The sequence below is a fragment of the Pelobates fuscus genome, chromosome 6, assembly GCF_036172605.1.
Source record: "Pelobates fuscus isolate aPelFus1 chromosome 6, aPelFus1.pri, whole genome shotgun sequence".
NCBI lineage: Eukaryota > Metazoa > Chordata > Amphibia > Anura > Pelobatidae > Pelobates > Pelobates fuscus.
In genome coordinates this window covers 13682204-13754292 of record NC_086322.1, presented here as the reverse complement: position 1 = coordinate 13754292, position 72089 = coordinate 13682204, and positions in this window count along the sequence as shown.

The following is a 72089-nucleotide window of genomic DNA, read 5'->3' as shown; positions in this document are numbered from 1 at the left end:
GCAAGTCGGCGAACTATCGCAGGCTGCTAAAGAACTACTATGGGACTCATGGGCCCCTGGAACCAGAAGATGCTATCTATCCGCTTGGAACTCCTGGTCCACTTGGTGTTTGGAACGGAACATCGATCCATTTACGACCCCTATTTCAGCCATTTTGAACTTCCTATCCCACCTATTCTCATTAGGTCGGTCTTATAGATCACTCAACGTAATTTGTTCAGCTATTTCAGTGGCTCATGTCCCCATACTAGGGATTCCAGTTGGTAAGGACCCACTGGTGTGTCGACTTCTGAGGGGCATTCGATTACAACGCCCTCCAGGTCCGAAATATTCTCGATTCTGGGACGTCGACGTAATCCTCTGATTCCTGAGAGACTGGCCAACTAACGACAGACTCTCCCTCCGACAACTCTCAGCAAAACTCACGGTCTTGCTTTGCCTGGTCTCCTTCCGCAGAGTGTCAGACATTCGAGCGCTGGACATAGACGCCTTTTCTATCTCCCCAGAAGGAGTAACATTCCGGATATCTCGTCGCACTAAGACGGACTCCAAATCTGTATTTTATCCATTCTTTCCTACGGATCCACAACTCTGTGTCGTCTCCGCTCTACGTCAGTATGTAGAAACTACCCTACCACTCAGGTCTACACTCTCAGGTCAACTCTTAGTATCATATGTTAGACCACATGTTCCTATCACAACAACCACCCTAGCGAGATGGGTTTGGTGGTTACTATCGCTAGCCGGCGTGGACACTACATTCGGAGCCCACTCCGTACGTGGAGCAGCAGCATCCTCAACCTTCATGGCGGGTGCCTCCATAACGGATATCCTACACTCCGCGGATTGGTCTAGAGAATCTGCATTCCGCACCTTCTACTTCCGACCGAACCCCGGCGCGGCCATGTCTCTTATTCATCAGCGTTAAAAATGCAAAATAGGAAGCCTCCTGTCATGTGATAAAATTGAAGATTATGCTAGCGTTAGTGTACTTATAATCTTAATTTTAATAATGACAGGAGGCGAGTATTTTCCCACCCTTCCCACCCGGAGAGGAGGGGAACTACTCTATTCATACAGCTACTACTGTCTCTTCTTTCTTCCTTCTTTATTTTCCATCAACCTACATGTTGGCATATTGTATCCTCTATTACCATCAGCCTATCAATCTACTGTAAGACTATACTCTGGATTCATAATATATACTGTTTCAATGCTATCCGATGGATCAATACCTATATCACAAACAGTTGCCAGACCGGTGCCTAACCTTCTCACATTCTCATTTCAGTTTAACTTCGTTTCATCTTGCAACTTCTGCGGCATAATCATAGGACTGCAGTTCTTCATGTAAAGTCCACGACTTCTATCGGACAACTTCCATCACCCGTTGGTGCCTGTTCCCACTCATGCCGAGAAGTTCATCATTCCAGTTGGATACCACAGTTGATGTTTACTACAGACTTTATCACTTACCTTCTTCCCTGTTCCGATGTCGCCTATGAAAGAGGGGGAGGAGCCTATTTGCTGGGATGATATACTCCTTATTTGCATTTTGATTGGTTTAAATGTTTCACTTTCTTTACTGCTATGGAGTTTAGTAAAGAGAGTTATGCAAAATACTCGCCTCCTGTCATTATTAAAATTAAGATTATAAGTACACTAACGCTAGCATAATCTTCAATTTTCATTCTTGGGCTACCATAGGGTCTCAAAGCCAATGTAATCAATCTGGCAAATTTTAATGTGAAAAAAATGAAACACAAGCCTTATATTTGACGCTGTAACTTTTGAAAACACCATAAAACCTGTACATGAGGGGTACTGTTGTACTCGGGAGACTTCGCTGAACACAAATATTTGTGTTTCAAAACAGTAAAAAGTATCACAGCAATAATATCATCCGTGTAAGTGCTGTTTGTGCGTGAAAAATGCAAAAAACATCACTTTTACTGGCGATATCATCGTAATACATTTTACTGTTTTGAAACACTAATATTTGTGTTCAGCGAAGTCTCCCGAGTAAATCAGTACCCCCCATGTACAGGCTTTATGGTGTCTTGGAAAGTTATAGGGTTAAATATAGTGCTAGCAAATTAAATTCCCTATACTTTTGGCATGGGTTTGTCAGGCAGGTCCCACTAATTGTAATTAATTAAAATGCCTAATTATGTAAAATGCCTAATTATGTAAAAATATTACATAAATATATATGTAGAATTAATATATATATATATATATATATATATATATATATATATATATATTATTTTTTGTGATATATACTGTGACCGAAAGCTAGGAATTGTGCTGGAGGGAATCTATATACCTCCCCAGATTTTGCTTTGGATCCTACTTTGTGTAATTAGCCCCAGGGAAATGTGTTGTGTTATAATGAATGTTGCACTTTAAATATGTGTATATTTGGGCCCTGGGTGGAGTACTTGGAGAGTAGGGTGGGCCAGTGCTCCACTCCACATTTTGGAAGTTGCTTGTAACCTACAGGTGAGAAGTCCAGTTCCAGAGTTTGAATCCTAATTTAACTCACCTGAAAAGGATTGTCAATTACCAGTGCTATTAAGTACTCCCCTGCCAAGGAAGGAGGGAGATTGTGTTTGGTTTCTGTGAGTGGAAACAGAGAGCTGAAAACCCTGAAGCAGTAAGGTTGTTTATGTTGGGAAATGGACAAGCCATCCAACCCAGTTAGCTGATTATTTTGTTTAGTTAGTGCTCAGAAGAGCAAGGATTTTGTTTTGTATATTTTTGTTACCTTTATACCTTACTGTGCATTTATTTTGGAGCCACAATAAAATAGCAAGTCCTTTTACCTCATCCAGCATGTGAAGTGTCTCTAAAGCCTGAAAAGACTGTGTGTAACACCCCAATCCCAGGACAAGGTACCAAGGGAAAGGAGTACTTTTGTCACAATACGTATATATTTATGTATATAGATATATATATATTATTTTGTTCTACGTGTATTTTGATATAAATATATATAAATATCACAATACAGTTAGAAAGAAATAACACACATTTGTATATTTGTTTATTTATTTTTAATAATTTTTTTTAATTTTACTTTTTAACGTATCTACATATTTTTTTAAATATTATATATATATATATATATATAACAATAATTATATATATTGAATCAGTATCAGTCTACGTGTAATTTGATATTAATATATATATAATTATATATATATATATATATATTAATAGTAAAATACACCTAGACAGTGTATGTGTGTGTATGTTTACGTGTGTGTGTATATATATATACAGGGAGTGCAGAATTATTAGGCAAATGAGTATTTTGACCACATCATCCTCTTTATGCATGTTGTCTTACTCCAAGCTGTATAGGCTCGAAAGCCTACTACCAATTAAGCATATTAGGTGATGTGCATCTCTGTAATGAGAAGGGGTGTGGTCTAATGACATCAGCACCCTATATCAGGTGTGCATAATTATTAGGCAACTTCCTTTCCTTTGGCAAAATGGGTCAAAAGAAGGACTTGACAGGCTCAGAAAAGTCAAAAATAGTGAGATATCTTGCAGAGGGATGCAGCACTCTTAAAATTGCAAAGCTTCTGAAGCGTGATCATCGAACAATCAAGCGTTTCATTCAAAATAGTCAACAGGTTCGCAAGAAGCGTGTGGAGAATCCAAGGCGCAAAATAACTGCCCATAAATGGAGAAAAGTCAAGCGTGCAGCTGCCAAGATGCCACTTGCCACCAGTTTGGCCATATTTCAGAGCTGCAACATCACTGGAGTGTCCAAAAGCACAAGGTGTGCAATACTCAGAGACATGGCCAAGGTAAGAAAGGCTGAAAGACGACCACCACTGAACAAGACACACAAGCTGAAACGTCAAGACTGGGCCAAGAAATATCTCAAGACTGATTTTTCTAAGGTTTTATGGACTGATGAAATGAGAGTGAGTCTTGATGGGCCAGATGGATGGGCCAGATGGATGGATTGGTAAAGGGCAGAGAGCTCCAGTCCGACTCAGACGCCAGCAAGGTGGAGGTGGAGTACTGGTTTGGGCTGGTATCATCAAAGATGAGCTTGTGGGGCCTTTTCGGGTTGAGGATGGAGTCAAGCTCAACTCCCAGTCCTACTGCCAGTTTCTGGAAGACACCTTCTTCAAGCAGTGGTACAGGAAGAAGTCTGCATCCTTCAAGAAAAACATGATTTTCATGCAGGACAATGCTCCATCACACGCGTCCAAGTACTCCACAGCGTGGCTGGCAAGAAAGGGTATAAAAGAAGAAAATCTAATGACATGGCCTCCTTGTTCACCTGATCTGAACCCCATTGAGAACCTGTGGTCCATCATCAAATGTGAGATTTACAAGGAGGGAAAACAGTACACCTCTCTGAACAGTGTCTGGGAGGCTGTGGTTGATGCTGCACGCAATGTTGATGGTGAACAGATCAAAACACTGACAGAATCCATGGATGGCAGGCTTTTGAGTGTCCTTGCAAAGAAAGGTGGCTATATTGGTCACTGATTTGTTTTTGTTATGTTTTTGAATGTCAGAAATGTATATTTGTGAATGTTGAGATGTTATATTGGTTTCACTGGTAAAAATAAATAATTGAAATGGGTATATATTTGTTTTTTGTTAAGTTGCCTAATAATTATGCACAGTAATAGTCACCTGCACACACAGATATCCCCCTAAAATAGCTACAACTAAAAACAAACTAAAAACTACTTCCAAAAATATTCAGCTTTGATATTAATGAGTTTTTTGGGTTCATTGAGAACATGGTTGTTGTTCAATAATAAAATTAATCCTCAAAAATTCAACTTGCCTAATAATTCTGCACTCCCTGTATATATATATATATATATATATATATATATATATATATATATATATATATGATCTAAGTATATTATTTATTTTTTTTCCACTTATTTTAACTTTATTTGATTTGATTTCCAGCCAACAGGGGGACTGTCATTACAGGCAGTCCCCCTGCTGGCAGTGCAGCAGCCCGCTAACCCGGCCATGTGATTGTGAGGTCCTCACAAGGCGATGTCCCTCGCCGCTGTCTCCTCCTCTGCGCCACTCCTCCTCTGTATTGCGTCGGCCGGTGGGCGAGACTGATCCCGCCCACCGGCCGAGGAGACCTAATGCGCATGCGCGGCAATGCCGCGCATGCGCATTAGGGCTCCCCATAGGAAAGCATTGAAAAATAATTTCAATGCTTTCCTATGGGGAAATGAGCAACGCTGGCGGTCCTCACACAGCGTGAGGACGTCCAGCGACGCTCTAGCACAGGTTTCCTGTGCTATGAAGGAGGAAGTGACCTCTAGTGGCTGTCTAGTAGACAGCCACTAGAGGTGGAGTTAACCCTGCAAGGTAATTATTGCAGTTTATAAAAAACTGCAATAATTACACTTGCAGGGTTAGGAGTAGTGGGAGTTGGCATGAACTTGGAGGGAAATGCCTTGAGATTAGGAGAAATAGTTAATTTGTCACACTTGCCAAAGCAAGTCCCTGGGCATACCAACGCCAGGATATTGAAAATCACCACCTACCCACCATTGCCCAGTATATCCGGTTTGGGATGGCGCACTAGGAAGCGGACATTTTCTCTGAGAACAGTGGTGAACCCTAACCCCCCGTGTAGGTGGTTAAGTGGCTAACCACACATGACTCCAGAAAGGCAAACAAAAATCAACTCAAAATAGGGAGACCTCAAAAGAGGACGAGTAAACCTCAGGTAAAACTTGAAATAAGACCATGAGGAAAGCCCCTAACATAGGTTTTCTTGAACCCACTGATGGATGGCACTTCCTCGATATCTTCATGGTCTGCTAGACCATTAACTCTTAAGTGACATCCTGGATGCTGAGCAATTTAAACAAAAAACTTAACCTGATAGCTTTGAAGAAACCGAACCTGAAGAGCAACCAGACAAAACCAAATGAGCCACAACAGACATTGAAACCTCCCCCTCATCATCAAGGAATCCACCCTGTCTATGTTTGAATGGTCTATGTTCGAATGATAGCCATTACCACACACCTGATCATACCGAATCCATGTTAAGACTTGGCCTGCTCAAGATCACACAGTTACACCATGCATACGTACCTTTCCGTGTCCATCCCCAAAAAAACTCCGAGTGGAAATAACACAAGCACAATACTGCACCATACACACCTCAATAAAAAAAACAAATATGACCGGCACACCAAGGAACTTTAAGATCTTGTTTTGGCACAGTACTACTAAAAGGTTGCTTATGCCTGGCCTATAACATACATACACACACGCATACAGTCAAATGGACACACACTGCCTAATACATATGCACAAATACACACATTCACAAAATCTGACATACACACACACACAAAAAAAAGCCCTCCCACTTCTCTCACATACTCAGATGGGGGCTGGGGGCACTGGAAGCAGCCCATTCAGTCGCTGTGGTACCTCCTCTGCTGCCATGCTTTATTCTGTCTATGGTCCCTCCCATCAGGAATAAGCCATAAGGAGTGCCACCCTCCCAGTGACATCCTCTTCAAAGGAATTGATGTCTGCAGTAAAGGATTTGGAAGAAGGTGGCTGGGTCAGAGGCAGGCTGGGGGCAGAGTTAGACTATTTGGGATGGTAAAGGCAGAGTTAGTTGCAGGAGGGGCTGGGTTAAGGTTCAGTAACCTCTATGCTCTGTTGAAGGCATTTTAAATAGCCAAATTACTAGGTGAAGGAGTGAGGAGAGCATGGGTTCTCTATGTTCTCCGTAACTGAACACAGCCAGCATATTCTCACAGGGAATCCAGACTACATTACAGCCCCTGCAAGTATGTAATTTAATTTTCCACATTCCTGGCTATTCCTTCCGTATCATGGCAGCATCACTTGTGGGTAATACCCAAGCAAAAACCTATGAAAGGGAGGAAAAAATTCAATATGAATTGACACAAAAACTCTGCTGCAAAAGGAAATCTAATTTTTATAATGCACATTAACAGCTGATAAGACTCCTCGCCCAAAGGAAGTAGTAGTAGAATGAAGGTCCAGTTTGTAGTGCTTAATAAAGGTAGTAGGAGTGGACCAAGTAGCTGCTCTGCAAATGTCATCCAGAGGAACCTCTGCCCAATTAGCCCAAGATGTAGCCAGGGATCTGGTGGAGTAAGCTCTGATCTTGGCTGGAGGAGTCAGCTTGTTCCGCAGGTAGGAGTCTGTTATGACAGAAGCAGGGCCAGACTGGGAAGAAAATTATGCCCGGGCACTTTTCAATTAGAGCGCCCCCCTAAGAAGGGGGCGGGGCAAGAGAGGGTGTGTTTTGTCATCACTAATGACAAGCACGCCCCCCTCTCAAAGTGAGCAAGTTGGTTCAATGCGCAGAGCCCCAGTGAAGAGCTCTAGCATTAGAAAAAGGCCCTGTATTTGTTCTGCGCAGCGCAAGCAAATTTAATAACATGCTTGCGCTGTGTTTGCTTTTAAATTGTCTCTGGTGTCTCCACAAGTGGGATACCAGAGGACAAAAGGGCCAGGAAAGTGTATGGTGTATGTGTTTGGAGCCTGCTTGTGGGATTGCGTGTGTGTAGAGTGTGGTGTGGTATTGTGATTAGGTCAATTTAATTTGTTTGTGGTGTAATATGTGTGGCTAGGGGCTGTAGAGAGTGTGTGTATAGGGGCATAGTGTTATAGGGGATGTAGCAAGTGTGTGCATACGGGCTGTAGTGTGTGTGTATAGGTGACGTAGTGTGTGAGTGTAGGGGTTGTAGAGAGGGTGTGTTTAGAGAATGTTGTATGTGTTTGCTTACAAGGAATGTAGTGTGTGTGTGTAGGTGGTGCAGTGTGTGGGTAGGAGATCTAATGTTTAAAGGACCCAGAGTGTATATAGATGATTGTGTGTGTGTGTGTGTGTGTATAGAGGATTAAGAGTGTATATAGGGTAATGGATCTAGCGTGTATCGGGAGCGTAATGTGTGTAGTGGTGCAGTGTGAGGGGTGCTGTAGTGTGTATATATATATATATATATATAAATGTATATGTGTATGTGTGCTGTATATGTGAGGGAGTGAGGGTGCTGTCTGTCTGAGGGTGTTGTGTGCGTCTGACGGTGTTGTGTGTGTCTGGGGGTGCTGTGTGTGTCTGGGGGCACTGTGTGTGCCTGGGGGTGCTGTGTGTGTCTGGGTACTGAGTGTGTCTGGGGGTGCTGTGTATGTCAGGGGGTGCTGTGTGTGTCTGGGGGTGCTGTGTATGTCTGGGGGTGCTGTGTGTGTCTGAGGGTGCTGTGTGTGTCTGGGTGCTGTGTGTGTCTGGGGGTGCTGTGTGTGTCTGAGGGTGCTGTGTGTGTCTGGGTGCTGTGTGTGTCTGGGGGCTGTGTGTGTGAGGGGCTGTTAGTGAATTTATAAATTCACTAACAGCCCCCTCACATTAAATAAAGTGAGGGGGCTGTTAGTGAATTTATTTAATGTGAGGGGGCTGTTAGTGAATTTATTTTCATATATTTTTTATTAATAATTTTAAAAAAAGTTATATCCCCCCCTTCCTTTTTACCTTTAGCCTGGGGGTGGGGGTGGGGGACTGGGTTTCCATGGAGGGTGCTGCCTTCCCTGGTGGTCCTAGTGGTGAGAGTGAACTCTAGCCTACAGGCTAGAGTTCACTCTCGCGAGATCTGAGCATTGCCGTGGTAACCACGGCAATGCTCAGAATCCCGTGAGAGGCCCCGGCAAAGCTGTTGGCTAGAGCTCCACCGGGTCCTCTCCTCCCTCCCCAGCCCATGAAGGCATACAGCAGGGCCAGCGCTCGGGTAGCGCTGGCCCTTCAGGAGGTGGCCGGGGAGATCCTGTTATCTCCCCTGCCGGCCTCGGCCCCACGGCCATCGCGGCCCACCGGTCATTTGCCCGGTATGCCCGATGGTCAGTCCGGGCCTGGACAGAAGCTATCTATCTATGTAAGGTAGAGGAAGAGGCCGATTCTCCCTTACGAAGGTCAGAAGGAAGGACAAATAATTGTTTGTTTTTTATGAAGTCAAAAGTAACAGACAAGTACTTGATCAAAAGTTCTCTCACATCGAGTTCATGGTATCACTCTTCCTCGGGAGAAGACGGGGAGGAACAGAAGGAAGGGAGAACCACTTCCTGGAGCAGATGAAACCTGGATACGACTTTTGGAAGGAAGTCTTCACTAGGTCTTAGGATCGCTCTATCATGAAAGAAATGAAGGTGTGACTCATCACTAGAGAATGTCCGGAGTTCCGAAATCCTCTTGGCCATGGTGACCGCCACCAGGAATACTGTTTTATAAGTGAGGTGTTGAATAGCGATATCCTTCAGAGGTGCATAGGGAACTTCCGTTAAAGCATTCAGGAGCTGAGTTTCTGGCTGGAGGGCGTACGTGTAAGGCTGCCTTAAAGAACCTTGAGATGAGAGGGTGAGACGTCCATGAGGTATTACAAAGGGCAGATAGAGCTGAGGACTGCACCTTCAAGGTGTTCAGGCTGAGACCTTTGTCCAGGCCTGCCTGTAGAAATTCCAAAACATGGTGAGTAGGATGTTGAGAATCAAAAAATGTACAAATTTAGTCACTGCCCATTTTTGGAAGGTTTCCCAAATCCTGTAATTACAGGAAAATGTGGATTGTTTCCTTGCCTTTAGGAGAGTATCAATCACTTCTTTGGATAGGCCCTGGATGAAAAGGGATTTCCTTTCAACAGCCAGGCCCCCAGGTTCCAGCAGGATGGATTGGGGTGAGTCGCTGGACCCTGGGTTAGAAGGTCAGGGGAGATTGGAAGGATGGGTTAGAGACATTTTAAGTAGAAGTCTCCTGGACCAGATGAGAATAATGGCTATCACCTTCTTTCCAGATTTTCTTCAGTACCCTGGGAATCAGAGGCAGGGGAGGGAACACATGCCCCAGGCTGAAGTTCCAAGGATGGGAAACAGCATCTTGCCCCAAAGTTAGAGGTTCCTTGGAGAGGGAAAATAACCTTGCCATCTGAGCATTCCGTCTGCTGGCCATTAGATCTACCTGGGGTTTGCCCCACCTCTTCTGGGATCCAAGCTCCATTCGCCTGGTAGTATGCGAGTTCTGCTGAGGAAATCTGCCAGAATGTTTTCCATCCCTGGGAGGTAGATCGCTTTTATCCTTTTGATATGAACCTGTGCCCAGGACATCAGAGGAGTTATTTCTTGTAAAATAAGTTTGCTTCTTGTACCTCCATGGAGATTTATATAAGCAGCCACTGCCCTGTTGTCCATACGTATAGAGAGCCAATGACTCTTGAGAGCAGTGTAAAGTTTCTGTATAGCAATGTAAATGATCCTCAGTTCCCACAGATTTGAGTGAAGGTATTTCTATGATGGGTTCCAAGTGCCTTGAATCCAAATTGATTCTGTGTGAGCACCTCATCCCGTCATGCTTGCATATGTAGTGATAATATGCCAAGGAGGATCTTCTATTGGAGTATTTCTTATTAGGAAGATGAGTTTTCAACAGATTTTGAGTCTAAGAATTTAGGGCTATATTCCATTTCTTCCTCCTCCTCGCCAGTAAATTCCTCAAAGGATTCCAGCTCAGATTCAGATGAGTGAGAAGAGGACTCAGCTCTTTGACGTTTCTTGGAGGAGGTGTGTTTTGAAGAAACCTTGAAGCCCTCAGCTATGGCTTGGGATGTCCAGGTCTTAAGTTCTTAAGGTTGGTTGTCTGCCCCTTCTGTCTTGCAGGTGAGGCATAGGTTTTTACCCGATTAGATTTTTCCTTGTGTTTCCTGGGAGATTTATCCTGCTCATGCTTGGGCTGCAATATAAGAAGGGCCATGTAATTAACTATGGGGCCTGTATGACACTCTTTTATTCCCCTTATGTAGATAAAAACTTGGCTCCCCTATGTTTTTTTTAACCTGAGCGGTGGGAGGCAGAGGAAGAAGACATCTAGAAATTATTCTTACCTTCAGTTGAGAAAAAAAAGACTCTGGCAGTACCGAATAACTTTCCAGATTTGTTTAGGAACTGAATGAACTAGTCACTTTAAGAACTGAATGGAAAAAGACTGTCTCTTTAAGTGAGGATGTTTGCACATGCGCAGATCGTTTGAGAGAATGCTGAGCCGTTCACGCCTTTTTTCTAGATCAGTTTGCGCCAATTATGAGAACCGGGTATAAACGTACTGAAGCTAGCCTGGAGAATCCCTTAGAAAGGAAACGAACGCCATAGCATTCGAATGGAAGAAATAAACAAACAAAATGAAACAAACGAACAGAGAATCACTTACTATATGCTAGGCTTACCACAGGGGAACATGAACAAACTCCCGAACAAAGGATTCTACCGAACACGTGAGTACACAAATTGAGGAGAAAAAAAACTCCCGAATGAAGAAGAGAAAGGTCTATCTCCCATTGCCTCTAGGTTCTGTAGGGGGAATATACAAGGTTTCTGATTTTATCAATGGAGCCATAATCCTTAGCATTATATATGGTTTTCAAGCAGGTTCAAATTACTAGTTTTGAATCTGACCCCATTAGTCATGCTCTTGCATGCTGTTTATGGGATCCTTTAGGCACAGAGAGGCTGAACTGTGTGTGGGATACCCATGGTACACATGGAAAGGTGGCCAAAAAAAATAAAATTGCTATATAAAATTTTAACCTGTCTGTCCAGTTAAGGACAGGAAAAACAGACTGAGGTATGGAAGGAGGAGGGACCTTTTATGCCTCCAGTCTCTCTCTCTCTCTCTCTCTCTCTTTTTTTATTAGTTAATCCTGTCCTGATCTGGTTAGGGGCAGAACTACCCATAAGTGATGCTGCCATGATAAATAGCCAGGAAACAATGTTTTTATTAAAGATATATCGACTTTGACTTCCTAATCAATTCTCCTCCCGCTTTCATATATTATAAAGCACTGCAGGATTAGTTGACCCTGTATAAATAGTTGGCCCAATAATAATAATAAATACATTTGCTCAAGAAAGCAGAAATTCATGCCCAGAAATAAATTCTAAAATACATAAAAATACTTAGCCTCTCCCCTCCCCCAAAAAAGGAAATGTAATTAACATTTATAAACTTAGAGGGACAATATGGGCACCCAGATCATTTCAACTCATTGAAGCGGTCTGGATGCAGTGTGGACTGTGTGCAGGAGTTGGGGACACTAGTGTTAGCAATACAATTTTGTATTCCTAACACAATAGTTACAATAAGATGGGAAATTATTGAATAAATGGTTTTCTGAATAGATTGAAGCAAATTCTGGAAAAAAAAAAGAATTAAACATTTATGAATATCTATCCTAGCACTTCTATAACCCTACATTTCAGGGAAGATCACCATGTAGATCCTGTAGGCTTGGAAGTGATGGGTTGGGAATAGACTCCTCTGATGTTGGATGTACAAACCTGGACCAGTGATCTACTTAGTGTCAAAGCATGGTGGATTTATCCATTGTGCACCATAATCGCTCACAGGCTAAATCAGTGCTCCTTAACCCTCTCCCCAAGACACACCTAACAGTCCAAGTTTGTTTGTGTGTTTTTTTTTTTTTTTAAAACACACACGTAATCCAGAGGCATCTTTCCCGTTTATGCCATGGAGGTAAAAGCCAACCATTGACTTTTTGTGAAGCTTGCTGTAGGATTCTGACATCCTTCTCAAGTATCACCATGTAATGCAGTGGTGTCCAAACTTTTTTCAAAGAGGGCTAGATTTGATGAAGTGAACATGCGTGAGGGACAACCATTTTGCCTGACATTCTTTGAACCATTAAAATTAATGCAAATCAACTATTTTATGCAAGTTTTATTGCAAACTGCATATGTTTAATTTATTTTTGTCCCTCCAGGGAGAAGGAACCAAATCCTGTGACATCAACGTCCAAGAGATCACAAGAACACAGACTGCCGAGCAGGGACTGCACGTCCTTCAGCATTCTCGTGATCTTAGCCCTCAGTGAATCTCTGTGCGCCAGTCAGGGCCACGGCGTTCAAAGATCCAGGGATCCTGAGTGGTGCTCGGGGGATTCACTGGGGGCCACAACAGATAGATTAGCCAAATTACCTGTGGAGCCGTATTAAACCGGAACGCAATGGACCATGACGGATTTAATGCATTTATTTGGTGGCATTATAGTTTGTGGATAGTTTAGACATCATTGGAACTAGTGACAATTTGTGCCCAGCACCAAAGCTTCTAGAGGTCTCGTTACTTCAGTGTGCATAACTATGTACGGATGTGGATTTTGCATTAATACCTGATCAGGAGGTCAAACCTCTGAACATTAAACAGAACTGTACCATGGTTTCTCCTAACAAAGTTTGCAGTTTACACACTGCAACACTGTTTATTGGATCAAATAAATGGTATTTAATATGTAGAGAACTAGATGTTGCACCCTGGGTGTTTTTAGTAGTCATTTGTCCAATTTAAATTTTTTTTACATCGTAGGACAGTGCTTTCATATAGTTCGCGCTGTTGCACTTCTTGATCCTGATTCTTTTTGGTTTAATCGCAACGGTTCTCTCAATTGAGAAGTTGTCACCATATGACAGTTTTATTTTTAGTCTAAGTTTCTCAAAGCCACAATGTTCGTTAGTATCCCCCTCAAACCCTATCAAAGGGTCTGATGGTCAAATTAGCATTGTCATTAGTAGCTGGAAGCAATTGTAGATTTGTGATCATACTAGCCAAGTGGTCTTCAAGCTCTTACTGGCAGAACATAGAAATCCATTTATTAGGGTAGGGGTCAAGTTGTAACCCTGATATTCTATAATAAATGTCTGACCTGGAAGCCAATCCTGGACAGTGAAGCACAACTGTATACCCCCACCACCAGAAACCGCTTGTGGCTTACAGAGTAAATAGACAGAGACAAGGAGACTGCTAGAAAGTTTATTGGATCAGATGTGTACACATTGTGTCCATTATATATCCAAACTATTGCCACAGTAGTGTTGCCTTTTTATAGGCTCCTGAAACAGTAAATAGTGGCTTGTGTCAATCTTGCTTCTTCCAAAATGACGCACTGGTTTATGCTTTCCCTTGGGTGATGGTGAGGTTATAATGAGTCACTCCTTTCCACATCCCTTTAATGGTAGCTTCAAAGCCAAACATGGTGCAGATCTTGGCAGAGTAAGGCACTTCCAGTACAGCCTCCATGACTGATGCAGCCACACGCATTCTCGAATGTGGTTGCACTATGACCTCTATATTGACTGGGAAAGTATTCTGTAGGAGAAAAGACGATATTACATTACACAATTGCCACTATTACAATGTTCAGATACACATTAATAGATCCTAAAGGAAATAACCCCACATGAGACATAAAAGGGAAACACAGCATGACAATTCAAGAAGTGTTAATGACCCAATATTTATAGAGGTTTGTAGTTTTAATGAAAGCAACGAGGAAAAGGACGAGTCACAATGCAAAGCCTACCCAGGCTGTGCTACAGTCTACACAAATGTAGGCTCTGGTTTTAAGGGTTATTCACCAAGCGATTGCCATCACCCACACAAGGGTAATAAACACGAGCATAACCAAATTGGATTCTATTCTGCATCCCCATTTACCTGTATTTCATTGGTCTTGGTAAAGTTCCAGGTATGAGCAACACTTGTGTTGAGTGCAATCTTATCAGAATCATCTATACAAGGGATTCCAGCACTAAATGTGATCTCAGCCCCAGCTTTCACTGTAAAGCCATGGTTCTGGCTGAAGGTGCTGGGATCAGCAATTGTTTTTGAGAATCTAGAATTAGAAACATGTATTACAATCAGCATTTAATTCAATATTTAGCAAGAGAGAATAGAGGCACCCTTCATAATACCAGATAATCAGTAAACAACCCCTCCCTCACCAATCAGAATGTAGATTTCTCTGCTATTTCCTGGTTTAGGTACTAGAGTTTATGATTTATACTTACGATAGTTTGTGGCTCAAAGGCGCATCACCACTATTGATGTAGGTCTGGACATTCAAAGTCATGCTCTTTTGAGATACAATTTTGCCAGAAGCAGTTAGAAATTCAAAGCTCTCGATACTGTGAATGATTTTATCAGCAGTGAAAGCAAAGAAGAGACAGGCCGAAAATCCCTGGCCCATAGGCTCTGCCTCAATATGAGCATATGCACTTCTGGCCATTGAGCCAGGTCCCCATTTTAGCAGTCTTCCTGTAGAGTCATCAATGCACCACAGATCTCCAGCAGGGCTGAAACCTATGAAGCGAGAGAGATTAGACCAGTTCTCATTCCCAACAGGTATGCATGTTGAAAGCCAGTCGTCGCCTGGAAAGCTTGGTGGGCTTCTCTTCACAAGATGGCCATCCGATTTCACTGCATACAGAACCCCTTCAGAATCAAAGAAGAGCGCTTTTAATGAATTCCACACACCACATCCTATTTTGTTAGCTTGATGATAAAGCCAAGGCACATTTTCATTAGTGGGGGCTGGACCCCTGTAGAGATCACCCTTTGATGTAACAGCATAAAGAATCCCATTTGGATCAAAGAGGGTAAATTTAAAGTTGCCCCAGTCCACTTTGCCCACTCTCCTGGCAGTCTCAAACCAATTTAGGCCTTGTTCTGAAGGCACAGGTCCCTTGAACAAGTCTCCACCACGAACAGCAAACAGATCTCCTTTAGGGGAAAAGAAGATCTTTGTGGCATTCATTAACTTGCCAACAGGAGTACAGCGAAGCATATAGTGGTCATCTTTGTTGCTAGGGGGTAAGCCAGCTCCAGTAGTATATTCTTTTCTGGTCACAACAAATAGGATGTCATCTAAAAAAATAAAATAAATAAATAAACCCAAAGGGGACAGGTTATTTGTAGAGACCTTTAACCACTAAGGAGTCAACCAATGGTTGGTTCTAGATTGAGACAAGATGTTAAACAAACAATCCAAACATCAAAAGCACTTTGACTGGGAAGTCTTACTAGACATCCATAGAAATCCTGGGCTGAAGAGAGCTTGCAGAGACTACAAACAAGATATCAGCTGGTCCCCACCCCCCTTCCAAGCTGATAGATATATATAATAAATAAACACACACACACACACACACACACACACACACACACCAGCAGCACAGGGTTTTAGGAAGTGGAATGTCCTGAGAAGTATGAACCAAGACAATAAAAACCACACACTAGTTTTATACAGAAGAACTATAGATATTGATACACATCTCATTGCACTGGGAATAGTGGAGAACTCACAAGGAAGTTACAGGTTTTAAAGAACGTAGATGCAAAGAAGTACTGTTCAGGTTGGAAGAAACATTCTAACAGCTATATAGCAAGAGTCAGGAATGTCCCCTTTAGATACAGTTAATGGCCTGCTTGCAAGTCATTATCCAAGCGTGGGTTTGGGTGCAGTGACATTGTTATGGTACTTTTTGAAAGTAAACCAAAATGTTCAAAGTCTATCTGTTCCTGTCCAAATCAATAAATTAAATTGCGTATATACGCTGAAGTAATTAAGTCTGACACACGAGGTTCAGGTTAAAATAACTTCGAGAAAGTTTATTGGCAAGTGAAGAAAAAGCGGGCGCGCAGGCCCTTTTAAGAGGCATTTTGCGTCATCATTGATTATTAGAATATCAGCAAATAAACATCATCAATTGGATTAATTGTTAAGTGACGGAGTTAGTGTCTTACCTATTGGTTCGTAAAATTAAGAGGTTAGTCCCGTGCCCACCCATCAGAGGTGGGATTATTCTGGACACGGGTGGGGGACAAGGGGGTCCTAAGCGTCATTTTACACGGTCAATGATATCAGGCTTTATGTCCAGGTGCAAGGTCTCTTATGAATAGAACATTTCATTACTACTGTGTTCTGTGGCCTTCAAACTGTACTATCTTACAAGCTCTAAGGAGTAGCCAGCAAGTCTTAAGGAGTAGCCAGCACCTCCTGGTACTTGTCCTTGAAGGAAACACAGTCTTTGTCTACTGTACTAATTGGGTTGAGAAGTTCAGTCACGTAATGTAGTTTTAAAATGAACAAGTTAAGTCATGAGGACAAAATGGAGGATTGAAGAAGTCAGGTTAGGAGGACAAAATGGAGGACGAAGTCACAGTATAAAGTTAAAATGGAGTTAGTACAATAATTCAATACAAGTACAATAAAGATTTTTAATAATTCCACATCAACATTGTTGGTGGAATCAGAGGCCGCTAAAAGAAAGTAGATACTCAAAGTGAAATAAAGCAATATGCATGGGTTGGAATCCTAGATACTATTAAAGGAACACTATATAGTGTTAATACATACAAATATTCCTAACACTTTACAGTTACCTTTTCAATGTTTAGGTGTCCTAACCCCCTCCCCCACGTGCATAAAATGGGGAATGTTACAGAGACATACACACCGCTATCTTATGCATTAGAGGTCTGGTGACTAATGTCCCTTTAATTCTCTGCAAATGTCCCTCATCTGCTCTTATTCTGGTACCAGTCATAATATCTGCTTTTCAGTACAGCATAGAAAAACCAAGGAGATCCAGATTTCAGTTGTCTGAGCCCTCAGCATTAAGGAGAAGTAATTTTCCAATGATGCGCCCACAAATGGAACATATTGGCTAGCTGCATGCCATTAGAGCTATAGCATCTTTTATATACCTCTCAGCCACAAAGCAGTTACTGTGCCCAGATTGTCTTGCTCAGCCTCCTCCCACCAGAGCTAGCCAGGCGTACTTCTAGCAGGGGCTACACGTTACAGGTTTCACTTTCTGACACTACAGTGTGCTTTTAAGATTTATTTTCCCTGAGACGGTGTAGAACAGAGGAAGTAGAATTGGACACAGTACTTTTCTTTGTTCCAATATGAAATGTAATTATTCAAAATTCTCCAGTGTGACAGACTGTCATATTCAATAAACACAGTCACAGAACCAGGCTTTAAAGCAATCCTAATATACATTAAATACTCAGTATACAGCCTTGCAGAGAGAGCTTCCCATACACAATACGCAGACATTATACAGGGATCACTTACCTGCTGTATTCATTATCACAGATCAGAAAACAAGCACCCAAATCTCTAGACTCCCAGCCAGGAGCCTTCGTGTCTCTGTTTTGTATAACTCAGGAATTGTCTCCAGATATCTCTGTATAAGATCAGCATTATCAGTGCATTGGCTTTATAGTCAGGACCCCTCCCTAAACACAGCTGTACCTGGATTAATCAGCAGGGTTAACATACTCTGTGCTTATTTGGCAGGGGAAGGGTTAACTTTTTTCAATGGAACAGGGTTATTTACTAACAGGGTTCCTCAGTAAAGTGAGAATTCAAAGTGAAGTCAAAGTGAATTTTAATTTTAAGGCCACAGTAGCCAAACTGAAAGTATAAATGACTTGGCAGACTTTCCCAGTTCTGTGAGTTTGACTTTAATTTCAAATTCACTTCAAATTGACTTCCAAATCTCAGTTTAGTAAATAAAACCTCATGACAGGTCTATAGTCGCCATTTGGGCAGTCGGAATCCAGGACAAACCACCCCCATAACCTAACCCAATAATACACAGACACTAAGTAGTATGGGGAAATTTGTCCACAGCTTTATTAACCAATAATTATAATAATAATAATAATAATAATATCGATAATAAATTAACAGGTAAACATGGGTCATTGCCCCCCATACTCCGCCCCCTCGCATCCTGTTCCTTCGGCTACCATACAAAAGGCAATGACCCCCATATAATAACACATATACATAATTATAACATACACCAACTTTATATCAAAGTGCCAACCACCATTAACCACGGCAGGGGTATACCCGGATACCCCTGCCCCACCAGGTTCTGAGCCACCTCCAGGACTCGAAACCTCTCAACCACCGATGACCACAATCTGTTTATTCCACCTCACGTTCATCCAGGGGAGCCTATTTCCTCTCCTTCAGCTCCCCGTCCCGCCACAAGCTCAGACCTTGACCCCTTAAGCTGTCTGAGCTCCGCCACCCCGAAGAAACAGAGCCATCCTTATACCATCCTGCCAACCCAAGTTGAGCAGGTCCAAACCCACATCCGAGAGGTGAACACCATCCGAGCGGTAGTATCCTGGCAACCCTTCCTCCAACTCCAGGTGCCGTACCACTACACCCCCTACTTTCCGCACAAAGCTTGCCATCAAGCTATTCACCTTCTTCCTGCACCTCTCCATAGCCCCCGTATCCCGAGCGTGCCGCCACCGGCGCCGCGGGACAATCTCAGACCAGACCAACATTACCCCCGGAAGCAGGCCCCTCAACTTATTAATGTCCTGCTTCATCCACTTCACCAGCCGGCGCTGCGGCGTAAGGCCCAGGTCATTACCCCCCACATGTAATACCAGCACGTCTGGCGTGTACCCTGCTGCCAGCATCCCAAACAGTTTCCCACAAACATCCCCCCAGCAAAAACCCCGATACCCAAACCAACGAACTGCCAACTGGCCTCTCGGAAAACCCAGCTGCTGGCCTTGCGCTCGAGCTGCGGCCCTCCTCTCGGCCCAGAAGACAAACGAATGGCCCACGATCCATGCCACACGCCCTGGGGGGAGAAAACAAATGATGAGGGAAGTCCAACAGAGACCCCTACCCCATCCCCAACCAACACAGCGAAACATCCCAACATAGCCATTAACCCCTCATATCATAACACAAAACCTTTTAAATTTGATGGTTATTTTTTTTTTTTGAAATACAAAACAGTCCCATGCCATTAATCCAATAGACCCAACCGGACATAGGAACGGAATCTTACCGATTCCCACCTCCCGATCCTCTTCACCACCTCGTCCCCCAATCCCAACCGTGCAGCCTCCGTGGCCGCCCCAATACGGAACGAGTGCGTCCCAAATCGTGCAGCTTGAAGCCCCAACCTGCCCAAGCCCAACCGAAAAACTTTCGTGAACTGGAACCGAGAAAGGGACGATCCGTCAGCATGTACCAATAAGGAGCCCCCTACCGCTGGCCTCCGCGCCAGATACTCCACCGTAGCAGCCACCGGGCACAAAGCCGAGCCCGGCAAGGCCCCCAGTGTCACGTCCCGGCCCACGCCGCGGACGTCCGTTTTGGACCTGCCAAGGTGCACCACTACCTTCCTATCCAAGATACGGACCCCCGAAAATTGCAGGCCCCCCTGCGCCAGTTTACTAGCACTCACCAATTCCCCTACTCGGAATGCCCCAAAAAACGCCAAAACAAACGCTACTTTGAACAGTAAAGCCTCAAACCCATCAAAACAAACCTCAGGCAATATATCCACCAAATCCCCCAGCAGCCGCACCGACACCGGGCTCCTGGTATCCGGCGCCCTGCGCCCCTTGCGATAACCCTTCAGGGCTTGCCTGATGACGAAGGTCTTGGTAAAGTCCTCCTTCCCATGCCACCGAAACCAAAACGCCATCGCCGCCATGGATCTGTCCACCACGGCAGGGGACGGCCCTTTTGTCAGCAACTGACAGGTGTAGCACAAGAAAGCGTCCCGCAGGGCCTCCCCGCTGTCCATGGCCAACCCATCCAGTGATCGTTCCCACAAGCCCCAAACCTTACTGTACGAGGCCCAAGTGGCCGGTGCCAGAGAAGCCTTCACGAGTCCTCCAAGCAGGACGCCCCCAGCTGCCAAATCTCGTCCGGGCAAGCCAGCCCTTCCTTCGATGCCCCCGGCGCCGCCAGCCAGAAACGGGACCACTGAAAACGAGATAGAGCATCAGCCACCTCATTCAAATAGCCGGGAACATGGCGCGCGCGAAAAACAACATTTCGGGACATACACAGCAATACCAGTCGCCTAAGCAGCTGAACCACCGGCCTTGAGGCCGCCGACTGGCGATTCACCGCGTGAACCACCGCCATGTTATCCGAGAAAAATACCACTTTCCGATCGCGCAGCCTGTCACCCCATAACGCTACTGCAACGACCAACGGGAACAACTCCAAGAAAGCCAAGTTGCGCATAAGAGGGCTCGAACCCCAAGAGTCCGGCCACCGCTCCGCACACCAGGAGCCCCCGAAATATGCCCCAAAGCCTACACTGCCCGAAGCATCCGTAAAAAGCTCCAGCTCGGCCGATGACTAGCCCTCCTGCCGGAACAACACCGTCCCATTAAAATCACGCAAGAAGGCATCCCAGATGCCCAAGTCCGCTCGCATGGCCGCCGACACCCGTACGAAATGGTGCGGGGACCTAACCCCCGCGGTAGCGGCCGACAAGCTGCGACTAAACACCCTTCCCATCGGGATGACCCGACACGCAAAATTGAGCAACCCAATCAAAGATTGTAGCTGCACCAGAGTCACCTTGCGCGCCCCAGCAACAGCAGCCACCGCCCCTCGAAGCCTTGCCAGCTTATCCCGGGGCAGCCGGCATTCGCCCCTCCCAGAGTCAATCTCCAGACCTAGAAAACTCAGACACGTGGTCGGGCCCTCGGTCTTGTCCGCCGCCAGCGGAACCCCGAATTGGCCCGCCACCCACTCAACCGTCCGCAGCAGGCGCAGGCAATCCAGGGAACCAGCCGGTCCCACACACAGAAAATCATCTAGATAATGTACAATAAGACGACTCCCCGCTTCCACCCGTATCACCCATTCGAGAAAAGTGCTGAATTTCTCAAAATAGGAGCACGAAATGGAACAGCCCATGGGCAGGCACAAGTCCACGAAGTAGGCCCCTTCAAAGAAACACCCCAGTAGGTGATGACAGTCCCGGTGGACCGGCAGCAGCCGGAACGCGGCCTCGATGTCCACCTTAGCCATCAGGGCCCCATGCCCGGCCCGCCGGACCAAATCGACCGCCCGGTCGAAAGATGCATATGACACCGAGCACAATTCCTTATGAATACCGTCATTCACCGACTCCCCTTTTGGGTATGAGAGATGGTGAATGAGTCTAAATTTACCCGGCTCCTTCTTGGGGACCACCCCAAGTGGGGAAACCCGCAGGCCCTCCAGCGGAGGCACCACAAACGGGCCTGCCATGCGGCCCAGTCCGACTTCTTTGCCCAGCTTTTCCCTAACCACATCCGGGAAGTCAGCCACAGACTTCAGGTTGCGCAGCCTCCCTTGACCCCCTCGTCGCTCCTGAAACGGAATAAAGAACCCCGCCGCAAAACCCGCCAGGAGCACCGCAGCGTCCGCCCTGTTACCGTAGCGGCCTAGCCACGGCTCCATCGCGCTTAGCTTCACTGGGGTTAGGCCCAGGGGAAGCGGATGCACCCCCTCCCCCCGGCGCGACAGCCGCACCGGCGCCTCCGGACTTATCCTTCTTAAAGCAGCGGTTGAGCCCATGAGCTCCCCCGCAGCCGGAGCACTCATGCTTGAAACGACAGGAGGCTCCCCATTTGCATTGGCCCTCGTTATAGAGCCAGCATAAGCCCTTTTGTAAGGTGGCCGACGAGGCGGACTGCCCCCTGGCGCCGGCCGAGCTCTGAAAGGGCTGCGCCTTTTGCGCCATCATTAGCTTCATCCAGAGCGGCAGATCCATTTGGTCCCAGCGCATACCCGGGTTAGCCGCCAGCCGCTGCCGAAACTGCTCGTCGTACCTCCACCAGGCCAACCCCCCGTAAGTCCGGTACGCCTCCCAAATGCCATCCAAATAGCAGAACAAAGACGAGCACAACCCCGGCGATTTTTCGCCGAGCACGCTAGCCAGCACACAAAAAGCCCGCAACCAATTACCAAAGGACTTCGGTATCTTGCGGTACCGCTTCCTCTTCTCCTCCTCCTCCTTTTTCTCATCCTTCTTATCCTCCTCCTTGAGGTCAATAAAGTCCTCTAACGGGAGGAGGGAGAAAATCTCACAGAACTCGCCCTTCCATATCTTATCCTTCACGTCCTGTTTCAAATGGACCCCCAGCGGGCCCGCAAAAGATACGTACGCGTGCTGCCTAGCCGCGTCGGGGATACCCCCGGACAACTCAGCCCTTTCACTCCCAACCTCCCCTACATCCTGCGGCACCACCAATTCCCCGCCCGTACTAGGCCCCGCGGAATCCCTGATCCGAGAACCTGAAGCCACTGCACCCGGAGCCCACACCTGACCAACGCCGCTAGTGTCACCCCCCGCCCCCAATGAGTGGAGTAGTGCCTGAAGTGTGGTAACTAGTGCGCTAGAGTGTAGTGACCCACTGGACTCACCGGCCAAGCCCCCCGACACCGGAGCGGTGGGGGCTGCAGTACAGATCGCCTGACGTCCGGGAAGAGGAACTTCCGTCGCCATCTCGCCGACCGGGGAGCCCACCCGGTGCCCAGCCTGTGAGGAAGCAGAACGGCTCCGAAATCTAGGACAAGGAGAAGAAGTCCTGGGTAGGGGGTAACGAACATCCACGCCCCTCCCGTCCCGACCCCGGGAGCGCCTGCTCTGCACCGAAGCCTCCCGCTGACCTCTACCACCACGTGGCACCCGGGAACCCCTGGGGCTACGACTCCTCCCGTCTCTACCAGCATGCCGCCCCTGCTGCCCATACCGAGGGGCTGCCGCACCTTCCCCTGCTGAGCTATCCGAGGGGGAGCAGTGCCGACCCGACCGCCCCCGAGCATCCCGGGACCCCAGAGATCTAACGGGCGAGGGACTGTCGCTACTACTCCTGGAACCCGGGCCCCCCCTGCGCCCCTCCACTACGGAAAGACCCGGCTCCCGGCCTACCCTACGCCCTTGCCTAGCTACCTCCGAAACCCCCTCCCCCACCCCCTTACCTCTGACCCCCTGCTTACCAGACCCCGATGGCCCCGAACTACCCACCACCCCTACGGGAGACCCTCTGTCCGACCTGGCCCCCTCCCGGGAACCCCTACCACCTTAGAACTCACTCCTTTAGAGCCACATTTTCTCTTCGGGGCCCCAGGGCCCTCCCCCTTTCCCACTAAGGCCTGTGCACCCCCATCCGGCTTACTCCCGCCCCCCCCAGTGGCAGAGCTCCCCCGAACAACCTTCCCGCCAAGAGGGCCCCGACCTGAGCCCTCTGCACTTGCCTGATGCCTGCCAGGCCTGCCATGCGGTCTCCCGGATCCAGCCTCCTCATTGTCTCCGCTGTCCGATGGGGGGGAAGCCCTCCTGGGCCTCCCCTCTGTGGGTCCCGAAGCACCAGGGGGCCGCCCGGCCGCCTCCGACCTGCTAGCAGCCGCGCCCCCGTCCACGATATCCCTTTGCCGCCTAGTGCACATCCGAGGCTCCGTCCGCACGCGGGGAGGCAAGGCCTCGACCACGCGGCTCCCGGGCCTGCTGCCGGTCGCAACTGGAACTCCACTGCTACCGGGTACAACTTCACCGGGCCCCGCGCCCGGGCTTAGCCTCCTCGGGGGCCTCCGGGCCCGGACCGGTCTCCCGCCATCGCCGTCCCGATCTGCCGCCTCCGCCAGGGCAGGGCCAAGCTGTGCCCGTAGCCAGTCCACACCCTGATGCCGTGCTGCCGACCTGATCCCTTCCAGCAAACGCTCCACGTCGTCCATTGTTCCTGCAGAGGAGACAAAAGAAATCCGACCAAGCAAAGTCCGCGCACACCGAGGCGAACACAAACTCGACCAGGTAGGAAGTTAGAATGACTCACCTAAAATGGCTGCTCATTTAAATAGCCAATCCCACTTACCCATAATTCCAACCCTCGCTTACTTCCTCCTAAGCCCGCCTCCTAACCCCTGTCAAGGCCTTTTTCCGCTTAGCTGCGCTCTAGCTACATGGGGCTACATGAAAATTAAGTTGTTCTGTACAGTGAAGAATATGGCACATGTTTTCGTTAATGGGCATTATATTATAAACAAAATATATTTTCTTGTAAGATCTGTGCATTGAAATATGTTGTCATACAAGTCCTACATTTAAGGACGCATGATTGAACTTTTCTGTCATTTGCTAAGTTTAATGCCAGATTGCCAAAGTCGTGGCGGCTGCGGCAATCGAGGGCAGTCCGAAGCAGACCAGCATCAGCCAATCACGTTGTCCCAGCAAATGTGATCGCTGTAACAGCCCGTCACACCAATCACATTGCTGCGGGAACTTCTGATCTGCCTCCCTTCACCTCTGTGTGAGTTGTGAAGTGGAGAGAGGTGGATCATGCTGTTACTTTGTGTGTCATTAGTGATATAATTGTAGCAGTTAAATGAAGGTAATATCAGGTGAATTAAAAGTGAGGTCACAGATTTGGCACTTGATTACATTTTCCCTTTTATACAAATGTTTTCTATTTATTATGTTTAAAATATACACTTTCTCTAACTAATAGAGAGAACGATTTTCACTTCTATTCCTGAAGCACCCCCTCAACATGACTGTTCTATCAGCATTATCTCATTTTTCCCCTTCTAATGTGGCCGCTTTAAAAGTTATAAACTTCCCCTCTCAACATGGCCACCATATGCTGCCTCATGGCCATGGAGGTTCCTATTTTCACAGCCCAGCCCTACCTCTCAAATCCCTCTTCATGTGCCCGGCCCCCTCCCCTTAGAATATGGCCGAACATGGTGTTTTCTTAACCTAAAATAAGATTGTGAAAGGGCGATCAGTGAAAAACTACACTTCCCAACATTCATTGCACCCTAATGCCATGATTTTTCTTTCCCTCACATTATATGTCATAGTACTCCCTCCCAAACCCAAATTTTAAACTGTAAAGTTGACACTACAAAATTAAAAACTTTGTTTATATTGTATTAACCCCTTAAGACCGCAGGACGTTCTATGCCGTCCTTAATTGGCCGGCTCTAAACGCCGCAGGACGGCATAGAATGTCCTGTGCGGTCTTACCCCCCACGTGGCCGGCGGCACATGGCCGCTGCAGATCGCGGTCGGGGGGCATGCCTGGCCCCCCAGGCAGCCCCCCTGTGCCTGGGGACCGCGGTCTGCAGCTTCTGATCGCAGTGACAGGCTGTCACTGCGATCGGTATTTACCATGTGTCAGCCGATTTGAAATCGGCTGACACATGGAGCCGGCCGCATTCTCCTGCAGCAGATCGCGGTCGGGGGACATGCCTTGCTCCCCAGGCAGCCCCCCTGGGGTCAGTGACCGCGATCTGCACTGTCAGGCTGCAATCAGATCACACTGACAGGCTGCCATAGCCTGTCATTGCGATCAGTGTTACTATGTGTCAGCCTATTGGCTGACACATGTAACTTCAGCCATTAGCCCCCTACAGATCGCGGTGGGGGGCATGCCTGTACCTCCCAGGCACTCCCCCTGTGGCCAATTACCGCGATCTGTAGGAGGTGATCACAGTGACAGCCAGTCACTGTGATCACTGTTAGTATGTGTCAGCCAATGATCTCAGATCACTGGCTGACACATTGTCTCTGCCCCTCTCCTCACCTCACTTCGATCTGAGAGAGAGAGGCAGAGAGATCGTTGCATTTGCAGCTCCTGTGGAAAAAGAAAGTTTTAAACATTTTTTTAAGTTTTAAAATTTATATTTTATTTAACCCTTTCAGTGCTGATCACAGCATATTACTGTGATCAACCTGATTAGGGTATTTAATTTTGTATTTATTTTTGGATCCAAAAAAATTATTTCTAATTTTATTTTACCCTTTGTGTCAGTCGCAGCAACCCAAATCTCCATTACCCTTTCCCCGCTGCCGTGATCACTATACTGTACAGTATATCTGCTGTACAGTACTGTATCAGTGATCACTGTGATCAGAGGGCTCTCTGATCAGACTGACCTTTTTTAGGGTTATTTTTACAGATCAAAAAATAACCCTTTCGGTTTTAAAAACTTTTTTGGGTCAAAAAAATTATTTCTAAATTTTTTTTACCCTTTGTGTCAGTCGCAGCAACCCAAATCTCCCTTAACCCTTTCCCCGCTGCCGTGATCACTATACTGTACAGTTTATCTGCTGTACAGTACTGTATCAGTGATCACTGTGATCAGAGGGCTCTCTGATCAGACTGACTATTTTTTTAGGGTTATTTTTTAGATCTAAAAATAACCCTTTCAGTGTACTGATTGCAGCTGCCTATACTGTGATCAGTACATTTATATTATTTTTTGAGGGCGGGTAGTAGGTGTTAGGCAGGTAGATAAGTAATTACCCACTTTAGTATATAAATTAATTAATTTGTCCCCCTAGAATGGCACGTCGCTACTCAGCCGAGGAGGCGTATGCCATTCTGGCAGGCAGTGATAGTGACACTCTGCAAGACAGTGACACTATCACTGCCTCTGACATTGAGCCTCTGAGTGAGACCTCAAGTGATGGTGCCCCACCACCACTCACAAGAGGACGCTCAGCAAGCCCAATGCCAGGCAGAGACTGGGTGCCTCCAAATATGATGGCCCCAGAAATACCGCCGTTCACTGTTACACCTGGCATCACTGTAACAGTGGACGACTGCGAGCCAATTCGTTTTTTTGAGATCTTTATGTCAGACGATATATTTGAGCTCATGGCTCAGCAAACGAATTTGTTTGCTATGCAGTATCTCTCTGCACATCCGGGGTCCCATCATGGTCGCAGGAATATGTGGAGACCCACGGATGTCGCAGAGATGAAGCGGTTTTGGGCTTTAACCCTAATGATGGGTATAGTTAAAAAGCTCAGTATCAGGTCCTACTGGAGCAAGCAACGCATCCTGGCTACACCTCTTTTCCCTGAGGTTATGTTGAGGGATCGCTACCTGCAACTGCTGCGATTCCTTCATTTTATTTAAATTCTTTATTTTTTTCCGTGCAAGATAATTACAGGCATACGTAAAGTGCCACAACAGCACAAATAGAGGAGTCAACAGAAGCGTAAATTTGGCACTGATAAACTGCACATTTTTGTTGTTATAGTATAATAGGCTAGACTAGCATGTCTGTATGAACATCGGCTGAGTGGAAGTAATTAAGCTAACAGAGCTAGATAGAAGCACGTTTGGTATATTAAGTAAAGACATGCTGAAAATAAAGACATAAACAAAAACAAATACCACCAATGGGCCACTGCTTGGGTTAGACCTTAACGTAATGGGTGGGGGAGAGAACGACTGTAGAGTAACAGGGAGCCAAGACTGGGCTCAAAGTCCCGTGTTTATCCGATGCCTTTAGCTCGCTGGCAAGGCTGGGGCAGGTGGTCGGTGTCTTTGGGACCATCGCAGGTGTTATCTCCCTTAGCTGTCAGCCATCTCCCATTGTCCCAGGCTCTTCTCGCTGCAGTCAGGCTGTGTCCTTTTAGTGCTGGCAGGTACTGGGCTGCTCGAGTGTGTGAGCTTCTTGCAGGCAAGCTAGGCCGCCGAGGTCTCCGTCTGGGAGTTTGTGTCTGTGCTGGAGCTCTGTGGGTACGCTTAATCCCAGGTGCAGGCTGCGAGGGGTGCTTGCTCCTCTTGACCCTCGGTCCTCTGAAGGCACAGGGAGATAATATCCCGGTTAAGGTCTCCGAGGGCTTAGATGAGGGGAGGGTGGTTTCTTGCTGGCGGGACTCTATACGGGACCAAAACGCTGCACACAGGGCGTCGAAAGCCGTCTGGAACCGTGTCTCCCAGCAGGACATGTGGTCAGTCGGTGCGGCGGCCATTTTGGATTCGCCACGCACCCCTTGTCGGTGAGGTGACTGTTAGCTTTAATGCCTGGCAGGTGTGGTGGTGTTCCCAGGTGGGGACCGGGATATCCCCCGCCGGTCCAAAGGGGGGGGGGGGTGTTGAAAGACCAATTCTGCGCGGTCTGTTTAGCCGACCAGATCCCCAGGAGAGCGGCCGTCCCTCCTGTGGCAGGTCTGCCTGTAGGCCGCAGAGTCAGGAGTCGGGCGCTCAGGTGAGTAACTTGAAAGTTGGGCACTCGTGGGTTCGCCTGGATGCCCTTGTTCACGTTGGTGATTTTGCAGGATTTGAGCTGTGGATCGTCGGCCTTTTAATGCCTTATTTCAGTTTTTAGAGCAGGAGCTCGCCGGGCATGCGACTGCTCCGCTTGAGTGTCAGGCCCCGCCCCCCGATTCCTTCATTTTAATGATAACTCACTGTGTCCCCCTAGAAATGACTCACTGTTTGACAGGCTATATACAATTTGGCCCTTTATTCAATTCCTAGCACTGAGCATCTGGAAAAGCCGAAGTGCATTGTAGACTACAGCAAGTTTATGGGGGGAGTAGACTTGGCTGACCAATGCATACAGCCCTATCTGGTAAACCGAAAAAATAGGACCTGGTACAAGAAAATTGCAATCTACGTGAGCCAGATTGCAATTTTCAATGCCTATGTCCTCTATACAAAAGAGGTCATAGGTAGGCCCTGCCCTTTCCTCGAATTCACATTAAGCATTTTGTCCCGTATGTTATTTACCCAGCCCCCCAATCCCACTTTGGAATCAGGAGATCTCCAAAGACTTTGTGGCAAACACTTCCCTTCCCGAATCCCATCCACCCCTAGTAAAAAAGCTCCCCAAAGAAAGTGCCGTGTTTGCTACAAGAAAGGAGTCCGAAAGGACTCCAGTTATTATTGTCCAACCTGCCCATCTCTACCCGCCCTCTGCATAACAGACTGTTTCAAAGTCTACCATACAGAGCTGAATTTCTGAATCACTCTGTATGGGACTTTGGCAGTTTGTTTGCTTGATTTACCTGGATTTCTGACCTCGGAATGTCCTGACTACGCTTTGTTAGCTGCCTGTACCGACCCATTGGCTTGTTTTACCGACTACTCTGAATTCTGGATTCCCCTGACCTTGGCCTGTCCCTGTTTACGCTAGCCATTCTAAAGTGGCTACACCAAACAACTCAAAATACTACATTTGTAGTACTTGAAATGTGACTTCCCAATAAAAAACTGATCACAGGGTTAATGCTGTGATTAGCACTGAAAGGGTTACAAAAATAGTTTTTTTTACTTCTCAAACTTTTCACACAGTGACTCTCTAAGTGATATCAAAGATCTCTCTTCCTCTCTCTGCCTCTCTCTGCCTTCAGATCAAAGTGTATGTGGGGTACTGTTCTATTCATGTGATATAATAAAAACCTGGAAACATGGTACATGTAGGTACTGTTAAATTCAAAAGACAGTGTTAAATCAAAATCCCAAGTCTCTAGTGCACTAACTAATATGTATTATGACATTTCCAGTGAAAATGCTATTTATCTGATTAAAAAAACAAAAATCAAAGTAGAAATCGCTACATGGGCCCAGCATTTCTGTTAAAATGGCTAGACCTAACATCTCAAATTATGCCATTTGTTATACTCTGGGGTGCCTACTTTTGAAAATGGTTTGCCATAATGGTGGGAATGTTATTGTGGCGGAACCAACCTCGCCACTGAGAACTGGAGAAGCCTGGTTGCTAGCCTCCTGCCCAGTGATTATGGTCCCTGGGAGGTATTGGCCTTTAAGGGACTGAATTGGGGCTTATGGACTGCTACCATAATGTACTGACCCTTTAAGAACTACTTTTGGGCATGTGGATTGTATAATACTGTCCCTAGCCCTTTAAATACTTTGGGGACAGATTGGTACTTTTGTATATGGCACTTCGGACACAGTCGAAGCTGTCGAAGCTGTCGAAGCTACCGAAGTTGTCGAAGTCGTCGAAGTGGCCGGTATCGGACAAAGGACCACGTGGCGGCGGCCATTTTAACTTCGAACACCGCCGACCCTAAACATCAACTCCACTTCGACACTTCGACCAAAGTCGAAGTACAGGCACACTTCGAATGGGACTTAGCCGTTTTTATGCCAGGAATTGACCGACCGCACAGCCCAAATCTATGGAACTGTTTTGGGCAAGAAAATGTGCTTGCGGTCGGTCATAAAAGGACTTCCGTGTAACTTTTGATCCACTGGAGGGATTTGCCTGAATTTTGGAAGTGTTTATGTTTAAAGTATGCTGAGTCTGAATATGTGATTTTTATGTGAATGTGATGTATGGTTTTAAAGTTATAGATATTGTGTAAAAGTTATGTTTTAAACTGTATAATAAGTGGATTATTTCTCAGGCTAAGGGGAGGGGATGTGTGGGTTGTACCATATCTCGGATTGGTTATTTTATGCCTCCCCCTGGGTGTGGCCTGTATGTGTGAGATGGAAATAAAAGCCAGGCTGGATGAGACAGTCGAGAGTTCCTGTTTTACCCTCAAAGTGAAGTGTCGTCTCATTATTGGGGGAGGATTTATTGTATGCTGTTCCAGTTTGACTGCTAGGATTGAAAACCTATTCGTATGGTTCCTATTCAACTGTCTACAGCATTCAGAGGCTTGAGAGGATTTATATGCTTCTCATATTCGGTGATTGTGGTGTCTGCCAGAGTGCTTGGAGTCCTCAGGAAACGCTAGGAGCATCCTTTAACGGAGGTACCCAGTCGGGGTGCCAGGTGATCCGTTACAGTTATTACCCAGGCTGCCATACTCTCTGAAAAGCTACATAGGCCGAGAAAATAATATTGGCAAACTTACAAGCTGAAAGGGCATCTAATATATTTCGCCCTGTGACTTATCAGTAAAATCTGAAATAATAGTACGTGGGGGTACCGTTATATTCAGAAGACAGTGTTAAATCAAAATCCTAAGTCTCTAGTGCACTAACTAATATCTGTATTATGACATTTCCAGTGAAAATGCTATTTATCTGATTAAAAAGACAAAAATCAAAGTGGAAATCGCTACATGGGCCCAGCATTTCTGTTAAAATGGCTAGACCAAACATCTCAAATTATGCCATTTGTTATACTCTGGGTTGCCTTCTTTTGAAAATGGTATGCCATAATAGTGGAAATGTTATTACCCAGGCTGCCATGCTCTCTCAAAGGCGAGATAGACCCAGAAAATCACTTTGTCAAATTGCCAACTTTGAAAAGGACATCTAATATTTTTGTCCCTGTGACTTCCCCCCCAAAACAGAGAATCTAGTACATGGGGGTACTGTTACATTCAGGAGACAATGTTAAATACAAATAGTGAGGCTTTGTTGCAATAACTCATATCAGGAATAGGAAATGTCCTGTGAAAATGGAGTTCAAGTGTGTGAAAAAGCACAAATAAAGCTATAACCGCTATGTGGGCCCTTCATTTCTGATAAAGTGGTTAGACCACACATTTTGCAATGCACCATTTCTTATACTCTGGGTTGCCTACTTTTGAAAATGGTATGCCATAATAGTGGAAATGTTATTACCCAGGCTGCCATGCTCTCTCAAATGCGATATTGTGGTGGAATCTCGGTAAAAATAAATTTAGTAGGCCGAGATTACCACGTGGCATGTGTACGTGCATATGCTGACGTATCGATCAGTTGGTTGCACGAGGCAAGATACGATCAGTAGTGTACGGAGCATGTGCAAGAATACAGGATGTAGTATTCCCCCTCCTCCATTGTGCTGGACAAGCCATGCGGTCAAACAGGAAGTTCATTCTTATTTGTGTTGATTGGTTAAGAGAATGTGCGGGTGGAGCTTAATATGGGAGGAGTTATGTGCCTATATAAGGAGCCTGCACTATTGTCCGGGGCTCAGAACTTGCTGTATTTTGGTGACGCTAGTCCCTCTGAGTCCCGATCGGTGATCCAATAAAGAATCTCTTCCTTCCTGAAGAAACCTGTGTCCATCTCTCTGTGCTTCGCTTCCGTCAGTTTCTCCGGTATCATTTGGTGCGTTGGCCAGGAAGCTCATCGTTCAACGGTAGCTGAGAGGCAGAGGCGTGAGACGGTCTATCTTTGCCCACGTTCTCTACGGCTGCACCCCTGAACTTCTGCGTGGACCTCCCTTCGTCTCGGCGCCACTGGTCTGTTGTCCAGGAGATCATCGGCCTCTACGTGAGAAGTGCTGGGGTGTCCCCGTCGATGAGTGTGAACTCAGGTTCAGGAACGAGGAGGTAAGACAACTGCTGTTTTAGACGGCAGGACCCACTAGGGGTATACCGATTGTGCGGTAGGCCCAAAGGGGTTTGAATCTGTGTATCTGCCCCCTCTGTCGGAGGGAAGGAGCGAAGGCGCACCGCTCGATCGAACGCTCTTTAGTCAGACCGTTTGATTTTGTTAGTCAGGCGGGGCTCTGGTGTAAATAGCCCTAGCCGGACACCGGTGTCTTGTCTAGACTAGCATTCTAGGGTGTATATTTTGTTCGCTAGGTCGGAGGGACCGGGAGACTAAGCGGCGTCTGTGTAAATTCGGTTCGCTAGCTCTCATCCTATCTGGGCTAAGTGGGAAGGCGTGTAAATTTGGAACCCACTAGACTTTTGATAGTGCGACTAAGAGGCGTCTGTGTAAATTCGGTCCTCTAGCTCGCTATATATGTGGTGCTTGGGCAGTGTGGCTAACCAAAACGTATGTAGATTGTTTTTAGGTAGTCCATTCAAGGTACTGGCCAATAGTTTAGTTGGGAATTGTAAATGTGTTAAAGATTGTTAGTAAAGTGTATATCTTGTTAGATAGCGCGAGCTCAGCCGTCTAGCGAGAGTGTTAATAGTGTGTTGCTGTATTATAGTGCACGGTACCATAACCCTGTATATTTACTGACACTGTATATAAGTACTAATCATTGTCGTCCATTGCATGTTTAACACCATAACCACTAATAATTGTATTGTGACCTTAACTTGTGCTTTGACCTATGCTAACCGTACTGTAACCGCTATTTGTAAAAGACGATGTTACTGGGGTGTGTTATAGACGGGTAATTCGTATATAGAGAATTATAGCGTGGGTGACTGTATAGTTACGCCAAAGGGCATAATATTGATTATCTAGTGACTGGTGTAACAGCTGTGTGTGTACGGGAATTCCCTGAGTGTTTATTGTGTTATTGTGTACGTTTCACTTGGTAACCGTACCACGTGGTGCTGTTGCCAGAGGAAACGGGTGTGACTGTTGAATAGTACGCGTGTATAGTATTCGTTGTCGACGACGTTCCATTGTTAAGTATGGGTGCGTCGCAGTCAACGATTCCGGATCCCTTAGGTTGTATGGTGAAGAATTTTAAAAAGGGATTCAAAACTTGTGATTTTGGGGTTAAAATGTCTCCTGTGCGTTTGGTCACTTTGTGTACTAGGGAGTGGCCTACTTTGGTTGCGGCATGGCCGCCACGTGGCAGTTTGGATCCAACTCTGGTACAGCGCTTACACGTGGCTGTATCAGGTAGGCCTGAACTTTACGGCCAGTTTCCTTATATTGATTGTTGGAGACAGGCCGTAAATGACTCGCCAAAATGGCTCCGGACATGCCACGAGGAGCAATGTCGCCTCATGGTAGCTAGGACTTGTTCGTCCACTAGGACTGGTGTTAGGCCCATTTTGGACACGCCCCCTGAGTCCGAGATCCCTTTGCCGCCCCCTTACTTTCCGTTAAGAGGAAGTGACGCAAATGCAGGAAGTCCTGCAGCCCTCCCCTCATTACCCCCATCCACTTCCGCTTCCTCCTCCAGTACAGGATCCACCCCCCCTCGTACTAAATCTCCCCTTCCGGAATCAGAACCAACCCCCATTAAAAACGAATATCCTGATTTGGCGCCACTTCAGACTTCCGGTCAAGCTTCATCTAGCTCGGCTCGAAGTGTTTTATTTACAACCTTTTCCCAAAACCAAGCTCCCACATCCCCATACCCTATTTCTCCCCGACTGGAACCTATGACTGACGCCCCTCCACGTAGCCCCATACAGACCCGACAGTTGACCGGTGCCCAACAATTAAAACACTATCAGATGCCTCTTCGTCTGAATCCTGGGTCAGCCTATATCGATGCCGCAGGCCAAATGGCACATGCTGACCCAGTCTTTGTATATGTCCCATTCACGACAACCGATCTTTTAAATTGGAAGACCCACAATTCCTCGTATACTGAGAAACCACAAGCTATGACTGATCTGTTCACCTCAATAGTACAGACACATAACCCGACATGGGCTGATTGCCAGCAGTTATTAATGACTTTATTCAACAATGAGGAAAGGACAAGAATTAATCAAGCGGCCATTAAAGCACTAGAGGATAAAGCCCGTACTTTAAACCAAGCCAATCCATCAGCATGGGCCGCAACACATTATCCCAACACCGATCCCGATTGGAATGTAAATGGTGCTGATATGGTTCAACTCAGAGCCTATAGAGACGCTATAATTGCTGGCATGAAAGCCGGAGGAAAGAAAGCTATTAACATGTCGAAGACAGTTGAGGTGATTCAGAAAAGTGATGAAGCGCCCAGTGTCTTTTATGACCGATTATTGGAGGCATACCGCTTGTATACCCCCTTTAATCCGGAAGACGCAGACAATTCCCGAATGGTGAACTCCGCCTTTGTCAGCCAAGCTTACGGAGATATTAAGCGCAAGCTACAAAAGTTAGAAGGGTTTGCAGGTATGTCAATCACCCAGCTAATGGAGGTAGCGAATAAGGTTTATATGAATAGGGAAACAGAAAGTAAGAAAGAGGAAGAGCGCAAGATGCGTAGAAAGGCAGACATGCTAGCGGTAGCGATCGTAGGCGTAGATAGACGGGGCCCAGATAGAGGCGATAGTAGATGGAATGAGGAACCTCTAAGTAGAAATCAGTGCGCATACTGTAGGGAAGAAGGGCATTGGAGAAATGAGTGTCCTCGAAGAGAAAAGTGTGAGAAAGACAGACCTAGGATAGGTTATGGAAACTTTAGAGGCAGAGCGAGAGGTAGAGGAGGCCCCGGAGGGAGTAATGGTAATAGAGGGAGTAATGGAAACAGAGGAAGTGTTAGGGAAGACAGGTATATTCCAGCAGCGCAAAGGTCCCGCGATAGAGAAGGTAGGGACTTTGTGGGATTGGCTGACACGGTCATGGAGGACTATTGATACCGACCGGGCTCCATCCCCCTTGGTCGAGCGGAGCCTATGGTCGAGGTATCAATAGGGGGAAAAAGGAGTGCATTCATGATCGACACTGGTGCTGAACATTCAGTGGTGACTAATCTAGTTGCTCCTCCATCTGGAAGGACTATTACTGTGATAGGAGCAACTGGAAGAAGTGCTGAAAAAACGGTTCTTAAAAGTCGACTCTGTACATTGGGAGGCCACGTAATAAAACATCAATTCCTTTATATGCCTGAATGTCCAGTCCAATTGCTGGGACGTGATATGCTATCTAAGTTACAAGCGCAGATTACGTTCCTACCAAATGGAACAACATCTTTAAAGTTTAATGGACCTTCAGGTATCATGACATTATCCGTACCAAAGGAAGAAGAGTGGCGACTTTATACAGCGTTGACTAGCCAAAACCCTAGGAGTGATGAGACATTATTTAACATACCAGGAGTTTGGGCAGAGAACAACCCACCAGGACTGGCCGGCAATATTCCACCTATAAAAATTGAACTAAAACTTGGGGTTTATCCAGTGAGCCTAAGACAATACCACATCCCGCAGAAGGCTAAGAAGAATATCCAATCCTATCTGGATAAGTTCATACGGTATGGTATCCTAAAATTCTGTACTTCCCCCTGGAACACCCCATTGCTGCCTGTTCAAAAGCCCGGTACAGATGAGTATCAACCTGTGCAGGACTTGAGAGCAGTCAATGATGCGGTTGTTAGTATACATCCAGTTGTACCCAATCCATATAACCTGCTTGCTTTAATTCCGGGCGGGGCTACCTACTTTACAGTCTTAGACCTCAAAGATGCCTTCTTTTGCCTCCGAATTGCCGCAGAAAGTCAATGTATTTTCGCTTTCCAATGGGAGAACGCTGTAACGGGCTCAAAACGCCAAATGACTTGGACAAGACTGCCCCAAGGGTTTAAAAATTCACCTACCCTATTTGGTTCAGCCCTAAGTCAAGATCTACTGGATTTCGAATCCATCCCAGGAGAGTGTGTATTGTTACAATATGTAGATGACTTGTTGATAGCAGCAGTTACAAAAGAAATCTGTCAGCAAGCAACGCACAATCTACTACACATTCTCTGGAAGGCAGGATACAAGGTGTCTAGAAAGAAGGCTCAGTTGTGTTTGCCAACTGTCAAATATCTGGGATTCCATATCTCTGAAGGTCAAAGAATTATGGGGCCAGAGAGAAAAGAAGCTGTCTGCCAAATACCAATACCCAAGAATAGAAGACAAGTGCGAGAATTCTTGGGGGCAGCAGGCTTCTGTAGGATATGGATTCCCAGCTATGCGATACTGGCAAAACCTCTGTACGCAGCTATCAAAGGTACAGAGCACGACCCCTTCTTATGGACCCAAGAACAGCAAACGGCATTTGAAGATGTGAAGAAGGCTTTGATGAGTGCCCCAGCATTAGGTCTACCTGATCACACACGACCATTCTACTTGTATGTACACGAGCAAAGAAGAATGGCTGTGGGAGTATTGACACAGTACTTGGGATCATGGCAAAGACCTGTTGCCTACATGTCTAAGCAATTGGATGCAGTGGCCAGCGGACTTCCACCTTGTCTAAGAGCCGTAGCTGCAGCCGCCCTGCTAGTAGCTGAAGCCGATAAACTCACTCTGGGTCAAGAACTTTATGTACGAGTCCCACATGCAGTACAGACGTTGTTGGATTACAAAGGAAATCATTGGTTTAGTAACAGCCGTATGACCAAGTATCAAGCAATGTTGTGTGAAAATCCCAGAGTGCATTTAGAGACTGTAAACACCTTAAATCCAGCTACCCTTTTGCCACAACCTACTGAAAGTCAACATGATTGTTTGGAAGTAATGGATGAAGTATTCTCAAGTAGACCAGATCTTCGTGATTTTCCCATCCAGAACCCCGATGTTCAATATTATACCGACGGCAGTAGTTATGTGAAAGAAGGGATCCGCTATGCAGGATATGCAGTGACAACAATAGACAAGGTGATAGAAGCTCGGCCACTGGCGAAAGGAACATCAGCACAAAAGGCAGAATTGATAGCACTGACACGAGCGTTACAATTGGCTGAAGGTTTAAGAGTAAACATCTACACGGACTCCAAATATGCGTTTTTAACCACTCATGCCCACGGAGCTTTGTATAAAGAAAGAGGACTACTGAATTCAGAAGGCAAAGAAATCAAATACGCAGCTGAAATCCTACAACTATTGGAAGCAGTGTGGGAACCGAAAGAAGTCGGTATCATACATTGTCGAGCGCATCTGAGAGGAGATGGTGATGTAACCAAGGGAAATCGGATGGCAGATAGTGCAGCCAAGCGTGCTGCTGAATCAGGAAGACAGGAGTATGTGGGGCATATAGCTGCTCTTATACCAACTCCACTGTCCCAATGGACTCCAGTTTATACAGCTCAAGAAGAGGAGTGGTTAAAGACTGAACCAGGAAAGTATTTGGAGAACAAGTGGTATCAGCTAGAAGATGGAAGAATAGTCATACCAGCATCACTAGCGGTAGAAATTGTCCAAAATTATCATAACGGGACACATTCTGGGAGAGACAGTACTGAAGAATCCCTCAGAAAACATTTCTACATACCAAGATTGTCCAACTTGACTCAGGCCATTGTACGAAGATGTGTAACGTGTGCTAAAAATAATGCAAGACAAGGACCAGTAAAGCCACCAGGAGTCCAGTTTATGGGGGGACTCCCCATGTCCGATCTACAAATAGACTTTACAGTGATGCCTAAATCGGGTGGACATCGTTACCTGCTGGTAATTGTGTGCACCTATTCAGGCTGGGTAGAAGCATGTCCTACTCGTACAGAGAAAGCAGGAGAAGTTGTGAGATTCCTGCTACGAGAAATAATACCCCGATATGGACTACCCTGTTCTATAGGATCGGACAATGGTCCAGCTTTTGTTCATCAGTGCCTACAACAACTGACTCATATGCTTGGTATAAAGTGGAGGCTTCATACTGCATATAGACCCCAGAGCTCTGGTAAGGTAGAGAGAATGAATAGAACTATTAAGAACCAGTTGGCTAAAATGTGTCAGGAAACCCAACTTAAGTGGAACGTTCTCTTACCCATAGCTCTATTGCGAATCCGCAGTACCCCTACCAGAAGGATGGGCCTCTCTCCTTTTGAAATCATGTATGGGCGACCACCTCCCGTACTTGGTAACTTAAGGGGGGATTTGAGTCAGTTGGGAGAAGGAATTACCCGGCAGCAGGTTGTAGAGTTGGGTAAGACTATGGAGGAGGTACAGAAATGGGTACAAGATAGATTACCTGTGAATATTTATCCCCCTGTTCATAGTTATCATCCAGGAGATCAAGTGTGGATTAAAGAGTGGAATAATGTACCGTTAGGGCCCAAGTGGAGAGGTCCTTATGTTGTTCTTTTGTCTACCCCTACAGCGATAAAAGTAGCCGAAGTGACTCCGTGGATACATCACTCCAGGGTTAAACCAGCAGCAGTCGATTCTTGGCAAGTTACAGCAGATCCAGAGAATCCCTGCAAGATCCGGTTAAAACGCACTACTCAGTCGGAGTAACGAGGAACTATTGTGGATTACAAATTTTATTATTTTTGGGATTTGGTGCGTGAGTGAGAAGGCCATAATAAAGCCTGTCCGCCCACCGACGTATAGTTTATAAGCCAGGGAAAGTCTCGAAGGGACTCCTGTGAAGACGAGCAGAACTCCATTCCCTGCAGCCCTTACATCCTGGAAGCTGAGGTGCCTTCGCACGGACGAAGACTGAGGATGACGGCGAAAGATGTGCTTTTGATAGTGTTTATTTATATGTGTTTTTATATTCAGGAAGGTAGAGGTACCGACACTCCTAGCTGTGAGGTATGCATTAAGACTACGAGAACAGGTAACCATATTTCCCAAACCCTAATCTGACATTCACAATACGAGTGTAAAGGAGATGTATCGAGATGTAGATACTTAAATATAGACTATAGTGTGTGCCATTTAGGAGTAGGAGAACCTAAGTGCTTCAGTCCGGAGTATCAACCTCGTACAATTTGGTTGACTCTCAGGAATGGAGATCCTCAGGGGACCCTAATTAATAAAACGGTGTTAGAATCCGTACATTCTTCGGGTGTTCTGCTATTTGATGTGTGTAAAGCGATATCGAGTGGTAGAAAGCCGTGGAATGTATGTGGGGATCTTAGATGGGAGAGGACGTATGGGTCTAATGATAAATATATTTGTCCCAGTAGTAAAAATAAATATGTAAGTCCTAGATGCCCAAATAAAGACTATAACTTTTGCCCATATTGGTCTTGTGTGGGGTGGGCGACTTGGGGACAGACAGTAGACAAAGACATGATAGTGACTAAGTTGCCGACTAGCCCATATTGTAAGTCTATGGAATGTAATCCCATCCATATACTTATAAATAACCCCGATAAGTTCTTAGACAAATATGGCAATTTATTTGGGTTTCAAATATACGGGACGGGTTTAGATCCTGGGACAGTATTGTTTATAGGGATAGAGACTGATACGGTATCCTCCCAAACTCATCAAGTATACTATTCCTTTTATGAAGAGATGAGTATAGATAATAAGATCCCCCATAATGCTAAAAACCTGTTCATTGACTTAGCTGAAAGTATTGCCGGTAGTCTTAATGTTACCAACTGCTATGTGTGTGGAGGTACTAACATGGGAGACCAATGGCCTTGGGAAGCAAAGGAGGTAATGTCCGGTTCTGAGGCAGTTGACCAACTAATATCTACACAAGCCGATTATCATATGAGTGTTAGAGGTAAATCTGAGTGGAGATTAAAGACCTCCATCATAGGTTATGTTTGCATAGCAAGGAAAGGAATAATGTATAACACTTCTGTAGGAGAATTAACTTGTCTAGGGCAAAAAGCTTATGATGATGATACAAAGAATACAACTTGGTGGTCGGCTTCAAATGTCTCAGAACCATCTAACCCGTTTGCTAGATACGCCAATTTAAAGGATGTGTAGTTTGATTTATCCATCACATCTACCTGGAGAGCCCCAGCAAATTTGTACTGGATCTGTGGTAAGAAAGCCTATTCGGAGTTGCCACAGGACTGGGAAGGGGCATGTGTGTTGGGTATGCTCAAACCATCCTTCTTCTTGTTACCGATTGAAACAGGTGAGACTTTAGGTGTTAAAGTGTATGATGTGAATCATAGGAAGAAAAGAGGACCCATAGAGATAGGCACCTGGGAAGATAATGAATGGCCTCCCCAGCGTATCATAGATTATTATGGGCCAGCCACGTGGGCTGAGGATGGTACCTTTGGTTACAGAACCCCTATTTATATGCTCAACCGTATTATAAGATTACAGGCGGTGGTTGAGATTATTACTAACGAGACATCACAAGCGCTCAATCTTCTAGCGAAGCATAACACCAGGATGAGGACGGCAGTCTACCAAAATAGATTAGCCTTGGATTACCTTTTGGCAGTAGAGGGAGGTGTATGTGGGAAGTTTAACCTGAGCAATTGCTGTCTTCAAATAGATGACGAAGGGCAGGCAATAGCTGAGCTTACTAGCCATATGGTTAAACTAGCGCATGTGCCTACTCAGGTATGGAAAGGGTATAATCCAAGTAGTTGGTTTGGTAGCTGGTATGAGTGGTTTGGAGGGCTTAAGGCAGTGGTAGGTGGAGTCCTACTAATTTTAATGTTGTGTCTACTCCTGCCGTGTCTTATACCCTTAGTAGTTAGGTCTGTGCAAAGCCTGATAGAAAATATAGCAGAGAGGAAGGCTGCTGCACAGATAATGGCGATTTATAAGTATAAGGCTTTAGATCAGGGAGAACCAATGCAGGAAGATGAGTGTTGAAGATTCACATCATAAGATAAGTCTGGTCTGGTTCATGGTAACTTGCGGTGTATGCAAACCAAGGTTAAGTGATGCCTCAAGTAATTGTGAAATATCAAGAGGCATCAAAGGGGGGAATGTGGTGGAATCTCGGTAAAAATAAATTTAGTAGGCCGAGATTACCACGTGGCATGTGTACGTGCATATGCTGATGTATCGATCAGTAGTGTACGGAGCATGTGCAAGAATACAGGATGTAGTATTCCCCCTCCTCCATTGTGCTGGACAAGCCATGCGGTCAAACAGGAAGTTAATTCTTATTTGTGTTGATTGGTTAAGAGAATGTGCGGGTGGAGCTTAATATGGGAGGAGTTATGTGCCTATATAAGGAGCCTGCACTATTGTCCGGGGCTCAGAACTTGCTGTATTTTGGTGACGCTAGTCCCTCTGAGTCCCGATCGGTGATCCAATAAAGAATCTCTTCCTTCCTGAAGAAACCTGTGTCCATCTCTCTGTGCTTCGCTTCCGTCAGTTTCTCCGGTATCAATATAGGCCCAGAAAATCACTTAGCCAAATTTCAATGTAATAAAGCCTAAATGGATAAGATGTATATATGACCGTGTAACTTTCCAAAACACCATAAAGCCTATACATGGGGGGTACCATGGCGCTCGTGAGACATCACTGAACAGAACTAGGAGTGTTTCAGGGCAGTAAACTATATACTAACAATAATATTATCAGGGAAAGTACACATTTTATGTGAAAAATGCAAAAAAAAAAAAAAAACACTAAATTTGGCTAGGGTTTGTGCCCAAGTGGCTGCTACAAAAGACTGGGCATACCCCATTTTGAATATCCTGGGATGTCTACCTTTTCAAATGGTATGCCATGATGGGGGTAATTTTCATTTCTTGGCTGCCATACGGTCTCAAAGGCAGCCTGGACACTGCAAACTAATCTGACAAATTTCAAGGTGAAAAGGCATAAATGGATAAACCGTATATATGACCCTGAAACTTTCCAAAACCCCATAAAACCTATACATGGGGGGTACCATGGCGCTCGTGAGACATCACTGAGCAGAACTAGGAGTGTTTCAGGGCAGTAAACTATATACTAACAATAATATTATCAGTGAAAGTACAGATTTTATGTGAAAAATGCAAAAAAACAAACACTAAATTTGGCTAGGGTTTGTGCCCAAGTGGCTACTACAAAAGACTGGGCATACCCCATTTTGAATACCCTGGGATGTTTACTTTTTCAAATGGTATGCCATGATGGGGGTAATTTTCATTTCTTGGCTGCCATACGGTCTCAAAGGCAGCCTGGACACTGCAAACTAATCTGACAAATTTCAAGGTGAAAAAGCATAAATGGATAAGCCGTATATATGACCCTGAAACTTTCCAAAACCCCATAAAACCTATACATGGGGGGGTACCATGGCGCTCGTGAAATCTTTATACCAATTGTCCCAAGCTTTGGGTTTTTATCTTTTTCGTTTGTTCTCAATATTTCATAGCAGAAAGAGATGGTTATTCCATTTTTTTATTTAGTATATCATGGGCATTATTTAAAATATGACCACCTATGTCGTTTTTAAGTCTTAGATAATTGAAAATCTCTTTGGGAGAAATATTATATAACTGCTGCAGTTGTGTAAAACGTTTTATCTTATTATCAATTAAAATATCTGAAATAGCCAGAATGCCGGCTCCAATCAAATTTTTCAAATCTAAATCTAATATATTACTTTGCATAGTTGTGATAGGGCTGCCTTTAGCAATTTTGTCCAATATCCTATTCTTCTTTCTATACTTAAGCCAGTCAGAATAACCTTTAATTATGTACTTTCAATAGGTAATATAAACATAATACTTGCTCCCTCGTCTAGCCAAATCAGGGCAGATAGATCGCTAACCCTCAGTAGAGACTACTCAACTTTATACCATGGTTCGTCGGCTGCACTGGAGGCGTGCCATCTTCTTAAATGAAAACTTGTAGTCGCTTCATAATATCTGATAATATTTGAGATCGTTAAAGCCCCCTTTATCAGTTTTCCTCATTAGATGTGAGACTTAGATTCCAGGTTTCTTTGAACCCCATATACAATTCATAAAAAGGTTATGGACTTATTTCAGTTTAGTTATAAACATCAATAAATATAGAATCCTAAAAAAATAAGAACATTTTTGACTTAATAATATTCACTCTTCCCAACCACGAAATACCAATGCTTTTCTATTCCCTCAGCAATTTTGCACTTGTGTCTTTAAAAACGATTTCAATATTTTAAGGCACATTTCAATCATATTCTGAGAAAAGTAAATCCCACAATACATAAAGCCATCTGTGGTCCATTCAAAAGGATATTCTGATCTTAGACTCTCCCTTACCGTAGACCTAATGTTTATGGGCATTATTTGAGATTTTGTCATGTTAACTTTATAATTAGAAACTTTGCTATACCTCTCAATTTCTGGAACCAGAGCAGCCAGGGAAACTTCTGGGTCTGTCAGGGTGAGAATAATATTGTCTGCGTATAACCACAACTTATGATCAGTATTATCCAATATAATGCCCTCAATTTGAGAATTAGCTCTAATATTGACTGCCAATGGTTCCAGGGTCAAGATGTACAGCAAAGGGGCCAGTGGGCAGCCCTGTCTGGTATCATTTTGAACTCTAATTCAATCGGCAGAGATACCTGGGCCCATTGTTTTAGCCATTGGTTCGTCATATAGGGCCATTATCGCCGTCTTAGCCATAAAACCCCAGATGACCCTGCCAAATGCATTTTCAGCATCTAATGACAGGTCCAGCAGAGGTTCACCAGTCCTGTTTGAATAATCAATCAAACTAAGTAATCGTCAAGTATTGTTGTTTGATGAACAGCCCTGTACGAAGCCAATTTAATCTTGGTGCACTAGGAATGGAATTAGAGGCTTTATTCTATTGGCGAATCCTGAAGAGTAGATTTTATTATTGGAATTGATCTAAGATAATGGTTTCTAATTTTCAGTAGAGGAGGGGTCCTTTCCCTCTTTTAAAATTGGAACTATAGAGGCCTGCAGCAGCTCCTTTGGTATTATTCCTTTGTTCAAATTTCATTAAATATATTAATCAAATGTGGAACTAAGTCATTCTTAAACTTTTTATAAAAAAGATTAGGAATCCTATCAGGTCCTGGGGCTTTATGCATTTTAAGATTGTTAATTACGTCCACTATTTCTTTTTCATAAAAAGGTAGATTTAAATCTGCCATTTGTTCATCAGTTAATCTGGGGAGAGCTGTTCCTGCTAGATAGTTATCGACATGTTCTTCTAGTGGACATGACGGAACGTTATACAACCTAGTATAATAATTATTAAAAGCCTCACCAATTGATTTAGGTCAATATGACTATTACAGTTAACTTGTATTTTTTTCAATTCTTTTTCTAGCACTTCAATCTATAAGACAGCATTTTATTTGCCATGTTGCCCTTGGTATACCACTTTTGATTACATTTTTGTAATGCATAGTGTGGCTGACCGCCTGGTACCTCAACTCGGTACCTCCGCCAATCATGCTTCCTAGTTATCACCGAGTACCATAAGCACTTCGCCAGGACACCATAAGCACTTCCAGCCCCTAGCCACTGCAGGTTGGCTGGGGTCTCGCTCCCACCCTGGACCCAAGAGCTGGATCCAGCTCCCAGTGGTTAGAGCTCTGCTCCAGAGAGCATAGCTGTATAGCAAGTAATTATAGAAAGGGCAATCCCCCCACAGATTAGCCGAGACTTAATGCTGGGAGTAGAACTGTTTAATGCAGGGCCACACACTGCCTTTTATGACAAAGCCCAAGAAAGAGGTTTCTTACACAAAACAGCAGGGTAATACCTCCCATGATCCTTCTGTGTCTGAGAGGCAATTCAGTCCCCTCTCAGGTACAGAGAAATCAATAATGCACATAACACCAAAACACACAAACTCCTCCCCTATGTCTGGGAAATAATTGAGTCAGTAACAGTACAACTCAATTATCTCCCAGATACAAAAAAGCACACAATTTCAAACACCTCAAAGGTACATTTCCAATTTCAAAAGGGGTTAATTAGGTTGATAATTAGTGATTCAGAGGACCATGCCTGGAGTTCACACATTCTCCTTGCTGAGGTACTAGCCACCAGCAACAGCACTTTTCTGTGCTAACATCATGGAAAAAACTGGGTAGTGTTTGCACTCGATTACACGGTGGTGCTGGTATTTTAGAGGGTATTTCCTCTCAAACGACAAATCCAAAAAATAAAATAAAAATACCGCACTCTAAAAATTGTATCACAAGTAAATCAATAATCAAGTATGATTAAGTATACAAAAAATAATGTAATGGAATATATATTTGCAATCCAAGTTAGAAATATGTACATATGGAGTTCTGATGATCTCAATTTTAGTTTGAAAATTCATCCGAATTGATCCTTTGAATTTCATTGATAGAACATTATTGTAACAAAGCAGAAACTGCCTCAAAATTCATATATTTACACACAAACTCTGCATCCACTTGATGCCAAGAGATATGGTTTAGAAATCAGTCATATACCTGATATATATCATTAAAAATATATATCTAGTCTAGAAATCAATCCTTGGAATTCATTGATTGACAATTACTGTAATAGTGCAGAAAGTGCCTCAAAATTCATATATTTACACAAAGTTATGCTTGCACTTGATATAAAGAGATGGTCTCAAAATCAATCTTTTGAAATTCATTAATCGAAAGTTACTGTGATAGTGCAGAAACTGCCTCAGAATTAATATATTTACACGCACAAAGCTCTGCATAGAGGTCGAACCTCAATCAAATTCATAAACATATAACTCATTGGAAATCACAATGTAAATGCAGAAAAATGTCTTAAAGCTCCTATATATACACACTCAATGTCCTGGCACAAAGGTTAATCCTTAGTCAAATTCATTAGTATGACACTGTTCACCCCACTCCTAAAGCTATGCATAGCAATCTATTAGTGCACAGTCCTGATGTATCCAAAACCTTGCAAGGATCAATGTATCAAGTAAACAGCGAAAAAAGGGGAAAAAAAGGAGAAAAAAAATGAAAAAAATTAAAAGACGTGAATGAATAAAAGATGAAAAAATGAGAAAATGAATGAAAATAAGTCCTTGACAAAGTCACTTTCAACGTATGCAGTATTATTATGGGTGGATCTCACCGCTTTCTCTGTTGTAACGCTGATGTTGGTTTGAAGATTTCTTCGTGAAATAGTTCAAGGTGTTTGTCAACCTGAAAGGGCTCCAAACGGCTGGATGGAGTGTCAGATCCAATGAATTTGTGTTCCTCGGGCTGCGCGCTCGGGATATAACGTCCCTTCAATGGCCCTAGTTCCTCTCATGAGTAACTCACATTTAAAGCCGAATCCGGCGGTAAAAATACAGCGTCCACTTCCGCGTGGACGTGATGACGTCATCCAGATACGGAACGTCATACAAACTAAAAAATAAACTTTATTAACACTTCGACAACAAGCTAAAAGATACAACATCTCTAATAAAGTATAATAAAGATACCAATAAGAAATATTATAGATACTGTATCATCAAATATGGATAGGAAAAAATATATACATCAACACATAATTTTAAAAAAATCTGGTCACGTTTGTGCCAGGATAAGGACCTATTTGAGAGTGACTAAAGCCTAAATTTAGGAAAATGTAGCTAGAAAAGTATGTAATATTACCTAAGTTGGTACAATAATGTAAATCGAAGGGCTACTCCTAGTCGGTAATGACCAAGGATGAAATGCTTCAAGGATAATTTTTAAATAATCAAGGAACTACTATTATATCTTAGTATAAGTTAGTTACGTAATTGCTCACCTGTAGCAGGGTGTCAGGGATTGTCCGTGAGAACAATAGTGTTGACAATCTTAGTGAATAATCAAGAGAAAAACAAGAAAAGAGGAGTAAATGTCAATAACTGACATGTCAATTTAAAGTATTCAGTTAACGCTATGATATTAATATCCACTCACCGACCTTGTAGTGTGTCCCCATGTCTCGGGATATTCTTTGTGAGGGACCCTGGTGAAACACATCCAGGTAGCGGACCCCCATGGGTCAAGGAGTTGCCGAGAAAGAGAATCGGACCAAACTAGATGGTCTGGTGGGAGCACTGTAGAGAGCACAAGGTATACATTAGCCCCTAGTCATGGTTATTGGGAAGATAGATGGAACTCATAAGAAGTGCTTTAAGTCATAGTCCTCATTCAAACCTGAGGGTGACAGCGTTTCCAGGATACTGATCCATTTAGTCTCCCTTTGCATAAGTAATTTTTGTATATCCCCACCTCTTCTCAGAGGGGGTATTCTGTCAATGACTTGAAATCTTAATTGGTTGACTGCATGGCCTTGTGTCTTGAAATGTCTAGCTACTGGGGCCTCACTGGTCCCCCGTTGAACGGCTACCCTGATGCTTCTCTTGTGCTCCCCTATCCGCTCTTTGACGGGTCTGATGGTCTCCCCCACATATAGAAACCCACATGGACATTTGAGGATATATACCACAAAGTCTGAATTACAGGTATAAAAGCCATTCACAGTGAATTTTCTCCCTGATCGGGGATGGACAAAATACTCACCCTTGATCACACTGCTACAATGCGAGCACCCTAAACAGGGAAATGTGCCTTTCTTTGGTTCTCAGAAGAATGTAGTCTGTCTCTTAGAACTACCAATATCTGATTTAACCAATAGGTCTCTTAAATTGGGAGCCCGTTGGTATGAGAAAAGTGGAGGATTCTGAAACTCTATGGGAAGTTGATTATCCCCGGCAAACAGTTGCCAGTGTTTCATAATAACTCCCCGTATATCCCTATTAATTGGGGTATAAGGGGATATAAAGGCTATTCTGTCCATCTTACTCTTTCTAGATGGGCAGTATAGGACCTCTTGTCATTTGAGAAGCTGGACCTTTTCTCTCTGTGTATGTACAATCTGTGTTGGATAACCTCTAGCTTGTTGTCGAAGTGTTAATAAAGTTTATTTTTTAGTTTGTATGACGTTCCGTATCTGGATGACGTCATCACGTCCACGCGGAAGTGGACGCTGTATTTTTACCGCCGGATTCGGCTTTAAATGTGAGTTACTCATGAGAGGAACTAGGGCCATTGAAGGGACGTTATATCCCGAGCGCGCAGCCCGAGGAACACAAATTCATTGGATCTGACACTCCATCCAGCCGTTTGGAGCCCTTTCAGGTTGACAAACACCTTGAACTATTTCACGAAGAAATCTTCAAACCAACATCAGCGTTACAACAGAGAAAGCGGTGAGATCCACCCATAATAATACTGCATACGTTGAAAGTGACTTTGTCAAGGACTTATTTTCATTCATTTTCTCATTTTTTCATCTTTTATTCATTCACGTCTTTTAATTTTTTTCATTTTTTTTCTCCTTTTTTTCCCCTTTTTTCGCTGTTTACTTGATACATTGATCCTTGCAAGGTTTTGGATACATCAGGACTGTGCACTAATAGATTGCTATGCATAGCTTTAGGAGTGGGGTGAACAGTGTCATACTAATGAATTTGACTAAGGATTAACCTTTGTGCCAGGACATTGAGTGTGTATATATAGGAGCTTTAAGACATTTTTCTGCATTTACATTGTGATTTCCAATGAGTTATATGTTTATGAATTTGATTGAGGTTCGACCTCTATGCAGAGCTTTGTGCGTGTAAATATATTAATTCTGAGGCAGTTTCTGCACTATCACAGTAACTTTCGATTAATGAATTTCAAAAGATTGATTTTGAGACCATCTCTTTATATCAAGTGCAAGCATAACTTTGTGTAAATATATGAATTTTGAGGCACTTTCTGCACTATTACAGTAATTGTCAATCAATGAATTCCAAGGATTGATTTCTAGACTAGATATATATTTTTAATGATATATATCAGGTATATGACTGATTTCTAAACCATATCTCTTGGCATCAAGTGGATGCAGAGTTTGTGTGTAAATATATGAATTTTGAGGCAGTTTCTGCTTTGTTACAATAATGTTCTATCAATGAAATTCAAAGGATCAATTCGGATGAATTTTCAAACTAAAATTGAGATCATCAGAACTCCATATGTACATATTTCTAACTTGGATTGCAAATATATATTCCATTACATTATTTTTTGTATACTTAATCATACTTGATTATTGATTTACTGATGGTTTAGTCAGAGCCTGTGAGACCACTAGTACGTCACATATTGACTTCAACACCATCAATGGAGGCTTAGTTTAATCGCTGCTTACATGAAGCAAAGCACCAGGGACTCCAATGTTCAATGGGCACCCATCAATGTGGAAAGCGCAGATATGTGCTCCTCTAGAGTGTTATAACTCAGATCCCTTCTAGGCCTGATTGAGGAGTAATTCCAACCTCTATTCTTGAGACCAACAGACACATGCATGCCAAGTTTTTTAAAATATAAATAGGACTGTAAGACGATCTCAATGACTGTCTCAGGGATGCCTATACTTATAGAGACTCCCGCATTAACACCAGAACGTGAGGATCTTGGTGTGTCAAGGGACCTTGTATTAGGTCTGGATGTACTGGAATTTCCCTTGGAGGTTCCAGATTCATCTTACTCATCACAGGAATTTAGAGTCGACATGGCCTTCCACTGTCTTCTTTTGAATTACTTTTCGAAAAATTTTAAACAGGAAAAATACGTACATCAGACTAAAGTTCATAATTTGAGTCAGCATATCCTGACCTTAAGCATTCTGGTCCTAAAATCTAGAAAAATACTTCTGGACCTGGTAGTTCCGAGAAAAGGCCATCAGATCTACATAGGTTATCAGTCAAATCTGAGTCAACCCTGAGGATACGTCGGGACATAGTTATCATCAACCTTGTCCACAGTTATTCGGTGATCAGACATTGTATTCTGAGCTTCTGTGCCCTGATCATCATGGGCTGTAATTCCCTCATCAATAAGTGGCTGTGAGACTCACCTTGACGATTGATGTAGCATACAGTCGCATTGATATTTGAGCAAATTTGGACCAACTTGTTCTTCTGCAACCCTGTGAAGTGAAGAAGACCCTGAAAATTACTTGTAATTCCATACAATTGAATGGTAATATTGTTCCTTCCCTTATCCACAGACCTTGTGTAACATGGTCCAAACACTGTGCAACCAATCTTTGAAAACTGGAATCCAAGCTTATAATTTACCAATGAGGTTCTATGCAGAGATATATTCTCTCTTTTCAGCTACCAGGTAAGGTGTAACCCCACTGATGGTGACATCATCAGTGGCTGGCTCCAATTCATCTTTCTGTTGTTGAACCAAGATAGGAAGGACCTTTGAGGAATCCTGAGATGTCATTGGGCCCATCTGACAAGTCGGATAGTGGAACCCAGAATTCCTAGTAGTTGCATATACTTTCTTGCTGTTAACAAGCAAAAATGAAGAAACTGGAAGAGAAAACTTCCACAATCTGTTGAACTGTTCCTGAGATAGGGAAAAAGTAGAGAATATAATTTTAGACCCAGAAATGTCAACCTCTGAGCTGGTGTGAAATAGCCTTTCTTGATATTCGTCAAGAGTTCTGAAAAAACTATATCCCTCTATATCCCTGTGTCTGCCTTCTGTGGGTCTGAGGCTACCAGAAGTAGAACATCCATATAATGGAACCAGGTGGTGTTCTGGACTCTCAATATCACTATAAGCACATATAAGGTTCTTGGGGCTGCAGTGAGGCCAAATGTTAGGGCACTAAATTGGAAGTTCTCTTCTGAGATAATGCTGAAGATCTAGGGCTATTGGAATGTGATAATAAGCATCCTTGAGATATATCGAGATAAGGAAATTATACTTCCAAATTGATTGAGATATGGATCTGATTGACTCCATTCCAAAGACTCTGACATTTAGCCTTTTGTTGGGCCTTCTTGTGCCTTTTCGTTTAGCACCAGGAGAAAGGCAAATATAATTACTGGAACTACTCTTGTTATGGGACCTAAGAAATCACCTCTTCGCCCAGAAGGCTTCTTACATATTCCTTCAGTGCTACACTTTTTGATTTATCTGTCTGAATTCTCTTGTTGGTATAGAGACTCCTGTGTCTGAAGAAAAAACTCCAGTCTATATCAATCTGGACTATAGATACCACACAAGTCTCCAGAATGTGATCCCAGGTATGTCAGAAAAAATAAGACTCCTAGTACTGGAGGACAGGCACAAGTTAATTGCAGAAGAGCAAAATGACTGCTTCATAGCTCTATTAGAACCTCGAAAGGCAGGTTTACCAACTGCCATGAGTTACCTCTAGAGTATTCACTGCAGGGTCAGTAACTCCATGTATCTCAGAAATGCTGGTCACTGGAGGTTCTCCTGTCTGACCATGAGGATCTGGGATTCTTGGAACTTCAGTCCTGAGGTACAAATACCTTGCAGCCCTCAACCGCCTTTTTAATGGTATAGCTTGGAGGAAAGACGAGACAGGGGGGATATGATAGAAACCTTTAAATACATAAAGGGAATCAACACAGTAAAGGAGGAGACTATATTTAAAAGAAGAAAAACTACCACAACAAGAGGACATAAATTAGAGGGACAAAGGTTTAAAAATAATATCAGGAAGTATTACTTTACTGAGAGGGTAGTGGATGCATGGAATAGCCTTCCAGTTGAAGTGGTAGAGGTTAACACAGTAAAGGAGTTTAAGCATGCGTGGGATAGGCATAAGGCTATCCTATCTATAAGATAAGGCCAGGGACTAATGAAAGTATTTAGAAAATTGGGCAGTAGTGATGCCGCGAACATAAAATTTTCGGTTCGCGAACGGCGAACACGAACTTCTGACAAACGTTCGCGAACCGGCGAACCGGGCAAACCGCCATAGACTTCAATGGGCAGGCGAATTTTAAAACCCACAGGGACTCTTTCTGGCCACAATAGTGATGGAAAAGTTGTTTCAAGGGGACTAACACCTGGACTGTGGCATGCCGGAGGGGGATTCATGGCAAAACTCCCATGGAAAATTACACAGTTGATGCAGAGTCTGGTTTTAATCCATAAAGGGCATAAATCACCTAACATTCCTAAATCACAATGGATATGGATTGACACCTGACATATGACATATTGACACCTTGACATATGGATTGACACCTGTCCTCAGAGAACCTGATACACACTGACACAGAGCAGAATAGGGACTGTTCCCCCTACATAGGGTCACTTGGCAGATATGGATTGACACCTGTCCTCAGAGACCCTGATACACACTGACACAGAGCAGAATAGGGACTGTTACCCCTACATAGGGTCACTTGGCAGATATGGACTGACACCTATCCTAAGGATCCCTGATACACACTGACACAGAGCAGAATAGGGACTGTTACCCCTACATAGGGTCACTTGGCAGATATGGATTGACACCTGTCCTCAGGGACCCTGATACACACTGACACAGAGCAGAATAGGGACTGTTCCCCCTACATAGGGTCACTTGGCAGATATGGATTGACACCTGTCCTCAGGGACCCTGATACACACTGACACAGAGCAGAATAGGAACTTTCCCCCTACATAGGGTCACTTGGCAGATATGGACTGTAACCTATCCTAAGGATCCCTGATACACACTGACACAGAGCAGAATAGGGACTGTTCCCCCTACATAGGGTCACTTGGCAGATATGGATTGACACCTGTCCTCAGAGACCCTGATACACACTGACACAGAGCAGAATAGGGACTGTTCCTCCTACAAAAGGTCACTTGGCAGATATGGATTGACACCTGTCCTAAGGGACCCTGATACACTGACACAGAGCAGAATATGGAATGTTCCCCCTACATAGGGTCACTTGGCAGATATGGATTGACACCTGTCCTCAGGGACCCTGATACACACTGACACAGAGCAGAATAGGGACTGTTCCCCCTACATAGGGTCACTTGGCAAATATGGATTGACAACTGTCCTCAGAGACCCTGATACACACTGACACAGAGCAGAATAGGGACTGTTCCCCCTACATAGGGTCACTTGGCAGATATGGATTGACACCTGTCCTCAGAGACCCTGATACACACTGACACAGAGCAGAATAGGGACTGTTCCCCCTACATAGGGTCACTTGGCAGATATGGATTGACACCTGTCCTCAGAGACCCTGATACACACTGACACAGAGCAGAATAGGGACTGTTCCCCCTACATAGGGTCACTTGGCAGATATGGATTGACACCTGTCCTCAGAGACCCTGATACACACTGACACAGAGCAGAATAGGGACTGTTTCCCCTACATAGGGTCACTTGGCAGATATGGATTGACACCTGTCCTCAGAGACCCTGATACACACTGACACAGAGCAGAATAGAGACTGTTCCCCCTCCATAGGGTCACTTGGCAGATATGGATTGACACCTATCCTAAGGATCCGTGATACACACTGACACAGAGCAGAATAGGGACTGTTCCCCCTACATAGGGTCACTCGGCAGATATGGATTGACACCTGTCCTCAGAGACCCTGATACACTCTGACACAGAGCAGAATAGAGACTGTTCCCCCTCCATAGGGTCACTTGGCAGATATGGATTGACACCTATCCTAAGGATCCGTGATACACACTGACACAGAGCAGAATAGGGACTGTTCCCCCTACATAGGGTCACTTGGCAGATATGGATTGACACCTGTCCTCAGAGACCCTGATGCACTCTGACACAGAGCAGAATAGGGACTGTTCCCCCTACATAGGGTCAGTTGGCAGATATGGATTGACACCTGTCCTCAGAGACCCTGATACACACTGACACAGAGCAGAATAGGGACTGTTCCCCCTACATAGGGTCACTTGGCAGATATTTATTGACACCTGTCCTCAGGGACCCTGATACACACTGACACAGAGCAGAATAGGGACTGTTCCCCCTACATAATGTCACTTGGCAGTTATGGATTGACACCTGTCCTCAGAGACCCTGATACACACTGACACAGAGCAGAATAGGGACTGTTCCCCCTACATAGTGTCACTTGGCAGATATGGATTGACACCTGTCCTCAGGGACCCTGATACACACTGACACAGAGCAGAATAGGGACTGTTCCTCCTATATAGGGTCACCATTTTTAGCCCAAGGCAGCTCATCTCATCAGGCCTTTTTTAGTCGAATGTATCGCCCACTGTCAGTCCCTTCGGGATCCATCCCTCATTCATCTTAATAAAGGTGAGGTAATCTAGACTTTTTGACCTAGGCGACTTCTCTTCTCAGTGACAATACCTCCTGCTGCACTGAAAGTCCTTTCTGACAGGACACTTGAAGCGGGGCAGGCCAGAAGTTCTATCGCAATTTGGGATAGCTCAGGCCACAGGTCAAGCCTGCACACCCAGTAGTCAAGGGGTTCATCATTCCTCAGAGTGTCGATATCTGTAGTTAAGGCGAGTCGTTCTCTGAGGGTGGATCCCGAAGGGCTGTGGTGATGCGTAGGACTTAAAAAGCTCCGCATGTCCTCCATCAACAACACGTCTTTAAAGTGTCCTGTCCTTGCTGGCGTGGTCGTGGGAGGAGGAGGATTACTTTCACCTCTTCCCCTGTTAGATTCCCGTTGTGCTGTGACATCACCCTTATACGCTGTGTAAAGCATACTTTTTAATTTATTTTGCAAATGCTGCATCCTTTCCGACTTGTTGTAATTTGGTAACATTTCAGCTACTTTCTGCTTATACCGGGGGTCTAGTAGCGTGGACACCCAGTACAGGTCGTTCTCCTTCAGCCTTTTTATACAAGGGTCCCTCAACAGGCACGACAGCATGAAAGACCCCATTTGCACAAGGTTGGATGCCGAGCTACTCATTTCCCGTTCCTCCTCCTCAGTGATCTCAATGAAGGTATGTTCTTCCCCCCAGCCACGTACAACACCACGGGTATCAGATATGTGACAACGAGCACCCTGGGATGCCTGTTGTGGTTGGTCTTCCTCCTCCTCCTCAAAGCCACATTCCTCCTCTGACTCCTCTTCCTCACAATCCTCTTCCAGGGTTGCCTCAGGTCCAGCGAGCGATGCTGATAAGGCTGTTTCTGGTGGTGATGGTGACCACAACTCTTCCTCTTCCTCTTCACGCTCATCTACGGCCTGATCCAGCACTCTTCGCAGGGCACGCTCCAGGAAGAAAACAAATGGTATGATGTCACTGATGGTGCCTTCGGTGCGACTGACTAGGTTTGTCACCTCCTCAAAAGGACGCATGAGCCTACAGGCATTGCGCATGAGCGTCCAGTAACGTGGCAAAAAAATTCCCAGCTCCCCAGAGGCTGTCCTAGCACCCCGGTCATACAAATATTCATTAACAGCTTTTTCTTGTTGGTTCAGGTGGTCGAACATTAGGAGTGTTGAATTCCAACATGTCGGGCTGTCGCAAATCAAGCGCCACACTGGCATGTTGTTTCGCCGCTGGATATCTGCAAAGTGCGCCATGGCTGTGTAGGAACGCCTGAAATGGCCACACACCTTCCTGGCCTGCTTCAGGATGTCCTGTAAGCCTGTGTACTTATGCACAAAGCGTTGTACGATCAGATTACACACATGTGCCATGCACGGCACATGTGTCAACTTGCCCAACTTCAATGCTGCCAACAAATTTGTTCCGTTGTCACAAATCACTTTGCCGATATCCAGTTGCTGCGGAGTCAGCCACTTTTCCACCTGTGCGTTCAGGGCGGTCAGGAGTGCTTATCCGGTGTGACTCTCTGCTTTCAAGCAAGTCAAATCCAAGATGGCGTGACACTGCCGTATCCGGGATGTGGAATAGTACCTGGGGAGCTGGGGGGGGTGCAGTTGATGTGGAGCAAGACGCAGCAGCAGAAGAGGACTCAGCCGAGGAGGTTATGGAAGAGGATGGAGTAGGAGGAGTAGAGGAGGTGGCAGCAGGCCTGCCTGCAAGTCATGGCGGTGTCACCAACTCTTCTGCAGAGCCACGCATTCCATGCTTGGCAACCGTCAGCAGGTTTACCCAATGCGCAGTGTAGGTGATATACCTGCCCTGACCATGCTTTGCAGACCAGGTATCAGTTGTTAGATGGACCCTTGCCCCAACACTGTGTGCCAGACATGCCATTGCTTCCTTTTGCACAATCGAGTAGGGGATTGCCTTTTGTGAAAATAAATTTTGTCCGGGTACCTTCCACTGTGGTGTCCCAATAGCTACAAATTTTTTGAACGCCTCAGACTCCACCAGCTTGTATGGTAAAAGCTGGCGGGCTAATAGTTCAGACAAGCCAGCTGTCAGACGCTGGGCAAGGGGGTGACTTTCTGACATTGGCTTCTTACGCTCAAACATGTCCTTGACAGACACCTGACTGTGGGCAGATGAGCGGGAACTGCTCAAGGCGAGAGACGGAGTGGCGGATGGTTGAGAGGGGGCAAGGAGGACAGCAGTGGTTGAAGTGGCTGAAGATGCTGGAGCAGGAGGAGGATGGCGGCTTTGAGTTTGTGTGCAGCTTGTACTCATGTGTTGATCCCACAGGCGTTTGTGATCTGTGATCATGTGCCTACGCAAAGCAGTTGTACCTAGGTGGGTGTTGGACTTCCCACGACTCAGTTTCTTTTGGCACAGGTTGCAAATGGCATCGCTGTTGTCAAAGGCAGACACACAAAAAAAATGCCGCACTGCTGAGCTCTGTAATGACGGCATTCTGGTGGTGGACACAGCATGCGTTGATTGGCGTGCTGTCGGGCTGACCCCGGGTGCCGATGCATGCTGTCTGACTGTGCCACTAGCTCCTTGCGACGACCTCCCCCTGCTTCCAACTCGTCTCCTACTCCTCCTCTCTGTCTCCCCATCTCAACTTTCGCCCTGTTCTTCTTCTTGCCGAAGGATGGATGTTCTTGCACGTGACATCAATGGACACATCGTCATCATCAACCGCTTCACTTGTATCTGACAACTCTGCAAAGGAAGCAGCAGCGGGTACAACATCATCATCATCACACCGTACGTCCATGTGTGTAATGCTGCCTGTCTGAGACATTATCCCTGTTATCTACATCCTCTGGCAATAATGGTTGCGCATTTCTTCAAACGGATGTGTAAATAACTCCTCTGACAGATAAAGTGAAGCGGCTGTGGTACGACCACGACGGCCCCTGCGGGGTGGCCTGCCTCTGCCTGTCATTTTTTTTTGGATTAGTGGTACTATGCGAGCAAGCTACTGTGATACCAGATATGAGTGGCACTGTGCAGTGGCAGAGGTTGGCAGAGTACACGCTGTAGGCCTGACACCCGCTTGAAGACAACTAACTGCTATTCAATCTATAACAGTGAAAAAAGTTTTTTGGCTTTAAACGCACGGTATTGTGACACCAGATATGAGTGGCAATGTGCACTGGCAGAGGTTGACAGAGTACACGCTGTTGGCCTGACACCCGCTTGAAGACAATTAACTGCTATTCAATCTATAACAGTGAAAAAAGTTTTTTGGTTTTAAATGCACGCTATTGTGACACCAGATATGAGTGGCAATGTGCACTGGCAGAGGTTGGCAGAGTGCACACTGTAGGCCTGACAACCGCTTGCAGACAACTAACTGCTATTCAATCTATAACAGTAAAAAAAGTTTTTTGGTTTTTAAATGCAATCTATTGCGACACCAGATATGAGTGGCAATGTGCACTGGCAGAGGTTGGCAAAGTACACGCTGTAGGCCTGACACACCCGCTTGAAGACAAGTAACTGCTATTCAATCTATAACAGTGAAAAAAGTTTTTTGGTTTTAAATGCACGCTATTGTGACACCAGATATGAGTGGCAATTTGCACTGGCAGAGGTTGGCAGAGTACACGCTGTAGGCCTGACACCCGCTTGAAGACAACTAACTGCTATTCAATCTATAACAGTGAAAAAGTTTTTTGGTTTTAAATGCACGCTATTGTGACACCAGATACGAGTGGCAATGTGCACTGGCAGAGGTTGGCAGAGTACACGCTGTAGGCCTGACACAACCGCTTGAAGACAACTAACTGCTATTCAATCTATAACAGTGAAAAATGTTTTTTGGTTTTAAATGCACGTTATTGTGACACCAGATATGAGTGGCAATGTGCACTGGCAGAGGTTGGCAGAGTGCACACTGTAGGCCTGACACCCGCTTGCAGACAACTAACTGCTATTCAATCTATAACAGTGAAAAAAGTTTTTTGATTTCTAAATGCAATCTATTGCGCCACCAGATATGAGCGGCAATGTGCACTGGCAGAGGTTGGCAAAGTACACGCTGTAGGCCTGACACACCCGCTTGAAGACAAGTAACTGCTATTCAATCTATAACAGTGAAAAACTTTTTTTGGTTTCTAAATGCAATCTATTGTGACACCAGATATGAGTGGCAATGTGCACTGGCAGAGGTTGGCAGAGTACACGCTGAAGGCCTGACACCCGCTTGCAGACAACTAACTGCTATTCAATCTATAACAGTGAAAAAAGTTTTTTGGTTTTAAATGCACGCTATTGTGACACCAGATATGAGTGGCAATGTGCACTGGCAGAGGTTGGCAGAGTACACGCTGTAGTCCTGACACCCGCTTGCGGACAACTAACTGCAATTCAATCTATAACAGTGTATAAAGTTTTTGGGTTTTAATCGCACACTATTGTGACACCGGATATGAGGGGCAATGTGCACTGGCAGAGGTTGTCAGAGTACTCGCTGTAGGCCTGACACAACCACTTGAAGACAACTAAATGCTATTCAATCTATAACAGTGAAACATGTTTTTTGGTTTTAAATGCACGTTATTGTGACACCAGATATGAGTGGCAATGTGCACTGGCAGAGGTTGGCAGAGTGCACACTGTAGGCCTGACACCCGCTTGCAGACAACTAACTGCTATTCAATCTATAACAGTGAAAAAAGTTTTTTGGTTTTAAATGCAAGCTATTGTGACACCAGATATGAGTGGCAATGTGCACTGGCAGAGGTTGGCAGAGTACACGCTGTAGGCCTGACACCCGCTTGCAGACAACTAACTGCTATTCAATCTATAACAGTGAAAAAAGTTTTTGGGTTTTAAATGCACGCTATTGTGACACCAGATACGAGTGGCAATGTGCACTGGCAGAGGTTGGCAGAGTACACGCTGTAGGCCTGACACACCCGCTTGAAGACAAGTAACTGCTATTCAATCTATAACAGTGAAAAACGTTTTTTGGTTTTAAATGCACGCTATTGTGACTGCAGATATGAGTGGCAATGTGCACTGGCAGAGGTTGGCAGAGTACATGCTGTAGTCCTGACACCCGCTTGCAGACAACTAACTGCAATTCAATCTATAACAGTGTAAAAAGTTTTTGGGTTTTAAACGCACGCTATTGTGACACCAGATATGAGTGGCAATGTGCACTGGCAGAGGTTGGCAGAGTACACGCTGTAGGCCTGACACAACCACTTGAAGACAACTAACTGCTATTCAATCTATAACAGTGAAAAATGTTTTTTGGTTTTAAATGCACGTTTTTGTGACACCAGATATGAGTGGCAATGTGCACTGGCAGAGGTTGGCAGAGTGCACACTGTAGGCCTGACACCCGCTTGCAGACAACTAACTGCTATTCAATCTATAACAGTGAAAAAAGTTTTTTGATTTCTAAATGCAATCTATTGCGACACCAGATATGAGCGGCAATGTGCACTGGCAGAGGTTGGCAAAGTACACGCTGTAGGCCTGACACACCCGCTTGAAGACAAGTAACTGCTATTCAATCTATAACAGTGAAAAACTTTTTTTGGTTTCTAAATGCAATCTATTGTGACACCAGATATGAGTGGCAATGTGCACTGGCAGAGGTTGGCAGAGTACACGCTGAAGGCCTGACACCCGCTTGCAGACAACTAACTGCTATTCAATCTATAATAGTGAAAAAAGTTTTTTGGTTTTAAATGCACGCTATTGTGACACCAGATACGAGTGGCAATGTGCACTGGCAGAGGTTGGCAGAGTACACGCTGTAGGCCTGACATCCACTTGCAGACAACTAACTGCTATTCAATCTATAACAGTGAAAAAAGTTTTTGGGTTTTAAATGCATGCTATTGTGACACCAGATACGAGTGGCAATGTACACTGGCAGAGGTTGGCAGAGTACACACTGTAGGCCTGACACACCCGCTTGAAGACAAGTAACTGCTATTCAATCTATAACAGTAAAAAAAGTTTTTGGGTTTTTAAATGCAATCTATTGCGACACCAGATATGAGTGGCAATGTGCACTGGCAGAGGTTGGCAGAGTACACGCTGTAGTCCTGACACCCGCTTGCGGACAACTAACTGCAATTCAATCTATAACAGTGTAAAAAGTTTTTGGGTTTTAATCGCACACTATTGTGACACCGGATATGAGGGGCAATGTGCACTGGCAGAGGTTGGCAGAGTGCACACTGTAGGCCTGACACCCGCTTGCAGACAACTAACTGCTATTCAATCTATAACAGTGAAAAAAGTTTTTTGGTTTTAAATGCACGCTATTGTGACACCAGATACGAGTGGCAATGTGCACTGGCAGAGGTTGGCAGAGTACATGCTGTAGTCCTGACACCCGCTTGCGGACAACTAACTGCAATTCAATCTATAACAGTGTAAAAAGTTTTTGGGTTTTAAACGCACGCTATTGTGACACCAGATATGAGTGGCAATGTGCACTGGCAGAGGTTGGCAGAGTACACGCTGTAGGCCTGACACAACCACTTGAAGACAACTAACTGCTATTCAATCTATAACAGTGAAAAATGTTTTTTGGTTTTAAATGCACGTTTTTGTGACACCAGATATGAGTGGCAATGTGCACTGGCAGAGGTTGGCAGAGTGCACACTGTAGGCCTGACACCCGCTTGCAGACAACTAACTGCTATTCAATCTATAACAGTGAAAAAAGTTTTTTGATTTCTAAATGCAATCTATTGCGACACCAGATATGAGCGGCAATGTGCACTGGCAGAGGTTGGCAAAGTACACGCTGTAGGCCTGACACACCCGCTTGAAGACAAGTAACTGCTATTCAATCTATAACAGTGAAAAACTTTTTTTGGTTTCTAAATGCAATCTATTGTGACACCAGATATGAGTGGCAATGTGCACTGGCAGAGGTTGGCAGAGTACACGCTGAAGGCCTGACACCCGCTTGCAGACAACTAACTGCTATTCAATCTATAACAGTGAAAAAAGTTTTTTGGTTTTAAATGCACGCTATTGTGACACCAGATACGAGTGGCAATGTGCACTGGCAGAGGTTGGCAGAGTACACGCTGTAGGCCTGACATCCACTTGCAGACAACTAACTGCTATTCAATCTATAACAGTGAAAAAAGTTTTTGGGTTTTAAATGCATGCTATTGTGACACCAGATACGAGTGGCAATGTACACTGGCAGAGGTTGGCAGAGTACACACTGTAGGCCTGACACACCCGCTTGAAGACAAGTAACTGCTATTCAATCTATAACAGTAAAAAAAGTTTTTGGGTTTTTAAATGCAATCTATTGCGACACCAGATATGAGTGGCAATGTGCACTGGCAGAGGTTGGCAGAGTACACGCTGTAGTCCTGACACCCGCTTGCGGACAACTAACTGCAATTCAATCTATAACAGTGTAAAAAGTTTTTGGGTTTTAATCGCACACTATTGTGACACCGGATATGAGGGGCAATGTGCACTGGCAGAGGTTGTCAGAGTACTCGCTGTAGGCCTGACACAACCACTTGAAGACAACTAAATGCTATTCAATCTATAACAGTGTAAAACGTTTTTGGGTTTTAAATGCACGTTATTGTGACACCAGATATGAGTGGCAATGTGCACTGGCAGAGGTTGGCAGAGTGCACACTGTAGGCCTGACACCCGCTTGCAGACAACTAACTGCTATTCAATCTATAACAGTGAAAAAAGTTTTTTGGTTTTAAATGCAAGCTATTGTGACACCAGATATGAGTGGCAATGTGCACTGGCAGAGGTTGGCAGAGTACACGCTGTAGGCCTGACACCCGCTTGCAGACAACTAACTGCTATTCAATCTATAACAGTGAAAAAAGTTTTTTGGTTTTAAATGCACGCTATTGTGACACCAGATACGAGTGGCAATGTGCACTGGCAGAGGTTGGCAGAGTACACGCTGTAGGCCTGACACACCCGCTTGAAGACAAGTAACTGCTATTCAATCTATAACAGTGTAAAACGTTTTTTGGTTTTAAATGCACGCTATTGTGACACCAGATATGAGTGGCAATGTGCACTGGCAGAGGTTGGCAGAGTACATGCTGTAGTCCTGACACCCGCTTGCAGACAACTAACTGCAATTCAATCTATAACAGTGTAAAAAGTTTTTGGGTTTTAAACGCACGCTATTGTGACACCAGATATGAGTGGCAATGTGCACTGGCAGAGGTTGGCAGAGTACACGCTGTAGGCCTGACACCCGCTTGCAGACAACTAACTGCTATTCAATCTATAACAGTGAAAAAAGTTTTTTGGTTTTAAATGCACGCTATTGTGACACCAGATACGAGTGGCAATGTGCACTGGCAGAGGTTGGCAGAGTACACGCTGTAGGCCTGACACACCCGCTTGAAGACAAGTAACTGCTATTCAATCTATAACAGTGAAAAACGTTTTTTGGTTTTAAATGCACGCTATTGTGACACCAGATATGAGTGGCAATGTGCACTGGCAGAGGTTGGCAGAGTACATGCTGTAGTCCTGACACCCGCTTGCGGACAACTAACTGCAATTCAATCTATAACAGTGTAAAAAGTTTTTGGGTTTTAAACGCACGCTATTGTGACACCAGATATGAGTGGCAATGTGCACTGGCAGAGGTTGGCAGAGTACACGCTGTAGGCCTGACACAACCACTTGAAGACAACTAACTGCTATTCAATCTATAACAGTGAAAAATGTTTTTTGGTTTTAAATGCACGTTATTGTGACACCAGATATGAGTGGCAATGTGCACTGGCAGAGGTTGGCAGAGTGCACACTGTAGGCCTGACACCTGCTTGCAGACAACTAACTGCTATTCAATCTATAACAGTGAAAAAAGATTTTTGATTTCTAAATGCAATCTATTGCGACACCAGATATGAGCGGCAATGTGCACTGGCAGAGGTTGGCAAAGTACACGCTGTAGGCCTGACACACCCGCTTGAAGACAAGTAACTGCTATTCAATCTATAACAGTGAAAAACTTTTTTTGGTTTCTAAATGCAATCTATTGTGACACCAGATATGAGTGGCAATGTGCACTGGCAGAGGTTGGCAGAGTACACGCTGAAGGCCTGACACCCGCTTGCAGACAACTAACTGCTATTCAATCTATAACAGTGAAAAAAGTTTTTTGGTTTTAAATGCACGCTATTGTGACACCAGATACGAGTGGCAATGTGCACTGGCAGAGGTTGGCAGAGTACACGCTGTAGGCCTGACATCCACTTGCAGACAACTAACTGCTATTCAATCTATAACAGTGAAAAAAGTTTTGGGTTTTTAAATGCAATCTATTGCGACACCAGATATGAGTGGCAATGTGCACTGGCAGAGGTTGGCAGAGTACACGCTGAAGGCCTGAAACCCGCTTGAAGACAACTAACTGCTATTCAATCTATAACAGTAAAAAAAGTTTTTGTTTTTAAATGTCAAGCTTAAGCTATTGTGACACCAGATATGAGTGGTGGCACTGGGCAAGTGGGCACAGTATCCACTGTGAGCCTGACACAGAAGCTGGCAGACAACTAACTGCTATTCAATCTATTACAGTGAAAAATTATTTTTTGTTTTTAAGTGTCAAGCTTAAGCTATTGTGACACCAGATATGAGTGGTGGCACTGGGCAAGTATCCACTGTGAGCCTGACACAGAAGCTGGCAGGCAGGCAACTACAATTAGATTACACAGGAAAAAAAAGCAGACTGATGTTCTAGCCCTAAAAAGGGCTTTTTGGGGTGCTGTTCTTACAGCAGAGATCAGATGAGTCCTTCAGGACTGTATTGGACACTAATTACCCTAGCCTAGCTATCAATTTCCCTATCTAATGAGCAGCAGCTACACTTTCCCTCCTCTATCTAAGAATGCAGCTTCAGAATGAATCTAAAATGGATGCTGTACAGGAGGTGGGAGGGTCTGGAAGGGATGGTCTGCTGCTAATTGGCTGGAATGTGTCTGCTGACCATGAGGCACAGGGTCAAAGTTTGCTCAATGATGACGAATAGGGGGCGGATCGAACCGCGCATGTGTTCGCCCACCGTGGCGAACGCGAACACGCTATGTTCGCGAGGAACTATTCGCCAGCGAACAGTTCGGTACATCACTATATGCAATATTCTACATTCCCTCTGTTTATGGTTTGTCTTAAAACCATAACACAATGTCATTAACCTGTCCATTCATGCACACTGTAGGCCTGACACCCGCTTGCAGACAACTAACTGCTATTCAATCTATAACAGTGAAAAAAGTTTTTGGGTTTTTAAATGCAATCTATTGCGACACCAGATATGAGTGGCAATGTGCACTGGCAGAGGTTGGCAGAGTGCACGCTGTAGGCCTGACACCCGCTTGAAGACAACTAACTGCTATTCAATCTATAACAGTGAAAAACGTTTTTTGGTTTTAAATGCACGCTATTGTGACACCAGATATGAGTGGCAATGTGCACTGGCAGAGGTTGGCAGAGTACACGCTGTAGGCCTGACACACCCGCTTGAAGACAACTAACTGCTATTCAATCTATAACAGTGAAAAAAGTTTTTTGGTTTTAAATGCACGCTATTGTGACACCAGATATGAGTGGCAATGTGCACTGGCAGAGGTTGGCAGAGTACACGCTGTAGGCATGACACCCGCTTGCAGACAACTAACTGCTATTCAATCTATAACAGTGAAAAAAATGTTTTTGTTTTTAAATACACGCTATTGTGACACCAGATATGAGTGGCACTGTGCACTGGCAGAGGTTGGCAGAGTACACGCTGTAGGCCTGACACACAGACGCTTGCAGACAACTAACTGCTATTCAATCTATTACAGTGAAAAACATTTTTTTGTTTTTAAATGCAAGCTATTGTGACACCAGATATGAGTTGTGGCACTGGGCAAGTGGGCACAGTATCCACTGTGAGCCTGACACAGAAGCTGGCAGGCAGGCAACTGCAATTAGATTACACAGGAAAAAAAAGCAGACTGATGTTCTAGCCCTAAAAAGGGCTTTTTGGGGTGCTGTCCTTACAGCAGAGATCAGATGAGTCCTTCAGGACTGTAGTGGACACTGAATACACTAGCCTAGCTATACATTTCCCTATCAAATGAGCAGCAGCTACACTTTCCCTCCTCTATCTAAGAATGCAGCTTCAGAATTAATCTAAAATGGATGCTGTACAGGAGGTGGGAGGGTCTGGAAGGGAGGGTCTGCTGCTGATTGGCTGGAATGTGTCTGCTGACTGTGAGGCACAGGGTCAAAGTTTACTCAATGATGAAGAATAGTGGGCGGATCGAACCGCACATGTGTTCTCCCGCCGTGGCGAACGCGAACACGCTATGTTCGCCAGGAACTATTCGCCGGCGAACAGTTCGGTACATCACTAGTGTCCAGCTTTCACATTGTCGTGGAACACCCTCAACACATTATTTCTTTCACCTAATGGAACAAACAATTTGTCCAGTGGTTTATTGCATGGTGCCTGAGACTGAGCCTCCATTATAGCACCAAGCAAGGGAGAAGACAGTGAAAGAACAGTAGAAGCGATAATACATTCAGGAGGCACGATAGGGGATGTCTCGTGTTCCTGTAAAGTCTCTGTATCAAACTGTCTAGACAAAGCATCAGCCTTCACATTTTTGGGACCAGGTCTGTAAGTTATAAGGAAGTTAAAGCGAGACAAAAACAAAGACCATCTAGCTTGCAGGGCCGGACTGGCCTACCGGGATACCGGGAAATTTCCCGGTAGGCCGCCAGCCCTGGGTCCGCTTTGACATGTGGCTGCCTTTAAGACCTGTAAAAAAAAAAATTCTGCTATCATATGCGGCTGTGCGGCTGCGCGCCCGCGGCCGCAGCCACAACCACGCGGCCGCGCCCGCAGCCACAACTGAGCCGGCGGCCGCTGCTGCTTACTTTGCCATACTTCCTGTCAGCTGCCGGATGTGAGCGTCAAATTACGACATGACGTCACATCCGGCGGCTGCGCAGCGGCGGCTCTATGGAAACTGTCCTGCCTCGCGGTCTTTCTTCCCTGAGCTGTTTGAAGTGGAACGGTAAAGTGGAAAGTAAAGGTAAGAATAAAGGGGCTTGGGGGACCTATTGTATTATGTATTGAGGAGGGGGGACATTAATGTATTGGAGAGGGGGAGGGGAGGGGGGGTCACTCATTAATGTATGGGAGAGGGGAGGGGGGTCATTAATGTATTGGAGAGGGGGGGGGTCACTCATTAATGTATGGGGGAGGGGAGGGGGGTCATTAATGTATTGGAGAGGGGGGGATGGGAGGGGGGTCACTCATTAATGTATGGGAGAGGGGCGGGGGGGTCATTAATGTATGGGAGAGGGGAGGGGAGGTCATTGATTTATTGGAGAGGGGGGAGGGGAGGGGGGTCACTCATTAATGTATGGGAGAGGGGAGGGGGGTCATTAATGTATGGGGGAGGGGAGGGGGGGTCATTAATGTATTGGAGAGGGGGGAGGGGAGGGGGGGTCACTCATTAATGTATGGGAGAGGGGAGGGGGGTCATTAATGTATGGGAGAGGGGAGGGGGGGTCATTAATGTATGGGGGAGGGGAGTGGGGGTCATTAATGGGGAGGGGAGGGGGGGTCACTCATTAATGTATGGGAGAGGGGAGGGGGGTCATTAATGTATGGGAGAGGGGAGGGGGAGTCATTAATGGGGAGGGGAGGGGGGGTCACTCATTAATGTATGGGAGAGGGGAGGGGGGGTCATTGATGTATTGGAGATGGGGGGAGGGGAGGGGGGGTCACTCATTAATGTATGGGAGAGGGGAGGGGGGTCATTAATGTATTGGAGAGGGGGGAGGGGAGGGGGGGTCACTCATTAATGTATGGGAGAGGGGAGGGGGGGTCATTAATGTATGGGGAGGGGGGGTCATTAATGTATTGGAGAGGAGAGGGGGGTCATTAATGTATTGGAGAGGAGAGGGGGGTCATTAATGTATGGGGGAGGGGAGGGGGGTCATTAATCTATTGGAGAGGAGAGGGGGGGTCATTAATGTATGGGGTGTAGCGAAAGCCACTTCGCCACTGTGTTTTGGAGGGGGCTGCTTACCCGCCTCTTACCCTGTGACTACGGTCCCTGGGCGATTTGGCCCTTTATACATGGTATTTGGGGTTATTGGGCTGCCCCAGGATTATGGGCCCTCTCATCAGCCCATACGAAACTTAAACCCCATGGCGTTTGAACTGTGTTTGTGGCATCTGAGCGCTGTTTGGATATGTTGAGCGCTCAGATCCAAGCCATCTGAGGATGGGTTGAATGTGGGGGTTCTGTTTAGTATAACAGGAGTTATGTATTTTTATGTCTTTTGGTGGTTGCTGGTAACATGTGCTTAATGGAGGCTGTGTTTGTCCCTGGATATAATTAAATCAGCTTCTCCATTGTCTCCAGGATAGAGGATTCTGGGGAACTAGTTGAGCTGGAAAAACCATGCTTCCAGAAGGTCAAATGCACATTTGTACTAACTTTTGAACCCCTGGTCCAATTCGTATGATTTTTGAGTATGTTGTTCCCCCGAATGGATTGATTGTGAATATGTATTTTTATGCGAATGTGATGTATATTTTGGGAGTTATGAATGTTGTGTAAAAAATGTATTTTCCCTACCTATGATAATTCTATTTTCCTGTGTGTACAGATAATTAGTTTACAGGTAGAGGGGAGGGCTATGTGCGGGATGTAACTATTGTGTGATTGGTTAATGTACGTTACTGTGTGTGTCCCTCCCCTTCATGGGAGCACCTAATAAAAAGGGCTGCAAGCTAGCAGCCAGAGAGTTCTTCTATTTTTACCCTCAACTTGAGTCCTGTCTCTTATTGGGGGAATCTGCTACAAGGGATTGCTATGCTAGGCATATTCCCTTGCTATAATCACTGAGCTCTTGTAAGAGCTTGTTCCTGCTTCGTTCTGAAGGGAGATAGCTGCAGCCTGCGGTGCTTATGGTGTCTGGTGGAGTGCTTGGAGTCCTCTGGAAGCGCTAGGAGCATCTTTCAACGGAGGTACCCAGTCGGGGTGCCAGTGGATCCGTTACATGGGGAGGGGGGTTGTTAATGTATTGGGGAGGGGGGTCATTAATGTATGGGGGAGGGGATCATTAATGTATGGGGGAGGGGAGTCATTAATGTATGGGGGAGGGGGGGGGGTCATTAATGTATGGGGGAGGGGAGGGGGGTCATTAATGTATTGGAGAGGGGAGGGGGGGTCATTAATGTATTGGAGAGGGGAGGGGGGTCATTAATGTATTGGGAGAGGGGAGGGGGGGTCATTAATGTATTGGAGAGGGGAGGGGGGTCATTAATGTATTGGAGAGGGGAGGGGGGGTCATTAATGTATTGGGGAGGGGGGTCATTAATGTATTGGAGAGGGGGGGTCATTAATGTATTGGGGGGGTCATTAATGTATTGGAGAGGGGAGGGGGGTCATTAATGTATTGGAGAGGGAGGGGGTGTCATTAATGTATGGGTGGGGGAGGGGGGGTGTCATTAATGTATGGGGAGGGGAGGGGGTCATTAATGTATGGGGAGGGGAGGGGGGGTCATTAATGTATGGGGGAGGGGGGTCATTAATGTATGGGGGTGTCATTAATGTATGGGGAGGGGAGGGGGGTCATTAATGTATGGGGAGGGTCATTAATGTATGGGGGAGGGTCATTAATGTATGGGGGGAGGGTCATTAATGTATGGGGGAGGGGGGTGTCATTAATGAATGGGGAGGGGAGGGGGGTCATTAATGTATGGGGAAGGGAGGGGGGTCATTAATGTATTGGGGAGGGGGGTCATTAATGTATGGGGGAGGGGGTCATTAATGTATGGGGGAGGGGGGTCATTAATGTATGGGGAAGGGAAGGGTGGTCAGTAATGTATTGGGTAGGGGAAGTAGGTCAATAATGTATTGCGGGGAGGGGGTATGTAATGTATTGCGGGGAGGGGGTATGTAATGTATTGCGGGGAGGGGGTATGTAATGTATTGGGGAGGGGGGTATGTAATGTATTGGGGGGAGGGGGTCATTAATGTATTAGATAGGGGGGACGGGAAAGATCTAACTAGGGAATTTGAGATGAGGCAATGATTATATTCGTGACATTTATATTTGTGGCCCAATGAATATTATATATATGTGTGTGTAGAAGGAAATGTAAATAGAGGGGGCTACAGGGGTGAGGGAATTATATTTGTAATATATTTATTAGGAACTGTGGAGGGAAGGGGGTTGGATGAGAGCATTAAATATTATAGCATTAAATATTATATTTATGGGGTAGGAACTGTATTATATATTTTTGGTTTAGTGCAGGGGTAGGTAACCTTCGACACTCCCTTTGTTTTTTGACTACATCTCCATTAAGGCTTGCAAAGCATCATGGGAGGTGTAGTCCACAACATCTGGAGTGGCAAAGGATGTCTACTCCTGGTTTAGAGCATAGGTGTATAACCATTTGGCTTCTCCAGGCCAAAATAACCCCTTAAACTCTTAAAGGATCACTATAGTGTCAGGAAAACAAAGCGGTTTCCCTGACACTATAGTGCCCTGAGGGTGCCCACACCCTCAGGGTCCCCTTCCCGTGGTGCTGAAGGGGTTAAAATCCCTTCAATTACTTACCTTAATCCAGCGCCAGGCTCCCTCGGCGCTGGTGACCTCTCCTCCCTGTCTGACGTCAGCTCCCCCGTCTGACGTCGCAGGAGCCGAATGCGCATGGCCGCGCACGCATTCAAAGTGTCCATAGGAAAGCATTTCTTAATGCTTTCCTATGGACGCTCTGCGCGATGGAGGCGAAATGTGCCTCCAGCGTCGCAGATGCGCCTCTAGTGTCTCTCCGGAAGACAGCCACTAGAGGCTGGATTAACCGCAAATGTAAACGTAGCAGTTTCTCTGAAACTGCTTTGTTTACATGTGAAGGGTTAAAACCTGAGGGACATTGCACCCAGGCCACTTCATTGAGATGAAGTGGTCTGGGTGACTATAGTGTCCCTTTAACGCTGTTACGGCGTTATATGCCGTCCGCATTTTAATGGGCTGTTAAGCTGAATCCTGATGACTCTGTAATACTTGCCTATCCTGCGATCTGCTTCAGAGGGACTGGCTGACTGCCCAGGCAACACCCTTTGTGAAATCAGGCCCACTTTGTAACTTTCCAGAACCCCAAAAAGCCTGTACATAAGTTGTAATGTTGTGCTTGTGAGACATTGCTGAATACAAATGTGTGTTTTATTGCAGTGAAAGCTTACAGTATTATGACATTCACAGTTAAAATGCCATGCAGAATAATAAAAAAAAATTAAAACATTTCTTAATTTCATAACTTTTGTTAGATTTTATTCATATTAAATTGTTTAATATATGAATACTTGATGTGAAATTAAAGCCCTATTTATCCTGAACAAAATGATATTTAATAGGAGTACAGTTAATATGAAAGAGGTAAATTATGGTTGAACAAACTTATAGCACAAGTTGCCAGTTTTGTTTTGACTAGAACTTGTACAACTGGTTCAGTCCTTAAGGGGTTTATTTATATATTTAATTTGTTTAGTACAGTGCTTCCCAAGCCAGTCGTCATGGCCCACCAACAGTCCAGGATTTATGTATTTCCCTATTTTATTCCAATGGAGATACTAACAAAACCTCGACTGTTGGTGGGTCTTGAGGACTGGTTTGGGAAACGCTGGTTTAGTAGATAACTCCCTTATTTATCCTTATGTGGGATTTCCATATTTAAGGATGCCAAATTAGGGAGCTATCTGCTAAAGACATACACATGCATATACATAATCAGAGATATACATCAATCACATACGCACACAATTATGTGAGGGCTAGAGTGCAGCAACCCGGACAGCAAGTGGGCTGCATTACAAACGGCTCAGAGTTGGACACTGGTTTATAGTGATTATGTGAATATGAACAGTTACCAGGTTGGAGTCCCCATGGCTACCCTTTCTGTTATGCCTAGACAGCATCATTGAAGCCCTATGGTTGGCTCAGTGTAATAGGAACTGTAGTTCCCAGCTGACATTGTTGATATTCTGTAGAGATGAGTATAACTGGGTTTTGCCAAGCTTGTGGCTGTTAGACTATAAAGGAACACTATAGTGTTAGGTATACAAACCTGCTGGCAAACCCTTTTGTCATTTATCTGATTCCAGCACCAATGTCCCTCAGCACTGGGTCAGGCTCCTCCTCTGCCGATGTCACTGTGATTCTGAAACCGCCACACGTATTAGGGCATTTCCTAAGGAA